The following is a 60948-nucleotide window of genomic DNA, read 5'->3' on the forward strand; positions in this document are numbered from 1 at the left end:
CTTGGCATTGGTCATTCTGGGCTGGATTTCAGGCAACTTTCCTTGAAAAAGTTTCTCAGGATTTGTTCTGCTGTCTTACCTTGGCACCTTCCTCAAAGAGCCTTGTTATTTGGTGTTGGATCTTTTTTGCCAATTTTCACAATTTCAAAGTTTCTTTCAAATCCTTTGAATTTGTTTTCTTTTGAATTTTAAACTGTGTCTCCTTTTCATCTGCTCGTCCCCTGAAAGCATCGCTTCCTTGTGCTGCCTTCACTCTTAGGCTTCTTCTGTTTAGTCTACATTTATGAAATAATCGTTCCTTTATTTTTAATTCTTTGCTCGAGTGTCTCACCTCACTTCTGAGTTTTAAACATTAACTTGTGGTGCTGGCATTTTCTTCCCCCCATGTTTTGTATCATTTTCTCAAACATTTTTAGGTTATTCTGAAACAGCAAGTCACAGTTTTGATATTTCCTTTTTTTGTGTGTTGTTTTGAGCACATCCTTCTGCAGTGCTTTCTTCTAAGGAAGGTCATTCTGCGGCATATTCTCATTTTTCTTGCAGTAACTTTGTATGGGATTTGCCCTTGATGCTTTTCTGTTGCTTGATGTGAATTTAAGGCTCTTGAGCCTCTTGAAGAAGACCTGTTACAGCTTTTCTCATTTTCCAGACAGCCCTCTCCTGTTGCTCTCCCAAGCAAACTGTGACTCCCAAGGCTTTAACAAACGTGATCACTGGCCCTGCTCCCTCCCTGCTGTTGTCCACCGCTCTCCCTCGCTGGTCTCTGTTGTCCCTGTCCTGCTCGGTTCTGATCCAGCAGTTTTCCCTCTGTGTGGGGCTCTGTCCTGAAAGGAGGCCCTGGCCACCAGGGGCTAGACCATCCATCCCCGTGAGACATTTCTTATTTTATTTTTTAAAGATTTTATTTATTTATTTATCTGACAGAAAGAAACAAAGCGAGAGAAGGAACACAAGCAGGGGGAGTGGGAGAGGGAGAAGCAGGCTTCCCGCCGAGCAGGGAGCCCGATGCGGGACTCGATCCCAGGACCCTGGGATCATGACCTGAGCCGAAGGCAGACGCTTAACCATCTGAGCCACCCAGGCGCCCAGACATTTCTTATTTTAAACATTTATTTATTAATTCATTTAAAACAATAATCATCCTATTACACGTTAACATAAACTACCTACTTTTAATGAAAAGCAACTGTATCTCTTTTTAATAAAAAGTGACAACATTTCGTGAAAAGATGAGTGTGATTTGATGTTTCTGCAGATGTCTCAATGTCTGGCTTTACAGACTACTGATGGAATTCTTATATCTGCTTGTGCATTGAATCTGCTGGGCGATAGCATGTCCCCTGGCCTCTGGAAATCTCCACTGGACGCTCATGAGAGTCCCTGGAAATTTTGCTCTTCTTTTTAGTTGTACTACCTGTTTTTACGTGGGGCTTCAGAATATCTAAACACCATGAGGCCACGGCCGTCTCTCCAGAACCCTTCGTGGGCTTTTTGATGGGGGAAGAAGGTAAGAAATTGGTGAATCTACAGCATCCTCTCTTACCACATAGATTTAACATGGCAAAGGCAGGCTAGCCAGGCAAAAATGCAGGAAAAAAAACAAATAAAAGGCATAAGGTTTGAGAAAGGGGACTCTATACACTGTCATCACTCACACAGAACAGAGTGTAAAAAAACCCAAAGGCATCTACCAATAACCTATTCAAATTAAGAGGTAAACTTAGCTAGGCTGCTGGATACAGGATCAACATACAAAAACCGGGGTTTTTTTTTGTTTTGTTTTGTTTTCAATATACCGGCAACAAATAAATAGAAAATAAAAGATCTTTAGAAGTGACCATCAAAGCCGTCAAATACCTAGGAATAGAGTGAGCAGGAGATGGACAAGACCTCTACACTGAGGACTACAGTGCACTGTTGAGGAGAAACCTAAGCAGACCTACCACGTATGGAGAGAGAGGTCTGAGAGAAGAGAGGAGACTCACTACGAGAAAGGTTTCAATCTCCCCAAAATGACCTATAGATTCAACACCACTTCACCAAAATCCCAGGGGGCTCTCTGCGTACCCGTGTGTGTGCGCACACTCACAAACTGACAAGGCGATTCTGAAATTTAGACGGAAATGCCAAGGACTGAGAAAGACAAGGCAAAAATGCAAAGCCGAGTAAGCTCTTGTTTGTCGCTTTCACTTGAAAAAACAAATGACTGATGAATCTTTGGACCACAGAGTGATGTCAGGAGCTGCTGGTGTTCTTTGCTCGGGGGAGGTACTATTGAAAGGGCCCACAAGTCTGCATTTGGGAGGTTCCCTTCTTTCTGAACCAGGACTCATGCACTGCCTGAAATCTTTGGCAAACTATCGAAAAATGACAGGATGAACGAAAGGCCAGGACGAAAGTCAGGTTGGTGGGAAGCAGCTCCCCGGACTTGTTGGATCGTGTTAGGGACGCCATTAATCCGTTGGAGTAAAAGCCAGCAACTCTTGGGTCCCTCCAGCGGCTTCATTCCTTGGGAATTAACTCACAGGATCCTGCAGGTTTCAACAAACAAATCCAGCAAAGGGGAGGTGGGGGCGGGATATGCCCCGAGCATCCGGGGCCGCGGTCCCGGGGATGGGGCAAAGGGAATGCTGCTCTGGACACATGAGGCTCGGGGTGCAGAAATTTGCCGGGCAGAGCGTGACGCGGCATGGCTGCTGTGAAGGGCGTTGTGGGTGGGGAGGCTTCTGAGAACATGCTCGCCACAGCAGCCCCCATCCCATGGATACAGTTGTAGAAGCTCCGTGGGACCCTGTGGACACCTTGCACCCTTTCCCATACAAAGCAGGCTGATGCCCCCTGCTTGGGTGTTTGCTTTTGGCCTCTTTGCTTTGCTCTTTGGGGGTCTCCAGGGTCTTCAGAGGGCTCCTCCCCGGGGGAGCAAATGGAAATAAACTCATGTTAGGCTCGCCATTTGTATTAATCCAGAGAAGACTGTTGCTTCACCGGCCTTCTTTCTACTTGGCTAGTGGACACATCTTTCCAGCCCTGGGCAAAATCATGCAACGCTCTAATTCTCCGGAGATAATTGTAGGTCTCTGTAATTAACAACCACACCGGAATGGAGTGAAGGACCCTGCTGCTCCGGGCAGGGATGTTGAATGTGCTGAGACTCGGCTGCGCTTCTTGCCTCCCAGGCTTGGCTGAGCATCAGCACCTTCCTGGTTCCCCCAGAGCTCTCCTGCCTAGAAGGAACAAGCCATTCCCTGCTGCCAAGATGCAGAGCATCATTTATCTCATGGTCACAAAGCTCAGACAAGCGGAGGCACCCTGCCAATGAATACTCTTCTGCGCTGCCGATAGCCAAGGCCAAACTCGGACTTGGAAGTGGCAGGTTGCAGAAGCAAGATTTCCCAGATCACGCGTGGAGAAGACTCTGCAGAGGAGCATGGCTCCCTGATTCACTGGTCACTTCCTTACAGTTGGAGGGAAGTTCATTTGCTCAAGGAGCACAATGAGGGCCCAGAGCCCGGACACTCGGGCGTCCCCGCCACACACTGTGCCCTCTGTTTCCCCAGCCGAGGCCAAGAGCGCTTTGTGCATCTGAATCATTGGCCGGGAACTGGGTGACGAGCCTGTGCCAAGAAACAGACAACAGGGCTGGCTTTAACTCATTAGCCTCTGCTGGAATGCCTCGTTCATTTGACAAATATTTGTCGAGTGCCTGCCATGTGCTAGGCCTGCTCTGGGCTCCCTGGACCCTCGGCTGGGGAAGTCTGTTTCTGGAGGTGACACAGGTGGGAAACAAGTGAACGGAATCACAGACGGGTTTGGATAATGATCAGTGTGTGAATAAGTGAAACAGGACAGCACCGTATGGAGGAGGGGCTTCCTTCGGGGGAGGGCGGGAAGACTCTTGAAGACAGGCCTGGTGACAGAGTGATGTGAGCGTTGGGGGCTGCTAGGGTGTGGCTGAGGGTGGGTGGAGAGGCAGGGCCCCCTCCTCTGGGGTCGTCAGCATGGGGAGTGGTCTGGATTTTGTTCTAAGCGCCACGGGAGCTGCTGGTGGGTAGTAAGCAGGGCAGTGACAGGAAGGGACCCACCCTTTAGAGAAAGAGCACCGTAGCCCCTGTGTGCTGAGGGGTGGACGGTGAGGGCAGCAGGGTCACCGTGTTCTGATCCCCAGGAGGACCCTGTGGATGTGTGACCTTGTGGGGGGGGGTGCAGAGGGGACTTCGCGGGTGGCAGTCAGCGGGGATCTTGAGTGGGGAGAGCATCCTGGGCTGTCAGACTGGTCCCAGTGTCATCACTGGGGTCCTTACAGTGGGAGGCAGGAGTCCGAGTCGGAGGGAGGTGGGAAGGCCCCCACGGCTGGCTCTGGACATGCAGGGAGGCCACAGCCGAGGGTGTGGGTGGGGAGAACAGAGGAACCACCCTGCGGACACCTTGATTCTTGTTGGCCCCAGAAGACCCCGTTTGCACGTCTGACACCCAGAACGATAAGAGAATAAATGTGTATGTTTTGAGATACGAAATTGGTGGTGATTACAACAAAAGGAAACTAATACAGATGGAGAAAGGTGAGTGCCCAGGTGCCCAGGTGCGCTGACATGTCCACTTCGCAGCACACAAGAGAAGGGAGGCCGCCGATGGCCACCAGGGCAGGTGGGTGATGTGGCCGACTGGGGTGGGAGGGGCTCAGGGTCTCCGCATCAGAGATGTTCTGGGCTGGAGTCCATGACAGGTGGGGGAGGAGGCCGAGCGAGAGGCCCAGGCGGACAGCTAAGGCCCGGGAGGCGTGTGATGCACTCTCCTCCGGATCCTTCCTCTGCCTTCACCCGCTCCACTCTCCACTGGTCCACAGGTGCTTCTGTCCACGTGTGCAAATACTCAGAAAAGGTGATTCTGGCTCTTTTGGTCAAAAAGTCGGATACCTTCCTAGTAGCCTGATTTCGTGGTAAATCAAGACAGAAACCGATAGTAAGGAAAATGTAGAACAAGGTGGGTGCAAAGCTTCAGTGTATTAGAAATAGGAACCAACGGGGTGTACAAGGGTCCTGGGGCCACCATAACAAACTGCCACAAAATGGGAGGGGGTGATGAAACACAGAAATCTATTGTCTCACAATGCTGGAGGCCAAATGTCCAAAATCAGGGTGCTGGTGGGGCTGTGCTCCCTCCGAAGGCTCTGGGAAGGATCTTCTCTCAACCCTGTGGCGGCCAGCGATCCCTGGTGATCCCTGGTGTTCCTAGGCCTGTGGCAGCTTCATGCCAGGCTCTGCTTGTCTTCACATGGGTTTCTCTCTGTGTCTTCACATGTCTTCATACAAAGACACCAGTGGTTGGATTTAGGGCCACCTTCATCCAGGGTGAAGCAGTGAGTCGAAAAGCGTCCCCCCAAGAGATATGTCCGAGTCTTAACCCCTGCGCCCTGTGGGTGTGACCCCATTTGGAAATAGGGCCTTTGCAGACGTGATTCGTTTACAAAATCATTGCTGAATCTCCTTGAAGGAGATAGGAGAGGGAGATCTGGGACATAGGGAGAGGCCATGTGAGAACAGAGGCAGAGAGTGGAGGGGGGTGGCCCACAAGCCCAGGGATCCCCGGAGCCACCAAACCCTAGGAGAGGCAAGAAGTGTGTGATGGATTTTATGTGTCAACCTGACTGGGTCACAGGGTGCCCTGATATTTGGTCAAACATTATTCTGAGTGTTTCTGTGAAGAGAGTTTTGGACGAGATTGATGTTAAAATCGGTAGACTGAGTAAAGCCAATTGTCCCTTGTCATGACGGTGGGTCTCGTCTCATCGGTTGAAGGCCTGAAGAGACCCAAAGGCCGACCCTCCTCTGAGTAAGAGAGAATTCTTCCTGCTTGGAAGCCCTTTGTCCTGCCTTTGAATTCAAAGTGACACGCTGGTTCTTCCCGGATCTTCGATCGCCTGCTCCCCTGCACTCCTGGCTCTTGGCAGCCTCCACAACCACGTCAGCCGGTTCTTTATGATAGATCTCTTCCCATCTATGTACGTGTCCTCCTACTTCTTGCCCGCAGAGAAGCCTGACTAGTCCAGAAGGATCTAGCCCGCGGCGCTGGGAGAGAGCGCGGCCCTGCCCACACCCGACTTCAGCCTTTGGCCTCCACACTCCTGTCACTGGAAGGCCCCAGAACACGTTCAAGACACCCAGCCACATGCAGAGAGGCCACGCCCGGGCACCGGCGGGAGACCTCTTTTCTAGACCTCCACTCTTCCTTCCTCCAAAACGCAGACTTACCCACGGGCACCGGTGACCCTCAGCGTGGAGGCGTCTCACCCCAGGGCCAGCCCTGCCCCTGCAGAAGGCCGGCTTCTGTGGGCTTTGCCTCTCCCTGAGCTGCAGGGGGGATGCTGGGAGGGAGGGAGGGACGCAGTGGGCTCCCCTCCGGGACTCTTGCTTCCATCTCTATACTGTGTGTGTCCAACAGCCTCGAGCACAGCCTCCGGGTGGGTTCTCCCACTCGCAGCTTTTAGGCCCAAAGGGAGGGAAGGCTCTGGGCCTGTCTCTTTGTCTTTCAAATGAGAGCTTTGAGTGAGGCGCTCCCCCAGACTTCTGGCCCTTTCCATAGGTGTGACCCAGGATTTCACGCCTTAACGGAGTGTCCAGAGTGTCCGGGTGTGGATCCCCCTCTCCTGGGGCCTGCATGGCTCCGTGGGCAAGTCCCCAGGCCATCAGGGGACGAGAGCTGCCCCTGGCTAAGGAGCCGGTGCCCCCACCCCCCGGGTGGCCCGGGGTCCCCTCGGGGACACCCGAACATCTAACAGGACGGAAGCCTATATTCTCCTGGCTGTTTCAGTCTGAGAACGTTCCAGCACACAGAGCGCAACTGCCTGTTTGGGGTCACAGGCAGTGACGGGGGACAGTCCCCGGCGATGAATTGCTTGCTCCCTGGACCTTGGGTCTCCCGCCTCCCCTGCTTGGGTCAGCATCGATCCTTCGTTCTCCACTGCATCCGCCACTGTCACATGCTGAGGGGCTCCCCAAGGCTCCGGCCAGGTCTGCTGCAAAGCCTCCACTCCGCCCTGCACACGGGAGGCAGCTACTGAGCCGTGCCCTTGACACGTGGGAAGGTGTGAGGTTCAGTCCCTCCCAGGTGACCACGCAGCCGTGGGAAAAGCCTAGAGACAGGATAGACGCTTCATTTTCCCTGGTTCTTTGGTGGGAATTCTGGGCCTCCATGGGCCTCCAGGCCCTGCCCACGGTGCACCTCAGCTACCCCTCGGGGGTGACCTTGTCACCCCATGAATACTCACCTGCCCAACAAGGCTGGGGGCTCCCAGAAAGCAGGGGTGGGGTTTTACTCATTTTTGGGGTCCCTCCAGCTCTGAGTACGAGGTCCTGCCTTGGGCTGCCCCCTGGTCTATATGGGGAGGTCTTGGACTGAAAATGGCTGGACAGAGGCTTTGCCCTCCTTGCCTCCAGGGGTGGGGTCCACAACCCCAACGCTCCGCCAGTTCTGGGCTGGGCCTTGGGAGCCTGGCAGCTTCCACTTCTGGTCTGTCGGAACAGTTATTCCTGGGGCCCAGAATTCCCACCAAAGAACCGTGGAGAGACTGGCAGGCTGTGGGGCTCCCCGCACCCGTCCCACGGAGAGGCTGCATGGAGAGAGACATGCCTGACCAGCCCTTGCAGGTCCAGCCATCCCAGCCCAGGGACCAGACGTGGGGGCCAGGAGGCCATGACCTGACTAGACGTAGCTGTCCTCTGACCCCGGCTGTATGTCAGACCCTGCAGGAGCAGTCCAGTTGGGCCCAACTGCCCAGAGCCATGAGCCTCATAATGAATGTCTTAAGACACTAAGTTTTGGGCTGATTCGTTACATGGCGATTGCTGGAGCAGGTGGCTTGGCGAGAACGGAAAAAAAGTCTTCCCCTCTGGGGGGACACACTGTTCAAAAGTACTCCCTCTGGGTGGGCACAGTGGATGGCTTGGCTATTGGGTGGAATTCTGTGCAAAGAAGCAGATGCCCTGTGTTCGAGCTGCAGGAGGCCCAGGCGAGGGTGCACAGGGTGCACACGGAGCACTGGCCAGTGCCATGTGCCTTTTGCAGTGTACAGACTGTGCAACGGTACGTGGCAGCCCTGCGTAGAGGCCTCACTACAAACAGAGGGAGGTAGGAAGTGTCTGCTTCAGATGGGTGCTCCATCACTGTTCCTCATCACAGCTCCCGTGCTCTTCATCCCAGTCACAGCAGGCCCCTTCCTTGAGCTATAGCCTCTTTTGGCGGCTGGGGAGCTCAGCCAAGTAGGGACCTGTAGGAATGCTCTGACAGAAGCAGGTCCAGGTGCCAGGAGAGCACAGAGGAGGTGCCGGGGAGGTGCCAGCAAGGCTCTGCAGCTCCAGGATCGGGTCTCGCCCCCGCACCCCAGGGCACGGTCTCTCGTCACTCTGCTTGTCCAGCCCCGTGTAGCCCAACAAAAGCTCTTTTGAAGTCCCTCGCTGGGGATGAACACAGGGGCCCTGATCCGGAACCAAGCACCCACCCCCACCCCTCTAATCCCTGGCTGCCTCTGCTGGAGCGGATGTGCCTCTCCCACCTCTTCCCCTGTGACCCCAGCCTGCCTGGAGCCACCTGGCATCATAATCCCGCCTGCTCTACCCGGGCCTGAAAGCACCTGAGCCACTACTACCCGAGGCTCCTCCAAGTCCTCCCTCTGCCTGCCCTCCCTCTGCCTGCCCTCCCTCTGCCTGCCCTCCCTCTGTGGTGCCCTCCCTCTGCTGTGGCCTCCGTCCTGCACCTCAAGGCTGCTCTGGATGGGCAGCTTCCCGCTCTGTTGCCCACTGGCTCCCAGCAGTATTTGGCCAATGAGGACGCTACCGCAGGAGCCCGGAGGCTGATGTTGGAGAGACAGGGGGGCCAGGGAACGATGCGTTCCAGGCCCTTCTTGCAGGGTGAGGCCGCATGCCCTCGGGGGGGCACCTACCAGGCGGCCCCTCCCGCAGCTGCAAGAATCTCTGGGTGCTCCCGACCTGGGCAGTCCTGACCCCTAGTCTTGCCAGCCCCCTGGCCGTCATCTTAGTGACTAGTTCCTGGGCACCCCCGTTGGGGGGCTGCCTGTCCCACTGGGACCCCGGCGGTGTGGAATTAAAGGGCAAACAAGCTGGCTTGAACAACTCGTGAGAAGGCCTCCATCCTTCCTCTGACTCAGAAAACCCCCGAAAAGAAGGGGCCTCAGGAAGGCACTGCCCCAAAGACAGCTGTCCGCTTTACCCCATGTCTTTGGGGTCCGATGGGGGCAGGGGCAGCATGTGCCACCAAAAGGGGAAGCCTGCCCCTCACCCACCCTCACCAGACTCCCACGTTTTGGGGTCACACATCCTCTCTGCGCCCCTGCTCCTGCTGTGTGATAATAAGAGACTACCAACACAAAGTCCCCGGGCTTCGACAAAAACTCCTTGACCTGTGTCTAGTCAGGCTCCTCTGGGCACTTTTTCAACGAGGCCTCATCCGCGGACACGTCCTCAAGAGCCCCGTGTTTAGCAGGAACACTGCTATGTTGGTTTACCCAGAACCCTCATGTTGAACATCTGGTCGCCTGTTTAGCCAGAGCTTCCCTCACCCCGATGTTCCTCTTCGCGATCCACCGCACCTGACCCCGGGGCCCCTTGGCTGTAAATCCCACTCGCCCACAGCGTGCTGGGGACGTACATCTCTCTCCCCTCCGTCGGTCCCCGCTGCACTGGTCCCTATGCCCAGCACAAAGCCTGCCTCCCCGTCCCCCGCTGACAAGTGTGATGCACGAAAGCTCCAGCATGGCACCTGCCAGACGCTGCCCCTCTCCTCGGTGGATGAACCTCTTGACTTTCGACCTTCGAGAGGGGACCCTGTTCTGGATGCCCGAGCAGGTGCTTCTCCCTTGGTCGTGGGGCCTCTCAGCAGAACTCTGAAGGGACCAAGATGAAACCTGCAGCTTGGAAATTCTGTCTTCACCTCGGACGAGTGGGGGGTGGGGGCTTCCCTGCTCCTGTGGACGTGTTAGTGGGAGTCCTTCCCTGGAGCCCAACCCGGCAGAGGGTAACGGAAGTGGAGGCAGGGGCTGGCCGGCCTCCAAGAGGCCAGGGCCAAGAAGGCCAAGGGACAGGGATATGTGCGTGTGGTGGGCGGGTGTCAGAGCTGTGGCGCCGGAGGGACAGGGTGTTCAGCTGAGCAGAGGAGGGAAGCACAGTTCCGGGGGTTTGCTCAGCTCAGGGCCCTGGGGCTGGCACTCACCCAGGGGACACTTGGGATGTTTGCTGACATCTGCCAATACAGGGAGTGGGGGAGGGTACCGTGCCATGGCACCTGCTGGGTGGGCCTGCCGGGGAAGCCACTCGACATCCTGGGTTGGAAGGGACAGCCCCACCACGGAGGACTTCCAGCCCCAGATGTCGCTTGTGGGGTGGGCGTGAAACCCGCGATGAAGGGCACGGCTGCCTGACTGCAGTCTGTCACCGTCCCCTCCTCCTCCTCCCGGGGGTCATGACAGTGAGGAGACTTCTTGTGCCCCAGGCCCCCAGGCGCCTACTCAACAGAGAGCTAGGAGGCGTGGGTGCTGTGCAAACCCAGCTTCCCGGCCACCGTCCCTGCCACGCTGGCCCCTCTGTCAGCCGCTGGGGTGCAGCCCGCGCCTCCCCGGAGTTCCGGGGCAGGATTCCCGCGGCTGGGTCCCGCTGAAGACTGGCGATGCTGTTTCTGTCGTTCTCGGGGCCACAGGCCCTACTGTCAGCCCCCACCCCGGGCGCGCACAGGCTGTCTGGGGAGAGACGCGTGCGTGGGCGCTCGTTTTCCTTTCTGCCGTCTGCGCCCGCAGCCTCTGTCCCCGTTCCAGTTCCCCCTCCGCAGACCCCCAGCAAGGCCCCTCTGACTCTGACCGCGGGCCACTCGCTTGTGGCTGCCCACGCAGCTGCCTCCCGCCTTCTGAGCGAGCGACGTGCCGTTTGCGTTCACACTTCCCCCCCCCGAACGGCAGTTCCGGGGAGCACAGCAATCCTGGGGCCTCTTGCATCAGCCGTCCTTTTGCATGAGGGGTGGGGTGAGGACAGAGAGGCTGTTGGAGCCGCCACCTGGCTCCTGGGCTCAGTGAGGCGTGGAAACGAGCGTGCCCCGGGGGTTTCTTTCCCAACAGAGCGCGCTCAGCCTTCTCTGTACAGGCTGGTACTTGCGTCACTGGAGGCGACAGTTGTGGTCGGGCCACAGGGTCCTCACCGTTGCTCTGACACACGCCTGCCCTCACCTGGGTCTGTGAGTCACGGACCCCGCGAGGATGCACCGGGGGCAGGGGTGTGGGAGTAAGGGGCGGCGTCTGCGTGTTGACATGAGGCATGAGTTCTGGAAGAGGTCACTGCTAGAGCGAGGATTCACGCACCAGGACACTCTGCACCTGGCGGTGGGGGTGGGGTGGGCAGAGAGGCTCCCCCGGGCCGACCCCGGTTGGCTGGGGCCCTGAGAGGCATGTGGCCTTAGTTCTCAGGCAGGGATGCCTGGTCGGCCGTGTCTGGGGGCAGCTTGGGGAGGGGGGTACCATGGGCCTCAAGTGCGTCCAGGCCAGAGATGCTGCTCAATGTCCTTCAATGCACAGACGGCCCCCCCAACACACACATCCACAAGGGATGATCCGGCCCCAAACGTCCAGAGCCCCCAGGGAGAAACTGGCTCGGAGAGAAAAGGAGCTGTATGGTCTGTTGCTTCTGTCAGCCATTGGCACCGGGGGAGGTGAGCGGTGAGGCTCTGCTGTTCCGTCCTGATCCCAGACCCACCTGGCAAACTGTCTGGAACGAAAGTGGCTAATCCATTTCACCTCCTGCCCACTTCTCTCTGGGCCTTTCGCTCCCACAGCTTCTGTGCGGCTGGTCCCGGGAGGGCCCCGGGGCATGGACAGATGCTCGACCCTGGCCACTTGCGCAACCCAGGGTTTCTGCAACCTGGTGGCCTTGTGTGGATTGCTGTTTTCTCCAGGATGCCTCTGAGACGGGCAGGAGTTGGAATCTCAAAGGCCTCCAGGGCCCAGACCTGGAAGACAATGAGTGGAAGGGGCAGGTGGAGGCCATGGTTCAGTGCCTAGGCCCGCTGAGAAACTGGGCAGCTGCTGGGCCGCTCCAGGGGACCAGGAGCCCGAAACTTCTGGATTACTGAAATTTTTTTATTTATTTTTATTTTTTTAAAGATTTTATTTATTTATTTGAGAGAGAGAATGATCTAGAGAGAGAGAGCATGAGGGGGGGAGGGTCCGAGGGAGAAGCAGACTCCCCGCCGAGCAGGGAGCCAGACGCGGGACTCGATCCCCGGACTCCAGGATCATGACCTGAGCCGAAGGCAGTCGCCCAACCAACTGAGCCACCCCCGGCGCCCTACTGAAATTTTTTTAAAGAGAGAGAAGTTAGAAATTTATTTTTTTTAATGTGAAATGTTCCCATTTTTAAATTTGAACGCACAATGTTTGAAAATACCGTGTGTGGGGGGCAGGGAACAGAGTCGGTGGGTCCGCCTCAGGCCCCCCCCACCTGCCGCCCCGTCCCTTGCGCAGCTTCTGTGGCTCGTCGGGCAAGGTCCAGCTCCCTAAGTCACAGTGACGTGCACCTGCTCAAGTGATAGCACCCCATGAGCTCCGGGCCCACAGACCATGACGTCATATTCCCCACCTGTCCAAGGATACACACTCAAGGGGCTTGGGGCAGGAGACGACGCGGGTGGGAGGGGGGAGGGACCGGACCCAGGAGCGAGTCCCTGCCTGGGCCTTCAGACCCAACCTCAAACCAACACCTTCCAGCTGGCTTCCCCACGGCACCCTTCTGGGAACCCCTTAAACTACGGACCCCAGGCCTCTGCCCAAGCCTTGCCAGACCAGAATCCCGCAGGTTTGACCAGGAATCTGTTCTCCAAAAAAATTTTTTTTTAAAAAGATGTATTTAGGGACACCTGGGTGGCTCAGTTGGTTAAGGGTCTGCCTTCAGCTCAGGCCATGATCCCAGGGTCCTGGGATCGAGTCCTACGCTGGGCTTCCTGCTCAGTGAGGAGCCTGCTTCTTCCTCTGCCTGCTGCTCTGCCTCCTTGTGTGCGCACTCTCTCTCTCAAATAAATAGATAAAAAATCCTAAAAAACAAAATAAAATAAAAAGATGTATTTGTTTATCTGAGAGAGCGCAGCAGGGGGGGAGGAGGGGCAGAGGGAGAAGCAGACTCCCTGCTGAGCACGTCATGGGGCCCAATCCCATGTCCCTGAGATCATGACCTGAGCCGAAATCAAGAGTCAGATGCTCAACCGACTGAGCCACCCAGGTGCCCCCCCAAACAACTTTTTAGTAATGTTTTCTATCTTAATGGGGGTGTTAGGTTCCCAAGTGTGTGTGTTTTGTTGGCCCAGTCTTCAAGCGGTGTGCTTCATTATGCGTAATTTTACAGAAAGAAGGAAATGAAGGAAGACGGAAAGGAAGAGAGATCTAAGGCGGTATCTGGATAGAAGTAGGGCCTACGTCTCCACTTTCTGGGGTCCCGGGGGTGTCTCGAACCTCAGCCAACCCACGGTCTCCCCATCACCGTTCTTTTACTGTTTTTCTTTAAATGGACTCACTTAACGGGAAAACCAGCCATAAATACAAGGTAGGCATAAACAAAGACAAGGAACAAAATGCTACGTTGGGGTCTCGTGGGTTTGACTGTTTGCCAAAGGATGGGAACGCCAGGGGTCTGCGGAAACAGAGAAGGACGATCCCAAGTGTGGAGGGGGCATGGAAGCCGACGGGCGGCGGGGTGGGACTGACGGGGGCACAATGGGGAGTCTGTCTGTGTCTGGAGACACGACTCAGCGCCATTCCACACAGGGTCTTTAGACCCCGAGTCACCTCTGGGGATCACCTCCAAGGCCCCGATCTGTGCTTCGGGGAAGGATGCCCTGCACCCCGCGGCCTGGCTGTGTGTGAGAGACGCCCCCTCCTAAGCAGGCGGCCGGGTGAGTGGGCCCTGAGAGCGGGGCTCAAACCTTCAGTCCCATCAAAGGGAAGACGGGTGACCCAGCAATTCTACTCCCTGGCGTGAACCCCAGAGGGAGGTGTTTGCATCGGCACCGGTCACAGCGGCCAAGAGCGGAAACAGCGTCCACACAGCGCTGAGCGCATGGGCAGCACGTGGTGAATGGGACGGAGCCCCAGGGAGGAGGGGTGGGAGCCCCGCCGCATGGACCCAGATCGATCACGTGACGCTCGGCGGCAGAAGCCAGTCACAAAAGGCCACGCAGGACATGATTCCATGCCTAGGATGTGTCTAGAACCGGTGAATCCACGGAGACAGAAACTCGATTGCTGGGGCGCCCGGGCGGCTCAGTCGTGAGGCGTCTGCCCTCGGCTCAGGTCACGGTCCCGGGGTCCTGGGATCGAGCCCCGCATCGGGCTCCCTGCTCCGCGGAGAGCCTGCTTCTCCCTCTCCCACTCACCCCTGCTTCTCCCTCTCCCACTCCCCCCTGCTTGTGTTCCCTCTCTCGCTGTGTCTCTGTGAAATAAATAAATAAAATCTTAAAAAAAAAAAGAAAAGAAACTCAGTTGCTGAGGCTGGGGGAGGGGAGGGGCGCGGTGGGCCTGCTCGTGGCTCCGGGGCTGGCTGTGCGGGAGCGAAATGCCCTGGAGCCCGGGAGAGGGGCGGGTGTGCACGGTTGGGAGTTTCCTAAATACCACTGAACTGGACCCTTTAAAGTGCTCGACTTTATGGTGTGTGGACTATATTTCAATTAAAAAATAATTAAAAAAAAAAAGCAACTGGGGAAGAAGGGATATGGGGATGTGGCTTAGAGAGTGAAGCCGAGGCTCGGAGCGGCAGGCGCCCCGACCCCTTCCTCGCACAAGCACAGTCCTGGCTGTGGGTGAAGGAGCACATGGGCCGCGCACACCACCAGGAGAGAGGGAGTCCCCGATGCCCAGAGCTCTGCATTCGTGCACAAACCCCTCCTCCTCACACTTGTTCCGCTCCCGGGGACGCGGGGGAGGGCCCGGGGGGGGGCCCGGGACTAGGGGATCTTCGCCACTTCCCACGCTCTCCCGCAAGCAGCAGCTCGCACCGAAGAGCCGCGGGCAGAGGTCAGCAGATCTTCAGCCAAAAGAGAGACGTGTCTGAAATCATCCCCTCTCTACAGACTCACGGACGCCTACCAGTCACTGATATCCATGAAGTGACCAGCCCTCTGCTCTCTCATGCGAATCGCAGGAGCTCGCTTAATCCTCCTGCCGGACAGAAGTATTATCCCCGCTGGAAAAAGTCAGCCACATGGAAATGAGGAGAGGGCCAGGCCCCACGAGGTCAGGGGGCTGCCCCCCGCCAACGCTGCACTCCGGCCGGCTTGGCAGGACTCACGACTGACTTGGCGCTCCCCAGCGAACAGTCGAGACCAACCACACCAGATACGCCAGGAGCCAGCTACAAATGTGACTTGCAGCCCCCCGTTGTGGGTGACAGAGTGACCCCCCCACCTCAAAACGTACGTCCACCAGGAAGCTCCGATGCAACCTCACTTGGAAATAGGGTCTTGGCAGATATAATTAGTTAAGTTTAGATGAGGACATTCTGGATTAAGGCGGCCCTAAGTCCAATGACTGGGTTCATTGCATTTGAGACACAGACGCAGAGCCTGGAGGGATGTGGTCACAGCAGGCGGGATGCCTGGGGCCCCCAGGAGCTGGGAGCAGCAGGAAGGATCCTCCCCTGGAGACTTTAGAGGGAGCGCGGCCCTGTGACTCCTCGATTGTGGACTCTGGCCTCCAGAGCTTGGGACAGGACAGATTTCTGTTGTTCTGCCCCCGCCTGTGGTCATCTTCTGCGGCAGCCCCGGGACACGGATGCCGCTCCCCGCCACCTCTGGCCTCAGGGGCGTGTGGTCTCGGGGAAGGGCGTCCTCCCCAGACCTCTCTGCTGACACGAGGCCAGCTCCAGGCTCACCCACAGCTTCCTCCAGCCCGGCTCTTACGCCCCCGTGGGAGCACCAGGTGCTGCCCCCACCCCACCCACCGCGGCCGCAGCCCTGCACCCACCCCGCTCTGCACTGAGCCGTGACTCGCGGAGCCCAGCAACTACAAGAAATGTGGTCCTCATTCTCTTTCGTCATGGAGGCTGCTGGAGCTTGCCCAAGGCCACCGTGTGGTGACCGGGACTGTGACGGGGACTCTCAGCGTTTGGGAACAGCCAAGACACCTCGCAGGACACGTGTGTGACGCAATTAGATGGGCAGACAGGGCTCCGGGGAGGCACCTCCGATCAGCAGAACTTCCAGGACAAGGGGCAACCAGCTTTCCGGAACCTAGTGGGAACCGTCACAGGAGTGTCCGGGGCCACTGCAGCAAAGGACCATGGAAGGGGCAGCTCAGAGCAACAGAGACTTACTCTCTCCCAGTCTGGAGCCCGGAGTCCGAAATCCACGTGTTGCAAGGAAACATTCACATCCAGCCAGGACCTCAGACTGTGACCTTTATTTGGAAAGAAGGACATTGCAGATGTGATTGAGGTAAGAATCTCAAGAGGAGATCATCCTGGATTCAGATGGACCCTGAATCCAAGGACGGTGTGCTAAGGGAGACAGGAAACACAGAGACACAGAACCATGGGACAGGCCACGTGAGGACGGTGGCCACAGTTGGAGGCATGCTCCACGGGGTGTGGAGCCACTTCAGCTGCCCATGGCAGGAAGGACCGCCCTGGAGCCTCCCGAGGGAGCATGGTGGCCCTGCGGACACCTCGATCTCGGACCTCTCCTCCAGGGCCCAAGCAAGTATGTGTCTGTGGCTGAGCGCTCTGTGTGGTCCTTTGTTACAGCAGGACACGGACACAGAGACCAACAGGGCCTCTACGCTTTCCCCGTGGAGAGCAAACAAAGCATCTCATGAGGTCTTCGTGATGGGCCTGACCACGTAGGACAATCCTGGATGCAGCTCCTCACAGGAACGATCTCTCCTGTGGTCAAGGCTCTATCTGCCCAGAGCCCTTCCCTGGAGGGCCCACGGCGTGCAAGGAAACACGCCACCCCTCTCAGCCTCCCTTTCCAGGCGAAGAGTCTGTTTATAATGAGTTCATTGGCCGGCATTTTCCAGCAGGTCACCTTCACCCATAGCCGTGCTGAGGGAGAGGCTGGACATCCTGGTTCAAGATGAGTCCAAGTCCCTGTTCCGGTAAAGAGAGTTATTTACAAGCCAGAGATACTGAATGTTCTCTCTCCGTCACATCAAACATTGCGTATCTTCACATCTTCTCTGAGGAATTGTTTAAACACTTCGTAGTGGCTTAAATCCAAACTTACCGCACCATCCGTGCCCCATCTCCGGGGGCTAACACTGCCCCTGAGTGTCCCTCTGCCCCATCTGGGGAGCGCCACTGGGCACCCGGCTGAGTGCTGACTCATCCGTCCACGGAAGGTGGTCCACAGAAGGTCACGGGGCAGGCCACTAACGGCTCAGGAGCCACGTTTCACTGGACCCTGCCGAGAAGGAGCGGTGGGGACCCAGCGCCGACCGCCAGGAAAACAAGGGGGAAAGAGCTGAAGAATCCAAGTCAGGACGTTGTTTCCAGTGGGAGAGCTCAGCCCGTGGAGCCCACAGTGCTCACACAAGCGTCTCCCGGCCGAGGATCCCGGTTCTGCTCCCGCTGCGGCCCCCTCCTTCCGTACCTGGGGGCGGCCACCACGCATCCGTCTGGGTGGGAAACGTCAAGGCCCTGATGACGCCCCAGGCTTGAGCCATCTTGCTGTGGAAGGCACTGGGGCCAGAGAGTTTTCTGGAACTTGAGATCTTGAACAGCACCCTACCCAGTTCAGACATCCACCCCAAACTCCCAGCTGTGTCCAACGTCTGAGCCCGTTCTCTAACACACCTCCAATCGCCATCCTGCATCCCTGAGAGCCCCTGGTGGCTCCACCCTTTCCGTCTCCCACGGGGTGACATAGCCTCATCCCCCAGAGACCCACCCAGGGGCGGCTCAGGCGCAGCTCACCTGCCCAGACGGCCCTTCTCTCTCAGAGGCCCCGGGGCAGGTAGGGGTTCAGCAGAATAACAGCCCCCAAGACGCCCGTGTCCTAATATCCTGAACCTGTGGATCAGTTACAGAGCGAAGGGGACATTACGGGTGTGATTAAGTGCAGGGCCCTGAGATGAGGAGACGGTCCTGGGGTATCCGCGTGGGCCCAGGGTCAGCGCAGGTCCTTCTAAGAGACAGGCAGGAAGTCACAGAGGAGCCAAGGGGGACAAACATCAGGTGCTGAAGCCCCCGCCCGTGCTGATGTGTTACAGCAGCCCCAGGACCCTGGCACAAACACCACTACCACCTGCCACGCAGACTCACTGATCCTGCCCAAAGTTTCAGACTTTCCGGGACTAGGATCATGCAGTGGGCGGCTCGCGGTGAAGGCCTCTCTCACCGGGTCTTGGTTTGTGGCACTCCTCCACGTGGCCGCGCTTAGCCACGGCCCACCAGCCCTCACCAATATGCTCGTTGTCCCAACGCGCGACCACAGTGTCTCCTTTCTGGGATTCACGGTCCTGTGGGCCGTTCCCAGTTTGGGTCGCCGGGGCCAGAACGGCCGCAAACAGTCTCGCACACGCCCTGGGGTGCGTGCATACCCAGAAATGGGATTGCTGAGTCACAGGTGCGAACAAACACTGCTTGGAGCTGTCCGGAAGGCCGGCACCCCTTTCACCCCTTCACAAAGCAAAGTATGAAAATGAGGGAGGCTGCTGATCCTGGACACCGCTCGTCCTCTTGCCCGAAAGCAGAGTGGGGGAGGGCAGGGGTCTGGAAACACGGGGACCCAGGGGAGATTTATCTGAACGGGGTTTTTGCCGCCTGCTGGGTTCTGAAAAATATGTACAGAGCTGGGCTACAGCAGTCCAGATCGTCGGGATTGGAGAGTTTAGGTCCGCTTAGAAGAGCTAATGATGCCCGCCGTGCCCTGGCCCGCAAGCCGTGCAGAAGGAATGTCAGACGTCCGCAGAAGCGGGCCCTGTCCTCTGTGAGGTTCCCAGGGATGGTCCTGAGCGCCCCGTGTTTGGTGAGAGATGCAGGTTTTCCTTTGGAGCCAAAGAAAAGAAGCAGGAAGCAGTAGGTGGCAACAAAGCAAGGAAGCGGGACACCAGCTCTGGTGTCCGAGAGGCCAGGACTTCTCGGCACACTTGCTTTGCCCTGGGCTGGCATTGGGCACCCCGTTTCATCAGACCCCCGATTCCCTGACTTTCCTCGGGCTTCTCATGTGCACAGGATACCAGTGTTCCAGCGAAGACGGAGAGCAGAGTGCAAGGTGGATCAGACCAACTTCCCCTTCTCCCGTGGTCGTGGCCGTGGCCTGCGTGGCCCCTCTTGCGTGGGTTCCCAGGAGGCAGGCTCTGACACAGGGATGTGAGGTGAGGGCTTGCTGGGGTGGCCCCGCCGGGCAGAGGGAGATGCTGAGCTCCGGTCATGACAGAGGCTTCAGCCAACCCCACGGGAGCTCGGGGCTGGGAGGGCTGCAGGAATTGTCCCAAATTGGGGCGGAGGGGCCTCGTTGCACGTCCAGCCACCAGTGGAAGCCAGCTGCCTGCAGAGAGGCGAGCGGACCCTCCGGCCAAGGGCGAGTCCGGGAGGGCTCTGCTGAGCACGGCCAGCAGCCGCCCTGGGAAAGGCGAGACCCAGTCCTGACGGGACATCTGGGCCGCGCCAGACGGCGTCCACTCCAGCAGCCCGAACCAAGCTGGGGGGCCAGCGCCGTCATCCCTGGGCAGCTCCTGGAGGTGGTGGGGCTTTCCCAGCCGTGGTGAAGGCTCCTACCTCAGCATCCTGGGCATGGCTCTTGTGCTCGAAGCCACACCAGGAGTCCTGGCTTCAGGACCCCGCAGTTGTCCAGCAGGGAAGCCGCAGGAGCTCAGCTGGTCTCCACGGTAACCTGCGTCCAGAGGGAGGGGTGTCTCTGCTGACCGCACCCCTCCCACCCCCCTCTGCCCCTGTGGGCCCTGCCCTGCGTGCAGGTCAGCCTCCTGCTCGTGCTGTGCTCGCCATGTCCCGAGGAAGGGAGCCTTCCCCAGAGGCCGCTGCACTTCTCCCTCGCACCCTCGGCTCCTGAAGCAGGCCTGGGAAGTGGCCCATCTGTCAGTTGCCTCAGGGTCCTGGAGGGGAAGGGGGAGGAAGGATGAGGCCTCGGCCACTTGTCTTAACCCTTACCACCTAGGAGATCACGGGTGGGGAACCTGAGCCTGGGAAACGGGAGCCACGTGCTCAAAGTTGCATAGCTGGAGAGCAGTGCGCCGGGATCCTCTCAGATCCCGGGAGGACCACCTACTCTCTTCTATAGCTTCCATCTCAGCATCTCAAGGAATCTCCAGTATCCAAAATGTTCTTACACGTGAGCAACACAAGGAAGCCAAAAGGCAACTCACAACATCCCAATAAACCTGGAGGGGTGGAGAGGAGGCTCTGCGTCTAGGGAGCAGCTCGGAGGTGCTCAGGTGGGAGGAGAGCAGCACTTAGTAGGCGAGGCGGTGGGAAGAGCAGCTCAGTGTGGAAACAGCACGTGCAAAGGCCCTGAGGTGTGTTCCAGGCACAGAATGTTCCAGCAATGAAAGAAGGCCATCATGGCCTGGAATGCAGACAGAGGGTCAGGCGGTTCCACGATGTTTAGGAAAGTGGGCAGGTGGCCGATGTGCGAGGCCCTGAGCATTTAAGGAGCCGGATCTTTGTGTCAAAGGCAGTAGGCACCGCATTATGCACCTTACGTGTTTGCTCCTGACACCTTCTGCGTGGTCACTGAGGCAAGGGGAACAAACAGGGCTCAGGACAGAAACTGTGGCCTCCCTGCAGGCATCCCACACCCCAAATGGACTGACAGTAACTCACCAGCTCCTCTGAGGACCGCAGTCCAGCCTGAGAAGTCCAGGCGCTGGTCTTCCTGTCTTTGGGGAACGAGGATCCATGAAACCAGCAGCCTGAATGCCTCCGCCCTACCTCATGGCTCCGGACCTGCCAATCTAGCAAGTCCCACCCCCCAGGCCGCCCTGAAAATCCAGGTCTGGCCCTAGTGGTCAGATCCCCTCCTTCTGTAAGAGCTCACACATTGTCCTCCCATGAATCAGCTCTGGTTGTTTCCCCAGCCTGAAAGACCCTACGGGCTGGTTTGTGAGCCTCCCCCTTCCCTTTGTAAGAACAGCCGTTGGGGGGCGGGGGGGGGGCGCGGCTCTTCTCCTTCCAGCCTTGCACAGGTGAGCACACTTTCTAGTTCTTTCTGTCTGTACCCTAAGATGTACCCGTCTAAGCCCACTGCTTAAGCTCATTGCTATCACTTCATTAGTGGCCCCTGAGTGCTCTGCGTCCTTCTGCATAGGCCGGAAGGACCCTGGAAGCCTGGGAAGAGAACCGAGGGGAGGGGGCCAGAAACCTGCTTTCAATACACACCTGAGGACCGTTGAGTTGTGCGCATTTGCATATATCAGCTGTTCAAAAATACGCAATTAGCGAAAAGCAGTGATCATTGTGTTTGCGGAGAGGCTGAAATTCTAGCAGGGTTCGAGGGCCTCCCACTCTCATGCTCTCTCGCTCGCTGCCTGCCTCAGTTTCTCCATCTGTAAAATGGTCTTGGTGCAGCCCTTTGACTTTCTGAGTTTGTGATTCTAACTCGTGGTAGGCTGGGGATGCGGCCAGTTCCTTGAGCCATCTTTGTCATACCGCCAAGCCTGTCAAGTAGCAATGAGTCAGCCCTACAGAAGCAAAGCCCAGTCAGGGCTAGAGCCGCTCAGGGAGAAGGTGGAGGAGTCCGCCCGGGGTGGCTGCCCGGGACAGCGAGGTGGAGCCTCCTGGTGTGGAGCCCCGAAGGTCATCCCAGCCAGGGCTTCATAACCCTCTCCTGGGGTGCCAGGAAGGTCCCCAAGAGGTCCTGACCCTCCTCGCCAAAGAAGCCTCATCAAGATAGAAGCAGAGGTGTAGAATCAATGAGAGCGGGCTTGCCAATATCTCAGGCATATCTGGTCCCTGATGGGCTCTCAGAGTCTCTACCGGAGGAGCCAAGCCTCAGAAGGCAGGAAAAGGGCTCAAGGTGGCAGGCGACTCCCAGGACCAGGGAAGGCCTGAATGCTGGCCCCGTTTCCCACCAGCCTAGGAATCTGCCAACACAAATGAGTCCCTTGTCCCCATATCACTGCACCCATATCACTGGGGCCCCCGGAGCCTCCTGTCTAGCTCCTGATGAGCAAGGAGTTCATGGCCAGGGCTGGAGAGGAAGGGACGCCAAACGCCCCATCCTCGCATGTGGGAGGATGGATACCGCGGTCTGTGGGGCACATGGAGCACGCACAGCGAGATCAAGGTAGAGGCCAGGCAGCAACATGTCCAAGGCACACTTTACAAACGGTGTGGAAAGGGCACAACCCTTCACAGCACAATTAATTTGCACCACCCAGATCACCACACAGAACAGTGCCAGTGTCCCAGAGAGCCTGCTGATTTGTAAAAGCTCATTTTAAATATTGTTTTTGTGAATGGGTGAATCATCCACGTGATTCCAGACCCACAAGGAGCAAAAGGGCACAAGGCAAAAATCCCTTTTCCTACCACATCCCCAGGACCTCCAGTTCCCTACCTGGAGTTTCCCGAGGTGGCTGATTTCCACAGGCTCTCCTAGAGATCTTCCAACCTCAGAGAAACATATTTGTATATTCTTTCCACCTTTTCTTTTAAGATTTTATTTTATTTATTTGAGAGAGAGCACGAGCAGGGGGTGGAGAGGCAGAGGCAGAGGGAGAAGCAGGCTCCCCGCTGAGCAGGGAGCCCGATGTGGGGCTCGATCCCAGGACCCTGGGATCATGACTTGAGCTGAAGGCAGACGCTTCACCAACTGAGCCACCCAGGTGCCCCTGTTTCCACCTTTTCAATAAAAATGGTGGCACACTGGTCACTGTTCTGCGCCTTGCTGGTTCCACGTGGTGATATGCTCTGTTCACAGGCTGTACCATCCAGCACATGAGGTGCACGATTCAGTGGTTCCTGGCACCTCACCAGCATCGAAGTGAGGACACGCTCGTCCCCACGGTCGGCAGTAGCAGCTGCATCATACTCCGCTATGTGCTTGGACCCGTCCTGCACCAGCTTTTCCTATGGATCCGCTGGCCTCGACACCCATACCTGCTTCCCTGCGGGGTAGGCACCTCTAATTTCAACCCCGATCGCTCATGACGCCGGATGAATGTGTCTCCCCGACACAACGGGAAGCTTGGGGGTGGCGGGCGCCCACTATGTCCACTCACAGAAAAGCGTGCTCTGTGGCCAGCAGGAGCCCCGAGAAGGGAGGAAAACATGGCCGGGATCTGCACGTGTACGGCCCCATGAAAGGGGGGCCCAGTGACAGAGGCGACAGGTGGCCGGGGTGGGGGCAGTGTGTCCAGGTGCAGACCACGACAGCCCCGTCCTCCTTCGCAGGCTGCTGAACCTCAGCGAGGCGTCCCACTCTGGAGGTCAACCGGGGCTCACAAGCCCTCTCCCTTCGTGTTCTGGAAACAGCTCACCGCCAGGGGCCCCCTTCCCCAACCACCAGAGGACACTCACCGGTGACCAGGTCGGACAAAGGTCCTCCAACTCCCTCTGTGCCTCGGCAGTGATGACCCCACCGATCCACCGGAACAAAATGCTCGTTAACCAGCCTGTGCTTTGGCCTCCCTTCCTCCCCAGGCCCCGACCCTGGTCCCCCTCAGGGCGAGCCAGCAGACGGCCTCTGGGTAGGGGGACGCCTGCTCTGCCCCGGTCCCTCCCGGCCGCCCTCCAGAAGAGAAACCCTGGCCTGTCCCCCAGGTGCTGGCAAGCTCACAGGCCCAACCGCAATGGCCCAGCCCTCCCAGATAAAGTCTCTCCTTACTCAGTCCAGACAGTCCAGACGCAGGTTTTATTTGACAAATCCCTCCCTGTGGGAATCGCTGCCATCCGCAAGGGACCGAGCCGAGCCCAGAAATCAAACAGTAGCAGCTTCAGCGGAAGAAGCCTGGACGTAGCCCCAAAGCCCTAACGTGGCTCCTTGAGAGCGAGGCCGAGCCGTCCACGCGGGCACCGTAACCGGAGAAAGGTCGCCAGAGCGAGAGGAACAGCATGGGGCAGCTGTCATGTCCAGGGACACCCTCCCACTGCCTTGGCTGCCCAGGAAGACACAGCTGCGCCCTCCGGGAAAGCTAGGCAAGTGCTCACGGAAGATTGAAGTCAGCCGTACGGTTGCATAACAGTTGGAGTGGCTCATCAAGACGAGGAGCAGCCCGGCTGACCTCGGGGTCAGGGATTGTCCACAGGCTGCTTTGCCCACCTTAAGCCAGGGGCTGTCCAAGGGCTTCGGAGGACGGCCTCCCCCGGGAGGGACGGGCGGGACCACAGATGGGCAGGGATGGACCCACGCCTTGACTCGGGGCCCCAAGCCCTCCTTCGGGGGGAGAAGAGCCTCCCCGGGGCCCACGTGCCGCTCTCCAGACAGCTTGCACTTTGCAGACAGCAGACTTTGCAGACTTTGCACTTTGCAGACAGCAGCCTCAGAGGCTGCTGAGGGAGAGGGAGCTTCTGGAGCCTTCCATGCCCTCTCTGACCCGGACAGGACTTGCTCTCCAGGGGAACTTGTAGAGACTCGTTCTGTGAATGACCCGCTCACCCAGGCGCTGCGGGCGTGTGCGCTGTGAGCCTCTGACTTTAATCACACGGTGGGGCTCCTGTTGGCAGCATGAAGTCACCCTCTGGCTGAAAGAGAAGGATCTGGGTCTTGCCTGAACTGGACCCCAAGAAGTGCAGAGGGCAGCACTCTGTGTTTGGAATGCAGGGATTTAGAACTTTCTGGCTGCAGGGTGAAGGGCACCTGGGCCCCCAAGCGATACCTCTGGTGTGGGTACCCCGTGTGCGTGCAGGGGAGAGGGTCTGCCTGCTTTCGCGGGGGACCGGACCAAAGGATGTGGGCTCAGGGCCCCTCCCAACCTCACCATCTGGGGGGGGCAGGGTAAGGATTTATGGGACTCTGGAGGCCACAGAATGGTTGTGTATTTGGGATGCTCAGAAAGGGTCTTGTCTGGAAGCAGGCACACACTCCCTCCCTTGTGACACCCCAAGGTTCCTGAGCTCTCCCACCTGGCCCAGGGGTCGCCCCACCCCCTCCCACTCAGCTCAGAACCCCCATTCCCCTTGCCGGACCCCTATTCCTACAACCTGCAGAAACCCTACACTTACAGTGGTTCTGGCTAATTCCACGGGCAATGGTCCCTGTCTCGCTGCTGCGGGCCTTACCCCTCTAAACCCCCTCAGCAGCTCTCCATACAGGCACCCGGTTAATTTGGGGAGCCTGGCAGGATTTCCTAGGAAGCGGGGGACCGCGAGAGGTCTCCTGTAGCAGTTAGCCTTGCGCCTCGCCTCCCCACGGCTCCTCCAAACGCGAACACTCCTCCCCTTGCACACGGAGAAGTGGTTGCAGGTTGTGGCGGCGTGGATGTGCCTAGTACCCCTCGCCTCGCGGACCTCTCCCCCCACCCCCTCCCTTCCTCTCTGGTCTCCCTGCCTCCACATCGTCCTTCCCCCCATCCCTCACAGGAACAGCGGGACCTCGGTCCGGTGTGTTGTGGTTGGTCTGAGCACCGTCCTTTGCAGTGTCGAGACCCTATTTCATCGGCAACAGTGAAAGGACAGCTGTCCCTGGGCCGGGGCCAGGGCCACAGGTTTCCCACCTGCTTCCCTGGGAACGGATGTGGGATTTCTGTGCGCTCCTGGACGCAGCACGAGCTGTGAGTTTAGCGGGGCTCCCTGGATCAGACGGGAGCAGCATGGTGCTTGCGCGGGACTGTGGACCATCGTGGGCACCTGGCCCCCAGGGGCAGGGTGGGAGGGCGTCCAGCGGGGGCAGCAGCTCCGGGGATCCCTGCCCATGCAGCCCCCTACCTGCTCGGCTTTGGGGCTCAATGTGCAGGGGTGCACAGGCGGGGTTGGGAGGCCCTGGTGTCCTTGGGTGGCAGCAGGCCGCACTCCCCCACCCAAGCCCGTCTGAGGAATGGGGCGGAAACCCCTTCACTGAGCACCCAGACCTGCAGACCCAAGGTTCAGGCCTTGGCCACCCCACAAAGCCCTTCCCACCCCGGCAGACCCTTGCCTGCCCGTCCTCGAGGCCCCGTGCGAACGCTAACACTCAGAGGGAGTGTGCCAGAGTTCCGTGTCGTCCGTTGGTCCGTGGAAGAGTGGTGTGGCCTGCAGCCCCGCTCCACTCCGGGGCTCGGACGAGATACTCGATGTCGTGGGAATGAGGGAAGGGCTTGGTCCTTCCTCCTGACGCCAAGCTGGTATGTGCCTCCCCTGCCCTCCTGGTGCCGGCCCGGCAGCAGTCCCAGCCACCTGCAGGCCCGAGGCCACACAACGCCCCTCCGAGAGGCAGATCCGAACTCTCGCTCAGCCCCCAGCCTCCTTCCGGGCCTTCACCACCCACCCCGAGATGGGGGCTGCGCCACCGTGGTGGGCTTCCCACGCTGCCGGCCTCGAGGAGGCCACATCGGTGAATGAACGAGGTGGGCCAAGAGGTGCACGACCAACCCCCTCCATGGGGATAACACCCAGGGTCATTCCTACACCCAGAATTTGGCGCTGAACAAAGGACACAGAAGACCACCAGTAGTACTTAAGATTCTGATTGTTTTTCTTCAAAAATCAACGAAAAACCCCACACACAAAAACCCCAGACTCCCCACCCTGAACCAGCCGAGTCAACAGTTTAGCCATTGACGGGAAAAGAGAAAGAGACGTTAGGCCGCACACACACCATTCTGCAGCAGGTGTCCCGGCTGGGCTGCCGTGGCCAGGACCCACGGAGACACCAGGACAGCGGGAATGCCGTGCACCAGCAAGGGTGGCCGTCAACCCCGCAAATAAATACACACGGTGCCAACAGCATCCTTTAAGTTAGTGACACATTAGGCCTGGATAAAACAGGCCCATGAGCAAACATTTGCTGGTTACAACACGGTTTGCTTTAAAAAAATAAATAAATAAATGAAGCCCAACAGATACACATGCGCGGGACACCTGTCAGTAGAGAGTGGTCAGAAAACGCAGAGTCTCTGCCTTGCCCAGAATGCCACCGTGGAAGTGTGCCTGGTGTCTGGGGCGCCGTTGGAGGGGGCCCCTGGGCTGGGTTGGGGGGGTGTGGCTCCAGGAACGGCAGCCTGGGCCGCCAACCTGCCTTCACAGGCCTGTGACCTGCCTGCGTGAGAGGAGACGCCGGCCCCCCAACCATCCCCGCAGGGGTGACCATGCCCCGGTTCCCCACACCCACCTGCAGGCTGCTGGAGCAGGCCGCCACGGGAAGGCTGCCAGGGCCCCTTGGCTCCCTGCATCCCTCCCAGAGCCAGCACTGTGCTCAGGCACAAAGCAGGAAGATGAACCACGGGCCGCCTTCTCAGCCTCCTGAGCTGCTTTCAGGTTGCTCTGGGTCCTGGAGGCTGGTTGGCTCGATGGCGGCAGGCTGGCCACGCCAAGCTCACGTGGCCCTGGGGGGCTGAAGCAGCTCCTCCGGCTGCAGCCCGATGCCCAAGGGCTCAGCTCGACCTCCGCGGCCACCCCTGAGGAAAGCACCACGGGCACCACAAAGACAAAAGCCTGAGGAGTCAGGACAGCCCCGGGGGCAGGTACAGTGAGAGGCCAGCATCCCAGCAGTGGAGTCTGGCCTGGGGGGCAGGGGGGGGCGGGGGCATGGACCGTGCAGGTGGAAGGGGGGCTCCCCCACCAGGAAACGGAGCCAGCTCCAGGCGGCTTGCTGGGGTCAGTTCTTCAGGCCCAGAGAGGGGGGTTATCTTGAGAGACTAGCCAGCTGGAAGTCCTTGAGGACTCCCCATCATGGTGTCTGCCGTTCTTGCCTGGTTTGTTCTAGATTTCGTGTGAGTCTTTGCCAGCAACAACTCTTGGTCAGTCCCAGTACTGGATGTGGAACAGCCCGGAGTCCGTGCGACCCACAGCCCAAACCCGAGTCCTCCTGCCATTGTGCCTCTGCTCACGCGGGTGTCCAGGGTGCGATGTACGAAACCAGAAGCCCAGTGCGTCCCGGGTGACCGGGGTCTAGCCCAGATGCTGACCCTGCTCTGACATCCTGGGTGGTGCACACGGGTGGGAGCTTGGGATGGTCTGGGTGCCTGTGACCTCTGCTTGAGCCCCCCCCCCCAACAGCAGACACCAGGTGCAGGAACCCGCCTTCCACTGAGCCGGGGCCGTTGTCACTCTCTGAAAGCAGCTGTTCTGGTGACCTTCTCTGCTCTCTTCTGGGGGGTCTGGGAGGGATCTACCCTTGGGTCTTTAAGGCAAAGAGACCTAAGTCCCGAGATTAGTTTTTGCTAAAGTCACTACATCTACAACAACAACAAAAGAAAGCCAAGCACGTGGTCTGGGTAGCCGTCTGTCTGTCAGTGCAACTCAGAGGCCACACAGCGAGGCCAGAGTCTTGGTGGCTCTGCTCGTGGGACTGGAGTGTCTGGCGCTCAGAACCCCTCCCTTCCAGGGGGCCTGTGCCGGGCCAGGCCGGGTGCCACGCTCCGCAACACGACCTGGTCCCTCGGAGGCACATCATGCTGCAGGGGGCGGAGGGGAAAACTCTCCCCACTCCCCCTCGTTGCTTTAGAAAATAATCATCTTGGTGGCGTCAACTTGACCCAAAACTTAAGTTAAAAAAATAATACAAATAAACAAAGGCTGAAAAGAGAAGGGCCCAAGGTGGCAAACAGCCTGCGGAGGGTCAGGGACCCGGCCTCTTTTGGTGCTACACTCACGGAGCTTAAGACAGAAGTTTGCTTTCTGGGACTAAAGTCGTACCAGTTTTCACTGGGGCCCCAGCCCCCTGACCCGGTGGAGGGACGGTGCGGGGCGCTCAGCTGAGCTGCCTGGAAGACAGGACTGGAGTCACTTTTCAAGGTGATGAGATGTTTCAACACCATCTTTGTGCGTTTTCTTTCTGGCAGCTTCTTGGTCCTTCTGGCTTACGTCTCCTGGGGCACCACCTGCATGAGCTTCTGGCAGAGGACTGTCGTGGAAACTGGGAGGGGGGGAACAGCTGGGTTAGCTCGGGGGGGACATCACCAGGCAGTATGGGCTGCAGCTCACCCTGTCCCCCGTGGCTGCACCTCCCAAAGCTACAAGAGTGGCTAGAAACCTCCCGATGCGTGTACATCTGCCCAGGCCTGTGGGCCTCCCTGCTGTAGGGCAGCAGCTGCACGTCAGGTTAGAAGCACCAGACGCTGTGCATCTGCCCCCGACTGTGCAAGTCGCCAGCTGGTGTGGCCAAGGAACGTCAGCCCTCGGCCCATGTCAGAGCCCGGGCTTCTCAGCAGCCACAGTGGGACAGAGGGTCCAGGCACGCCCTCCTCAGGATGACCGCCGCTTGCAGGTGGGCGTGTACTGGGGGCCCGACCAACACCTGTCACCCACGGATCTGCAAGCACTCATTCCGGGGGCTGATCTCCGCATGGAGGGCTCCTGCTTCAGGCCCTCGGGTGGCGTGTTCTGAAAGAGGACTGACAGGGAGCCTCTGGGCTGGGCTGGAAGCAAAGCTTTACCGAAATGACCGAAAGGCGAGCACCAGTGAGAATGCAGACAGCCACCTGGCACGTGGTGGCTGGGGCGCAGGCCTGTGGACACCCTGACTCTCCCAGAAGCCCGCCACATTCGACGTGATTTCAGTCACGGGTCCTAAGCTTGGCTTGTGAATGGAGCCCAGGACGGCGGTCCCAGATCCCGCATTGTCCTTTCTGCCTTTCTAGGTCAGCTAGCTGTGTTTAAGCCGGCGACAGACGGTGGGATTTCATTACTTGGCAAAAGCAGCCTAGTTCTCTGGAATCCCTTGTTCTGAGATTAGCTGGTGCCAAGCTGAGCGTCTTATCCCTGAAATACGTGGGCCGGACGTCACTGCCAAACACGCCACAGTGCCCCAAACCTCAGTTGGCATCGTAAACGCCTCACTGCTGGCCCCTCAGCCAGGGCCTCGCACACCTGTCGTCACCCCTGGCTGATCCTGGAACCTGGGACAGTGGGCGCTCTGCTGCTCCCAGATGGGGGGGTTAGGCCAGCGCTGCAGACGGTCCTGCTCTGGGGTCTGGGGGAGGTCCGAGGGGCTGGGGGGTTAGACCAGAGCTGCAGACGGCCCTGCTCTGGGTGGGGGTGGCCCGAGGGGCTGGGGGGTTAGGCCAGAGCTGCAGACGGCCCTGCTCTGGGGTCTGGGGGAGGCCCGAGGGGCTGGGGGTTAGGCCAGAGCTGCAGACGGCCCTGCTCTGAGGCGGGGGGGCGCCCACACTGCGGATAAAGTACTCACAGATGCCCTGGAGGAGCCACTTGGGCTTGTTTTTCCACCAGATCCCAAAGAAGTAGACGGGCAGGCCGCTGAGGATGATGGTGAAGCCAATGCCACACTCCACAGGGGTCTTCCAGAAGGAGACGGCGATCAGGAAGAGGCAGGCCAAGATGAAGAACACTGGGAGGGCCAAGTTCACCTGGGGACGGGGACAGCGACGGGGCTGATGCCCGGCAGCCTGTCGTCCGTCAGTCCCACACGCCTCCCGGGGCCTGCTGTCCGGAGTCCCGTCTGCCCTGCTGCACGCAGTGCGTCCCCTGTGCCCTCGGCACACCCTGTGCCCCCTGCGTCCCGGCCAAGCTCAGAACGGCTCTGAGCTCCAGGGCCTGTTCTAGCCTCTACCGGCTCTGGCCCGTGTGCTTTTCTGAGTCGGCCTCGGCGAGGTGGCGGGGCTCTGCCAACGGAGACCTCTACCGCCCTCAGCGCGCGGGGCCGCGCGGCAGCTAAGCACAGACGGTGCTGACAGGCAAACGGAAAGAACCAGGTTGGGCCCTTGAGGAGTCCCCGGGGTCAGGGAAGGTCAGCCTCCGGGTTCCCTCACAGGGTGGCGACCTTGGCCCATCACCTGATCCACGGCCACCCAAAGGAGAGGCCCGGCACTTCTGGGAAGTCCGTGGCCACCCACTCATCACGAATCGCACAGCGGCCCCTGCCTCCTCAGAGAGCCCTTTGTGCACAGGCAGGGCCGCGGGCTGCGCCCCACGGGCGCACAGCCCACGCACAGCGTTCAAAGTGGAAGAGCCGCGGACACGCCCACAGCCAGCGCACGGCTCCCCGCACACCCGCCCCGCCTCATCTACACACAGAATTAGCCGTCTGTCTACACACTGGCAGAAACCCCGGGGGGGGGGGTGAAGGACGAGCGAGGGTCCCACTAGGTCAGCCCACACGGCATGCCCCCGCCAAGCAAGGGCCGAGATGACCCCAGGCACTGAGGTTCCCTTGGTCCCCCCACAAGAACCCGTCCCAGACCCCACTGGTCTCTGCAAAGGTGCTGGGTGGGGGAGCCAGGGAGGAGGCCCGCGGACAGGTGCCCACTGTGAGGACCATATGCCAGCAGAGGGGCTGCACGAGGGACAGGAGCTGCTGGCCAGCGACTCCCTGCTGGCCACGACGTGAGGGTTGGGGCCATGGCTGATGTGGCCTTCACTGCACCCCTTCCTGGACAGGGTCACCCCTGGGAAGCTGGACCCCAGTCCCAAGCTGACAAGGGCCAGCACCCTGCTTTCTCCTGGGCAGGCTGAGGCCAGGGCGGGCGCCGCGGGCACCTCCACCTGCAGCCCAGCTGGTCTCCCCTCCTGCCCTGGCACCTGCCCCTCCCCGGCCATCTGGTTCAATGCTGCCGCGGGCCAGTCAGGGCCTCACCTGCCCTCCTGCCCTGCAGCGCTCATCACCCCCCACCTGGCACCCGGGTTTCTCGCTTACTTCTGCCCCCCTAAAAGAGAAGCTCTAGGGGACTTGGGATCTAATTTGTTCTTTGATGGACCCCAGCACCTGGATTCACGTTGTCAAGAGGTTCCCAACAACGGTCATCACGTGAACTAGTTAACTCTGTCTAGTTCGGAACCACGTTCACACAGGTCTGGCTCGAGCCTTACCAGAAGGTTCCAGACAGAGTACCCTGACCCCTCGTCGGCAGAAGGAAGATGGAGGAACAGTGGCTTGCCCGGCCACATGCCTGAAGGCACAGAGCCAAGTGGCAGACACTCAGACCGTTTCTGAGGCACGTGGCTCTGCAGAGCCCCCACCGAGCGCCGGGCGCATCGCCCCCCGTTGGTGGGCCGCTCACCTTGATGGGCCGCTCCAGCTCGGGCTTCCTGTAGCGAAGCCACAGCATCCCGGCGATGGCCAGGGCCACGCAGAGCCAGTTGAAGAAGCTAAAGAAGTTGATGACGGAGAAGATGTCTCTGGAGAAGGCGTACAGCAGGGTCATGATGCACTGCAAGCAGACACAGCACCTCGTGACAAAAGCGCACTCTGCGCACATGCCCGCAAGGCTCCTGGGCGCGGCCCGCACACAGCCGTCTCCCAACAGCTCCCCTTCCCGCGCTTCCACACCGTTTCCAGATCTTCTGTTTTACAACCCCTACATGTAATTTTTGGAATTAACAACTTAAAACAAAAAAATCTATGAAGCACGAGGTGAGGAAATTGTTTTGTGTCTCAGTGTCGGCCTCGAGCAGCCAGCGGACAGCGGGTGAGGCCGCGACAGGCTTCGTGCGGAGAACGCGCAGCCTCCCTCCCGCCAGCCTCCGCGGGGAAGCCGCCCAGATGGGTCCCGAGCGACACGCCAGTCTCCCACTTTGGCCCGCCAGCCATCGTCCCAGGGATAGAGAACAGCATGCTGATGGCATTGCCCGCTTACCGTAAAGATGAGGGACGGCATGGGTGTCAGGAGCTGGGGGTGGATCATGGACAGGATGGAGGGCAGGTGGCCCTCCCTGGCCCCCACGAAGAACAGCCTGTGGACAGAGGAGTGGGCATTCGGCCTCCTCCCCGCGCGCCCCCAGGCAGGGCAGGGAGCGGAGCGGGCCCATCCCCAAGGGCTGGGCTCCCTGTGTGGGCTTCCGGCGTCCCTGAGGGGCTCAGCTGGCAAGGGGAAGACTCAGCCTTCTTCATCTCCAGTCCCCCTGGGCAGGGTTTCAAAATGAACCCGTGAAAGAGTCCAGAAGAACACAGCTGTGTCACCTCTGGGCAGGGGGCCGTGGGGCAGAGTTCATGGTTCCCTCATTTCTGTATTCCTCCAACATGACAAGACAAAACTTAGAGCACACGTCGGAAGGTGGTGTGCAGTGGCCTCCCCCGCACCGGCTGAGCCTCCTGCCTCCCCCCCAGAGCCCGGGTGGTGCGCGGGTATGCGGGTGGGGCCTCACCGAGAGGACGTGAAGAGGGACCCATTGACGGAGCCGAAGCAGGACAGGCCCACGAAGACAGGGATGATCCACGACATAACGCCCAGGTGATAGGTCCCGAAGTCCTAGGCAGACAGTGAGCATGAGCCCCTCGGCCCTGGGGCACCCCAGCACGGGGCTCCAGCCTCTCAGGCTGGACGACAGGCCGTCCTCACAGCCTGGCCCTGGCACGCTGCTGCCTACACGACTCCCCACATGCTCGGGAGTCTATACTGGGAGTGACCCGCCCCCGGGGTCTGGACTCTGGGGGGCAGCCCCAGGGACAGGACCTAGTTCAGCACGGGGCCCTGTGCCTCAGTCCCCGCCACAGTCTCGGGCACTAGTCACCCCACAGGATGCCAGGGGGGCCCCGTGCACAGTGTCCCCCCATCGGCACAGCACATCCGCTCAAGGGAAGGGGAGCGCAGCTGTCTCTGGCTGGGCCCCCAGTGTCCCCCCGCACCCCCTCTCCCCGAGCAGGACTTGGTGTTTGTTCAGAAGGTAGAGTGGGTGGGTGTTGCAAGAGCGAAGTCCCCTGGCTCTGGGGCCACGCTGCTTGGTTTGGGGGTTGACAAGGCACTCAGCCAGCCACCTCCGCGCAGCCCGGACATGCCGTGCCCCTCCGCTGAACCCAGGGTCCACGGTGCCCAGTACAGGAGACTCAGGAGGCATCCGGGCTGCCTGTGGGGGAAGGCCACCCGGCTGCACCAGCCCGCGCTCAGGGCTGGAAGCCCCGCTTGCCTGGGACTCACCCTTCCCCCAAACCCATACTCGGCTCGACAAATCGCTCACATGTGCTGGCCTACAGCTGGCCTGGGGCAGCCTGGGCACCGGTGCCTGAAAGCCCCGAGTCTCCCGTGAGCCTGGCTGAAGACCCGGCGCCCTGCTCTGTCTGGAGGGTGGCAGAGCACAGCCCGACCCCCCCGAGAAGGGTGAGGCTCATGGCTGAGGGGCCTGCTCTGCTCGGCGTCAGGGGCTCAGAGGTGGCGTCTTACCACGGCCACAGCCTCCGACGTCAGCATCTGCTCCGTGGACAGTGTGGTGAAGTAGGCCAGGTTCGTCAGCACGTACACCAGGGTGACGATGGGGAGGGAGATGATGATGGCCAGGGGCAGGTTTCTGGAAGGAGGGGCAGGGGGGGACATCATCCAAGGGCAGCCGAGCACGGGGCCAGGCTGCATGGGGGGGAGCGGGTGCCCCTTCTGACACACAGGCGCAGGGCCCGGAGCCTCGCTGCGCAGGGAAGGCGGTGAGGGGCGAGGCGGCCAGCAGCACCCGTAAGGGGCCGGAAGCTGGCAGGTGGACGGCCGTGTGAACCTGGTCCAGTGACTCAACTCCTCCAGCCCCGGGCCCCGGTCCCGCGGGGCAGCCTTGTTCCAGGTCACACGGCCACCGTGCGGACAGCGTGGGGACAGAAGCCAGCACCCCGCCCCGGCGCCCCTCCCGCTCTCGCCTGAGACAGAACCAGGCTTCCTCCTTCTCTCACTTTAAAGTAACACAAGTTCGTGCGTACGCATACCTGTAGGGATTGATCATCTCCTCTGTGACAAAATTCAAGTAGTTCCTAGAAACGAGAGAGCAGACCTTAACTACACGTCTCTCCCACAACACAGATGCCCCCGGGAGCCCCCATCCACCTGCGGGTCCCCCTTGGTGAGCAGCTGTCCTGAGGGAAGTCCGCGCTGCCACCCCCACGTGGCTTGTGCTCTGATGCACTCTGTCCCCCCGGGCACAGGCACAGCCCGGCCCGCAGCGGGGGCACCCTGGGCACCTCCCCCCTTGCAGACCCGCTCCGTGTGCAGCTCTTCACGTCCACACCGAGCACTCAAGGGCAGGCTCAGAGGCCACGTGGGGAAAGAGACCCGAAGGGCAGCCCTCACGGCTCCCGTGCCCCCGTGGAAGGTCTACTGCACTAAGCACGAGGCATCCCTGTCTGCTGCCTGACCCTTTCCGGCATCTTCCGTGCCGCCGGCCTGCCCACCCACCGCAGCCACTCTTGTGGCTCGAGAGCAGGGGCCACGGCTGGGGACCCAGGGGACAGAGGACAACGGCCAGGGCCATAGGCAGGCACCTTGCTCCTGGCCGGGGGAGGTCAAGAACCACCAAGCCCAGCACTTTCCGCCTAAAGGCTTTGAGGCCGTCAGCAAAGGTCTGTATACAGGAAGCAGGCTTGCTGCGAGCAGCACCCAGGTCTGCGCTGGGGCCCGTCTGCGCCACGGCACGTCTGTGCTGGGGCACGGCTGCACTTTTCTGGGACGCGTGGGGCGAGCCGCAGCTCTAGAGCCCTGCCTGCATTCCCCAGAACAGCCCGCGGCCGGCCAAGAGGCCCGGAGTTCTGGACCCTCGACGGTCCACCCAAGGCCCAGAGACCCCAACATTCTAGAACCTACCATCCCCCATAGGCAAAGAGGCCGCTGTACAATGCCAGCACAATGTTCCCCACGTCCAGCTTGGTGCCCTCGAACGAGACCGTAGGATCCAGATTGGACACGTCACCTGGCAAAGGCCAAACACACAGAAAGGAATGCCAGGTTAGAGATCACTGCAAAGAGGTCTCACCACAACTTCTGGAATGTTCCTGGAGCAAAATACAGTCACAAACAGAAATGGTGGGGTGAAGGCTTTCCGCTGCAACAAATTAAATGCACCTGCTGAGCCACCTGGCCAGCATTCCCACACTTACCCTGGGGCCAGGAGCGAGCAGGCACAGGTGACCCAGGGGACCTGGCCCCCAAGATGCCCCTAGCCCACCCGTGAGGGGGAGGCAGCTCTGCAGACTCTTGGTCACTCTAAGTACCAGTGGACTATGTGCGCGCTGAAGGATGGGATGCCCACATAGGTGGGGGCAGGGGCGTGTGTGTGTCTACCTGTGATTCATTCGGGTCAGGAGGAAGGGCTAGTCGCCCCGGTCACCTCAGGGGACACTCCCTGCAGAACCCGTGCCGTGAGCCCCAGGTCAGGGGCACCTAGGCTTGAGTCTCGGCTCCCCCTTAGTGCTGGGAGAATCTCGGGCTGCTAACCCTAAACCCAGGTTCCTTGCTTGGGGGACAGAGCTCAGAGCATGACCTGTCAGTAAGGGTCAGCAGGAAATTTCTCAAAAACAACTCAGATCTGTGCCCGAGAGACTGCAGGGGCATGAGGTGATGGGGCCATGCAGTTCGAGCACCTCCCAGACAGCTGTCCCTGGGGGCATCTCGGCCTCGGTCCTCCACACGGACAGACGACAGCAGGGCCCGGCAGAGCTGCGTCCACCTCTCTGCTGACCGTTTCCACTGGGAGCGGCCCAGGGGGCCCCGGTGTGCAGTCACACCACCCCGGTGTCTGCCCCCGTCCTCCCGTGGCTTCTCTGCTGCGTCTCCCCTGTCTTAGCGGGACACGTATGCCTGGGTTTAGGGCCCACCCGTGGTGGCTGCCTGCCAGGCACACACAGCTGAAGCAGGGGCTGTACTCTTGGTCAGATGTGGACTGCTCCTTAGTTTGGGGACATTTCTAATGGAGTCCTTGTGGCTCTGCATGTGAAGGCCTGTGTCGCATCCAGCTGAGAAGCCACTGGCCCAGGCACTGCGGGGCGAGGCAGGGGTGTGGCCCCGACCCAGAGCCGGTGGGTCTTCAGGCCTCTGGGGAGCCCAAGGTTCCCCACACCCTCCCACAAGGGTGATGGCCTCAGTCACCCCAGGAACAGGGCACAATGACAGCAGCGGAGGGGAGATCCCGTCGCGCCTTATCTCCCCCAGTAGAAGCCTGCACTTCAAAAGCAGCTCTGGACCTCCTACATGTTCTGGACTCCGCCCTTGAGCTTGTTTGTCCTGACCCCGCAGGTGTGCTGAGGCCTTTGATCTCAAACCTGAGCTGGAGGTGGATGTGGCCACGGTCTCGTGATAGACTGTTTGGCCCCGGGGTGGCCGGAACCTCACCTACTGCCCGCATGTGACCTGTCTTGGAGGCCCAGGTCCCGGGACTGCCTGGTCACAGGGTGGTCAGCAGGCTGGGTGGACAGGGGCCGTGCAGAGAGTGGGCTTAGGACAGCGTGCCGTTCATTCAACAGCACCCAGGAGAGCTCCCAGAGGCCCCCTGGGCTCCCTCCTGGTGGCTCCCCCATGGAAATGGTCTGCAATGTGCACTCCACGTCTGCAGAGCTCCACCACATCCCACGGCCCTGTCCACGTGTTTCTGCTCTCCAGCAGCTGGGGACATGGAGGCTTGGGCCACCTGCCCTGGGGGTGGGGAACCACCAACACGCAGTGGGATCTAGGACCAGGACTGGGGACCCACCTCTGGGGACCGTGTGTGCAAGTCCACACCACCTACACCTCCCAGAGGGCCCCAGCTGCTCCTAAGAGTCTGGGGGGACCCCGCTGAGACCGCCCTCACTCCCCCAGACCTCCCGAGGACTCAGGTCCCACAGCCGCTTCTGGAGCACGGAAGGCTTTCCACAAGAACGGCCCCTCACACGTAGTGCATGCGTGTCTGGAACCTACGATTTTCTCACGAACCTACCCCATCTTCCTACTAGAACACACATCTATGTATCTTGTTTACTCTTCAAATTTAACAATTTTCCCATCTGCTGTGATATACATTTGGGTGTTGTTAAAACTGGTCCCCCCTGATTTAGTGACAGTGTGTGTGCACGTGTGGGTTGGAGACATTCCATGCAGAGGTCACTTTTGGGGGCCACCACCCAGCCTGGTACAGGAAAGGTGAAGTGTGGGTGCTCAGAAGGATCCTGGCTACTGCAGATAAAGGGCTGGGACAGGGATAAGATTCGAGGTGGGACCTGCAGCCTGCAGTTTTCAGCCAAGAACCAGATGCTTTCAGCCCTGCGAAGGCCCACGCAAGCCTCGATGTCCTCCTGAGGCACCACCCTCGCTGTGGCCACCAGCTCCAAGCCCGGATACGTACACACAGTCGTCTGAGATGGTCACACGGGGGGTGGTACTCCCAATGTACAACAGTATTTTCTGGGACTTACAGCCTGATTTCCTCCAAGGAAATGCTTGCTTCTCTGACCAAACACAGAGAAAAGAATCTCACTGGGGGCCTCGGCCAGGCCCCTCCCAAACAGCCTACAAAGATTTCTATTCCTAGGACAAGTGTGGTTGGGCCATCTGCTGGGACCTCCCTTGGCCGTCTGCGACCTCACTCCCTGGCTGCAAAGTGTCCAGTCCCTTGGAGGAAAGCAGACATCCAGGCGCACAGAGAGACCGCGCCCCCAGACCCCACAGCGGCCCCCAGACGCCGCAGCACCACGTGTGCCTGGCAGCCCTCCTGCTTCTCTAGTGGTGTGTGTGTTGGGGGGTGGTGGGGAGCAGAAAAAGCTCCGCCTAGGATCTGGCTGTTGCGTCTGGCTGCCAATCAACCCTCTGCCCAGTTCCTCTGGGCCATTGCCCACTCTATCACCTCCCGTAGAAGGAGCGTGCCTCACCGCACACCAGGGACAGAAGGAGGGGTGTGACAGTGACCCGTCCTGAGTGGGCAGCGTGTATGCACCCCCGGCAGGGCTCCCGGCTTTGTTCAGGCGCAGACTGTGCTGGATGCTGGCCCAGAAGGGAAACCCGCAGCTTCTCCAGGCTCCTGACCAAATGCCGGCCAAGCACGCTGCCCCTCCTTCTCGATGGGCACCAAGGAGCAGGCACTGGGTCTGCTGGCTCTGTGGGGCACTTAGCCTGTGCCTGCCCTCGCTGTCCTGGGGTCCTGCTGGGGCCGGAGCCCTAACAGCAGGTGGTCTTCAGGGAGGTGTGGAGAGCTGGGGGGGAGGCGGCCGAACCTGGGCATCATGATGTGCATTAGCAGCTGTGCTGTGTGGTGGCCAAGGCGGTGGTGAGCAGGGGCAGGGCGCAGAAGAGACATGGAGCCCTCCTGGGAGGAGGGCAGATCCTAGAAGACTCCGCATGCAGTCTCAACCACCCACCTGCCCTCTGCAGCCGGGGGACATGTGGCGATATCTGGAAACACGCAGACTTGACAGGGCGGGGGTGGGGGCCGTCCGGTGGGTGGAGGCAGGCGGTGCCGCTGAACATGCTGGGATGCAGAGGGCGGCTCCCCCAGACGGCAACAACACAGGGCAGGAGTAGTGACCGATGCTGGGCCTGCGTGCACTGCTCCCATGGCTAGGGCAGACACGCTGACATGGGGTATTGACCCCAACACGGGGTACCTCAGACACGGATGAATGACAACAGCCCCCAGACGGCCACCCTGCTCGAAGCTACCCAGTCGGGCTCTATCCCCACGGGGGCCCCAGCCCTCCCCCGCACAAGAGCAGGCCAGAGTGATTGTGATGGGTCCTCCCGCGGGCTCCAAGAGTGGGGGCGTGGGCACCCTGGGACCCCACAGTTAAACAGGGTCCCCTGTGCCACCACCCCTTCTCTGGGGCTTTTCTGCACACTGCACTGCTGCCCAGAGAGAAGGCAGCATGCTCGCTGAGGCTGGGTCCAGGCCGTCGGCTCACCTGCAGTGCACGCGAGCCCCCAGAGCCCCCAGACCTTCACGTCTGCCTCTCCTAGCCCGAACACGCAGCCCTCCCAGAAGGGCTGCTGGGAATGTGAATGCCAGCACACAGCCAGAAGCTGGGCCTGCCTCCCGCCCACGGGGACCCCTCGGGGACCGGGGTAATTGGGGTGGAAAGCTCCAACGCCCAGGGAGCGCTGTCAGGGAAAGCCAGCCCGAATCCCCGCGTCACAAAGACACAGCCACGGGAAGCAGCAGCTCTGTGCACACGGGGACAGGCGTGGTCTTTCCTCCCACCGGGGGAATGTGCCAGCCCTCTGGCTTCTGACCTGGGAGGACCAGGGCTCCCCCCACACCTGCATCCCCTGAGACCCGGCCTCCGCGTTGTGGGGGGAAGGCTGGGCAGATGCTTCTCCAGGGTCCCGGGAGCCTGTCAACGCCGCATCTGGGGCGGGGCCGCAGAGAATCCCAGAACCTCAGGGCTGGCGGGGCCCCACCCCCACCCGATGCTTTCCTACAGGCAGAGCAGCCCTGGGGCACCCCTCCTGGGATGGGGACACTGTGAGAAAGTCAGCCCCAAACTGGGGAACATCCACCATGCTGGAAGCTTCTGCTTCTCATCCCACTTTATCCCTCTGGGGTTCCATGGGATGGTCATTTACGTCAAGAGATGGGAAGGGGGTCGCCCCCAGGAACTCCTGTTAACCTGGAACCTCTGAATGTGACCTGGTTTGACGACGGAATGGAGGTGAGGATCTCAAGATGAGATCACGGATTAGGGTAGGCCCTGCAGCCCACGAGGGTCCTTGGAAGACACAGAGACACAGGAAGGGGCCACTCGGCCAACAGGGCCGAGTGCCACAGCTACAAGCCCAGGGACCACCGGAAGCTGGAACAGACAAGGAGGGACGCCCCACGAATTTCAGAGGGACTACAGCCCTACGTTTGGACTTTTGTTCCCCAGAATCACTGGGGACGATGGGACACCGTCTGCAGACAGACCTACGGGACTCACTCCGTCTGCATCAGACGCCCTGGTCTCCGCTCTGTGCCTCGGACGTGGCTGGGACAAGCTGTGGCCTTGGATCCTGCTTTGCAATCACTGGCCAAGGGAACGGTGTTTGGCCTCAGGCTCCTGCTCTGTAAGATGGGCTGTCACGTGTGGGGCCACCGGGCCTCGGCACTCTGCGTCCCACCTGGCGAGGGAGCGCTGCGTGACCGGTGCCCTTAACGGGCTTGGGCAGAAAGGACCGTGATGGGTCTCCGGCTTCACCCAGAGACCAGCATCCTGGAAGGGGATGCATCCTGCAGCCGGCTCATCGGGCTCCTCTTCCGCATTTCCCCACCCCGGAGGGACGTGCCCGGCGCGCGGTGCCCGTCCTGTCTCTGCCTGATGTCTGGGAACGGCGATGGGGCGAGAATCTGGGTTTGGGGAGGCTGACAGGAGGTCAGGGCTTGTTCACCTGGCCAGTGTCTGTCCCCGGGACCCTCTGTCTTTTAGACCCCTGGAGGAGCGGGCCCCTTGGCCTCAGGATCTGCTTTTAACCTCAAATCCCAGTTGCAAAGGGCCCTCTCCCCACTGAGCAGGCTGGGAGAGACCCCTGAGAACCAACTGTGCTCAGCACAGGGCTCTGTGGCTGCCACGGCCCAGGGCACAGGCGAGCTGAGGGCCTCAGTGGGAGACAGTCCGACTTCCCTGACTTTGATTTCATGCCAGAGGGCGGCACGAGCAAAGCATGTGATTTCAAAGCTGTTATGATTCTGGATGCTGAGTTAGTGCAGAGGCGTGCAGGCCCAAGAAAAAGGCCTCAATTAAAAATTATCAAAGAATAGGAGCGCCTGGGTGGCTCAGCCGGTTGAGTAACTGACTCGTGATTTTGGCTCAGGTCATGATCTCAGGGTTAGGGGATGGAGCCCCATGTCAGGCCCTTGGCTCAATGGGGAGTCTGCTGGGAATTTTCCCTCTGCCCCTCCCCCGCTCACATTTCCTCTTTCTCTCAAATAAATCTTCAAAAAAAAAAATTATCAAAGAACATCCACAGGAAAAACAACCAAGCTTGCCTCGATGGCACCTTCAGGACAAGTCTTCCCACAGGGCACGCCCTGCCCTGCCCCCCCGGTCCCTTCCCTGCTCCTGGGACCCAGGTGACCAGAGTGGAGAACCAAACCCCAGCCCTGCACGGCCCCCCGCTGCAGTGCCCTGCGGTCCCAGCAGGACCCCGAGCCCCTCTGAAATGGGCCCTGAAGTCCTCTGTCAGGGGAGGCCTGCAAGGGCTCGCCCCTTCCTGCCCGGGCTGTCTCCCATGTGTCCCCCGTTCCGAGATACCCCTGTCATGTTGGGACAGCGCCCAGACGTATGAGATAAACAACGCCGGGTTCAGGAGCCTCTGCTTGCCATGCAGACCACACCCATGTCTCCCAGCATTTTGGGGCCAACGTCTCGGCAGCGGGGTGAGTTTGTGTGAGCTGCTGCAAGCCTGGGGCATAGGGGCAAGGGCTAGGGGGCAGGACTGTTTGCCCGGCCGCCACGACCTCCCTCGGCAGAGGGTATCCTGCTCAGACTCGGCGTGGGAGGGAGGAGGCGCTCCGTGGGCCCTTTACAGCCGTACACCCGGGCAGTCCACGCCGTAACCGCTCGCCCACTGGCGCTGCAGCCCGAGCAAAGCCACACGGGTCCACATGGGTCCCACCGTGCGTCCCCTCCGGGACTGACCCGGGCAGAGGGGCGCGCCTTCTGCACCCCACTCCCATCTCTGGTCTGAGGAACGCCTGCTTGGCTTGGGAACGGCCTGGCCTTAGGGCCGTGGCCCCTGTGGGGCGTCACACATAAGGGGCCCACAGACCAAAAGGGCAAAAGCAGGTGGCAGAAGGCGGCAGGCATGAGCCCCCACGTGCCCTCCACCCACCCCGTCTGCCTGCTTCTCTGCGGCCTCCCCTGCTTTGTGCCACAGCCACTGGATCCGAAATGCTGACCTGAGCTCTGTCTCCCCTTCTAAAAATGCTGAGAGCAAATCCAGACACCTCGCATGGCGCCAGGCCTGCGCGCCCGACACCGCGGGGGCCCTCCCACCCACAGCCACAGGGCAGCTGAGCGGCTCCCACACCGAGATCCCGGCCTGGGGCTGTGCAGAGCCATCCCTTTGTCCCTCTAACTTTGTGCCTTCATCCAGCTGCCCCCGCCGCCGCCCTCAGTCCTGGTCTCGGCTGGCGCCCCGTCTGCCCATCTACAGTTCTCCTGTTCATGCGCTGTCTGGTGTCCCCACAGCCGAGCCCCGGCCGGCAGGGCCAAGTCCTTGTCGGGGCTCAGCAGCCAGTCACACTCAGGGCCTCAGAAGGTTCCAGGGAAGGATGGGGGGAAGAACAAGGGTGGACTGCTCACGGGTCTCGAGGGCACGAGCCCAGCAGAGGCCCGGTGGCCAACCAATGGCCAGCTGAACTCAAACCCCCTCTGCAGCCCTCGGGCCCCCCTGGGTGCTTGGTGGGCTGGGGAGGAAGACCGACCACTCAGAGCCCAGGGGAGTAGGGCACCCGGGGTCTGCGCCATAATGCAGCCTGGCTGGGGGACAGTCTGAGCACATCTGAGCCGAGCCCCGGCCCCCAGGATCCGGGCCCTCCCGCCTGCCATCAGCATGGGGACCCAGGGTGACGGGCAGGCTGCCCGAGGGAAGAAGAGTCAGACCACGGACTCCGTGGGAGGAGAAGGGCGTCAATTTTGCAACCATATGTCCCCCAGAAGGGAAGGCATTCGTGTGGGAACAACACAACTGTCTTGAGGAAAACCAGGAGGCAGAATTCTGCAGATGCCACACGGTATCCCGAGTTCAGAAAGGAACTGCTTCGGGGCAAGGGGGGCGCGGGGTGTGTGTGGGGGGGGGGGGATGTTTCCTACGGCAACAGCATCACAAACACATTAGGTATTTGAGCTGAACAAAAGTTCTTTGCTATCCGACTGAATTTGTTTCTACACAAGTCACGTCACCCCCTCCACATTCCTCATCTGTCTGTAGCTAATCAGACCGGCCCAGCAAATACCTTCACGAGCAGATCTTCTAACAAATGACATGCTTCCTGGCTGCACAAAGTCTGGTCCGCCGGGTCCCGCCCAGCTGACTGCTCCACGAGGCTGCACAGGGAAGCCCCGACCAGAGTCCTCAAGACTCGAGGACTAAGGCAGACAATAAAGTCCTGTCTTCAAGGAGGTGCTAGACCCTGGAGCCCTAGGAAGGCTCTGAGTACGGTGGGAGCCCCCGGAGCAGCAGCCCCGCACACACTCAGGGCCGACCGTCCCGTCCCAGCCCTGCCTGGTCGGCACACCCGAGGCTGGGCCGGGGGTTAAGGATTTCCTGGCTGATCTGACACATGCTCCCAGGATGACGTCCGGCTCCCTTTCTTGCCCCAGAAAGCGGTCTGGAAATCAGGTGGGATATGCCCCTTGATGCTGCTGATGATCGTAGCTCGTGGGTGCTGGGGTCTCATTAGGTCCCAGAGCCACGCTACAAACCTTCACACATGTGAATGTATTCAATAAAGATGGTCTGCCCAAATTACCTGGGTTCTCGCTTCCATGTCACTAGGCCGGTGTAGACCAGCATGTGGGCTTCTCTCTAGCCCCATAGAGGGTCCATGTGCACCCAATTCTCCCAAATCATGAACGCCCCCCTGCATGGGCCCACGGCCTGCGGATGCTGAGTTCCTATGAAGCGTGGTGCCCTGTGTGGCCCTTAGGGGAAGGGAGTATGAGAGCCCAGGAACTGAAGGAACGGATTTCTGGGTATCGCGGGCAGAAGCCCAGAGGACACGGCAGATATGGGCCCATTACGGGCTTTCCACCCACTCGATTCATAGCTAGGCAGCACCTGAAGAGGGTGGGCTATAGGATGAGACGCCCACAGAGGCCCACGGCGTGACCTGCTGGAGAAGCCTGCACGCGACCTTGGATGACGCAGATCCAGCCCCAATCCTGGCTCTCCTGCTGCTAAGCCGGGGGCACAGGTGCTGCCTTCCCGCACCCCAGGGCTCTAAGAGCACTCGGTCATGGACAGAGGCCAACACAAGGGCTATGGGGCACCACCTGCCTCTGCGTGTCCCCCGCACATACGTGGCTGTGCGCCCTCTTGGTGACCCTCTCTGAAGGGGCCCTCAGAAGCTGCCTTGCGCCAGCCCCTGGGGGATCGCTGGTCTGTGAGAGCCAAGCAGATGCCCACCCCACCGGGAGAAACGTGTACGTCCCTTCCCAGCATTGAGAGGACGCGCTGCCACCAAGTGCCACGCCGTGGGTGACCCACATGGATAAGACAAAGTGGCAGACCACAGTGGGAGGGGTTGGCATGGCAAGATGCTGGGGCTGGCGGGGCTCCTACATCCTCCCCGGGGGCGGCCACCCTCCATCGAACAGGCACTTGAGATGTGGGCCCCCATGTGCGAGATCTGCCTTGGTAACGGTTCCATCCCACCTCGAGTTCCGTGTGCCGGGCGCAGCCCTGAGGTCCCTCTGCGAACTGCCATGTCCCCACCCCACCCCTGCCCTCACGTGTGGGTAGGAGAGTGGGGTTTGAGGGGACAGGGTTGGTCCATTTCTCCCCATCACTCGGGATTTAACTTTGCTGTTCAGTCTCTGTAACAATGTCAGTACCTCTTGCCGGACAGTGTGACCGGCTCAAATGAAACCGTGCGTGCTGGCGCGGCAGACCTTCGGGCCAGGGGCATTCAGGGACAGGGACCGCTCCCACCACAGGCACAGCAGGCCCTCGAAGGACACCTGGCAGGGGCGCCCAGAGCTTACACTCACCCTTCCCAATCTGGATGAAGCCAAGCAGAATGATCAAGGCCAACGCCAGGAGCTTGGCGGCGGCGAAGGCGTCCTGGACCCGGGTGGCGGCCTTCACGCTGTAACAGTTCACGGCCGTGAGCAGGACTGTGGAGAGAGGGCAGGAGTGAGTCGCGCGGGACAGGCGGCCACAGCGGACGGGGCAGCCCCAGAGAGGGGAGCCCAGCCCCTCTGGCGGCTCACACCTTCTGGGCCTTGTTCTCACTGACGGCTCTCCAGGCTCAAGGTCAGAGGCTAAGAAACACACTTCTTTGACTCTCAAAACAGCTACATTCCCACACACCCCTGGGCTACCATAAAGATTTTTTTAAAAGACTTTATTCATTTATTTGAGAGAGAGCACGAGAGGGAACACGAGCAGGGGGAGTGGCAGCAGAGGCAGAGGGAGAAGCAGGCTTCCTGCCGAGCAGGGAGCCGGACATGGGACTTGATCCCAGGACCCTGGGACCATGACCTGAGCCGAAGGCTGAGCCACCCAGGTGCCCTGTCATAAAGAACTTTTAATGAATGAATTGCCACAGCCCTGCCCCGCCCCGCCCACGCCCCCACCTGCTGCACACCTGTGGCCTATCTTCAGCACCCAGGTTATAAATACAAATGCACCTTAGCTGCAGGAAGGAGTCTGTGCTCACCTGTGTGCATCCCTCCCCATTTCAGCCTAACTTAGGTGCCCACACAGCCCACCTAACTTCCTGAAGGTGGGAAACTCTTTTTGCAGAGAGAACCTTCTGGAATCCCACAGAGGAAACAGGTAAGTGAGATAGTGTTAGCATGAATCCATATGACAAGCCAACTGGTGGGACCACGGGGGGCAATTCTGACACATGACACGGGGACTGAAGGCGAGGCCAAGCCCAAGAAGTAGGGGTCAGCAAGAGGCAACACTGAGGTGGGCCCAGCTGGGGACTTGAATGGGATATGTTGAAAACTAGAAATCACAGCAATCATAGCTGGTCCCGACCTGGAAGGCAGGGGACGTGGGGCTGGGGGGCAGGGGGCACAGGTGGGCCCCTAAGCCAGGCTCCACAAACGCGCCCGGACGCTCACAAGCAGGCCCTGCCTGGCTTCCCGGGAGACCCCTGGCCCTGACCCAAGGTGGAGGCATCCGTATGGTGACACATCGGCTGTGCAGGAGACACGGTCAAGTGTGTAGGGACCCCGGGAGCTGGCTGTCATCGCAGCCACTTACAAAGAAGCAAAACTACATTAAAACAAAGGCAACAAATCCTCAGCGCTCAGACCTTCCAATCCACCATTCCTAAGTCGTGTGTGCTCTCAGCTGCTCCAAGGGTGAGCTGGACAGGCTGCGGCTCAGCTCTGCGCATGGCGCCCTCCCGAAGGCTACCGCGACCAGCTGCCTGGCAGCATCCACACCAGGGAATCTGCAAGGGCACAGAGCGGGACCTTTCTTTCTCGGGGGCTGGTCCTCCGACTTTAACCTGCAGGGCCTGGACCTGGGAAGGGCCTCTCCACGAGCCCTCCACACCCACTGCTTCTCCATGAGCTGCAGTTAAGGTAAGAAATGCTGGAAAGGTCTGCACATCTTTTCTCTTTTCGACACAGAACTAACCCAGGACTGGCAGACCCCAAGAGGGGCTTCTTCCCCAGCTAAAGCCAATCAGTGAAATTTTACAATTTGAGCAGTAAGGCCTCAAAAAATAAATCTGCACTAATGAACTGGATAAGACCTGGCAGTTCAGGTAGAAGAAAAACATGAACTCTTCCAGCCCGCTGCACCCTGCCACCTGCTTATTGCTCCAGGAAATTAACTGACACCTTAGTAGCGCCCCTCCCCCACTGCCATGTTCCCCGATGCTCTGAGCCCTGGCTGATGCAACGGCAGACCAAGATTGTGCTCTGCCCTGAGAGTTCAGATTGAAAGCCGTTCTCAAAGTCGTGACTCGTAGCTGCCACTCCGCAGTTGAAATACTCAGGAGTTCCCTGCACTGGGTGGGGCAGCAAAGAGCAGTGGCCTTTGGGCCTGGCACGGACCCCAGCCTAATCCCTTGGGGCTCCTAGGCTGTGGTCTGCGCCTGCACCTGCCAGGCCATATAGTAAAATGAGCTGCCGAGGGGAAGTGGGGCTCTAGACACAGTGTCCACACCACAGGGATGAAGGAGGAGCTGAGCCTGGCCGGGAAAGGCTCAAATGTGCATGGGGCAGACAGCCCCGGGGACCTTCACTGCGGCCCCGGGAAGTGGGCACATGCTCAGTCCAGGCCCTCAGAGTCAACGGGGAGATGGCTGTCCTGTATCAGCCACGTCAGTACTGCCATTCCCCGCACAGAAGAGAAAACAGAGGCTCAGGGTGGCCCCCTGCCCCAAGATGGTAGGGACAGAGCCCAGACTGAGACACAGGTCTCTGGGGTCTATCTGGCAGCCCCACGGTAATCACAGTGGAGGGAAGGGAGGGAAGAAGTAGCGGGATTCCCTTGTCTTAGCTTCCACGGAATGCTTTCAGTCCGGTGCTCATTGATGCCACCAGCCGCATGGCTGGGATCCGGGATGGAAGGGCCTTGGAGGGCAAGCCCACGCTCAGCGCCTGTTCCTTCCTGCCACCGGATCCCAGGGAGCCTGTGCACAGCAAGGGGGCGGGGCCGAGGTTTTCTGGGACAGCCTCACATTTCCTTATGGGGTGAGTGTGACAGTCGTGGGGGCACAAATGCCTCTGGCCCCCCTCACCAGGCACAAGTGGCTAGCATTCTGTAGGCAGATGCACTTTCCGCAGGAGGCCGGCCCACTGCATCACTCCCCCCATTCACGCCCCAGGGAGGCCGGGCGGGCGGGGGAGCTGTGGCCCAGCCGCACTGGGAGGCCGCGCTTCCCCGCCCGCCGGACACCCTGCCCAACGTGGCTTCTGGCAGGCTGGTCTCCTGGCAGAGGTGTGTGGGCACGGCGCCAGACACCGGAACAGCCGAACCACCGCCTCTGCTCCACCTGCTCCTCTGGGGTCTTCCTACCCCTCTCCCCATCTCGCAGAGGACAATTCAGGCTCCAGGATGGGAAGCAGGCTCGCCCGGAGCTCCCAGCTCATGGTCGGCCCTGCTGCGGTGCCCCACTAATGCTGGTCTTAGTGGTTCCTGGGGCAGGACGGGGCCCAGAGCCCCTGCGGAGGAGGCTGCCCCTCTGTCGGGAACGTGCGGCGCGCAGCCTGCCCAGCCCAGGCCTGACCCGCAGCTCCCACTAGCGCATCCCGAGCCCTGCCCGGCAGGTGCAGGGGGCCTCTCTTCACACCGACGCGGCTCTAGGTCACATCCACAGTAACCAGGTCATGGTCAGGCAAGGCGGGCTGCAGGTGGGAGAGGAAGGGACCTGCTCACAGAACAAAGGAGACCTTGTAACATCCACTTCTTTTATAAAAACAACTGAAATACTTGATGACACTTTAATGTTCACTGACTGGCTGGCGAGTAAACAAATGCTTTAGTATTCTCCATTGGGTTTTTTAAAAAAGTTTCAAAATGAAATATAATCTTAAGTAAGCAAATGCGTTCCTCAGGGACCCACTGGCTTCTGACCTTCACGAAAGCAGCTGGTTGTGCATCTCAGGGCCTTGCCTGTAGCTCCGGCACCTTGACCGGACGCCTTCAGAAGGGGGGCTGCTGCCGCGGGTCTTGATGGGGACAGTGGGGTCCGGGGTGTCAGGAGAGGAGGTGCTGAGGGTTATGGCGTGGTCCCTATGGACTCGCAGCCCTCCAGGGCCTGTGTCACACGAGTGGGCGGCCGACAGGAGCAGAGGTGCCGTCGGGAAGGCTCCCCACACTGGCACCCGCCCGCCCAGATAAGCAGGGCTGTGCTTGCACATGCTGACAGCTGGGGCCAGGAAGATAAGCCAGCTCTGGGCTGCCCGAGCACTGCCAGGAGCAGGCTGGGACTGGAGGCTGGTCCCGCACACTGGGAGCTTGTCCTTCGCGCCTGTGTCTGTCCCATCCTCGTCCGACTACGACATGGGCCACATCGCTGGCCAGCAGGAGCACCCAGCTCAACCTCAGCAAAGGAGCCAGACTCTCAGGGCCTCCCCCTGCACCTCGATGGTGGGTAGTGCTGCCCAGGGAGGAAAGGACGACCCCACAGCCGCAGGGGACACCTGGTCACAGGGAGAGCCTGGCTGCGAGCTCCAGCCCCAGCCCCAGGCTGACTGAGTAGGGGGCTTTACTGAGATTCCTGCCTACGGACCCAGGCTGCACATCCCCAGAGGGCCACTTGGCCCTGGGCGCCGGCCCCGCCCAACTTGGTACTCTCGGCCTCCCCTCAGGGAGCACTCTGGGATGCTCCCCGACCCTGAGTGTGGGGTACCCTTGGGGTGTTGCCATCGGTGGTGCTTGATGTGACCTGGGACACCCCACATGCTCTCTGCTTCCCCATCCCAGGTGGGGCCCCCATGCTGCTGACGTCACAGAGGGATGTACTCCCCACCAGCACACAGGTCACCAGCCTCCTCCTGGTAGCGGCCTCTGTCTCTGGGAAGGTGGTTATCTGAGGACTCCAATGCTCCCTTCCCAGCCTGGCCCCCCCTGACCTCTCATCCCTCAATGCCGCCAGGGACCCCAATCGCCCACCACAGCCCCGACTTCTCCTAGACAGCAGCCTCGTGTTAAATGTACTCATTTGGCTGTTTCACCCACAGGAGGGGGGTTGAAACTCAAGGGCAGCCTGTTTTCATTTAAAAACACCAAAACGAAAAAAAAATTTAAAGATAAAAGTAAAAAAATAAACAAACACACCCAAACAAAACACAAAAAACACACCACCGGAGGGTAAAATGCTGACGGGTGTAGCCGAGGCAGTAACCCAGGCTGTGCTCCCTCACAACTCTGTGGACAGGGGTACCAAGGTCAGCAAGGATCTGGTGACAGCGTGTGAGCACTTGATGCATGCTCAGACTCACTCTGGCGTTCGGTGCCCTCAGCACAGGTGCCTTCGGCGCACCCTGGTGGCAGGCCGACCCCACTCCCTCTGCTGACTTGAGGTCAAACAAACCAGGGGAAGGTCACGAGTAAGCCCAAGAGAACCACCCGAAACCACAGCATCTGGGTCCCAGCTGGCACCTACTGATGAGGAAATCAGTCCGATGCCCCCCATCCAGGGGGCTGCAATGACAGAGCCCACCTCGTCCCTAGCCCAAGGCTCTGCAGGGACTGTCCACCCCCAGAGATGGAAGAGCCCCAGGGTCAGAGCCCCCTCGAACCTCACTGCCTGAGTCCCACCTAGGAGCCACAGGCAGGGTCCTCAAATGGGTCTCTCTAAAGAAGGTGCTTTCTGCATATGGTTTTCAGGGCCTGGACGCCAAGGGCCAACACCTGGGCAAAGTCGGTCTGTGGCCAGTGAGCAACGCTGCCTGACACCGTGGGGTCCAGCCGACACGTGAGGGCCAGATGGGGCTGAGACAGCAACGCCATGCAAATGTGCACTGTCTGACCTAGAGCTTTGCGGGCAGGGACAGGAAGTGGCCGGCCAGCCTGGCCCCCCGCATGCCCCTGGGCAGCGCCAGGCCAGAGAGCCGTGGCAGCTGCTGACCTGGAGCCTGGCCCCCCACGGTGCTCGTTCGACGTCTGGACCCTGGGGCTCGGCTGCAGGTGGGCAGGCTCCTCCAGCAGCGGCCAGTGACTGTGGGCTTGCTCAGGCTGACAGACATCTGCCCACGGGCCTGACTTCCGACGGGGCGCCAGGCTGCTCCGCAGGCTCCTGTTCTGCCTTCGCCTTACTTATCCCAACCCACCCAGCACACGCAGGGGCCTAGAGCTTCGTGGGGGCTCATTTATCAGCACCTGCCCCCTGGCCCCCGGAGGTGCACATGTCCTCTGGGCTCACTGCGAGCCCCTCTCCCAATAGGCAGCCTGGCGGCCCTGACCAGCTGGGCCTCCCCCACTGAGCACTTCTTCATGTCCTGCCTTAACTTTGTCGGCTTCTCCCAGAGACAGATAGGATCTCACACTCCCGGACGCCAGAGGCCCCTGAGGGCCTCGTGGGACAGTTGGTGGGGCCCCACCCCAGAGCTTCTGATTGGCAGGCCTGGGTGGGGCCGAGAGTCTGCATTCCTAACTCTCCCCAGGGACGCCAGGGCTGAGGGCCCAGAGATGCCACTTGGAGAACCGGAGGGCGATTTCACCCTTGCTGGGCTCAAAGAAAAGGAGTGCGCATGACCCCAAACCACGTGACAAGGCTGACTCCCCTCCGGAACGTGCTAGAACACAGAGCCAGTTCAGGTCAAGAGCTCTGCTCTAGACCCACCCAGGGCAGGGAGCTGTTCCGACAGGGCCCAAGGCTCCCTCAGCCAAGGGGCCGCCGTGACCTCCCCAGCGAGTGGGACACCGGCTCCAAGCGGTAGCCCCCGCCCCCCGCCTGCCCCCATCTTGTCCATTCACTGCTTCTCTGTATAAAGAAATCACCGACAGGCCAGTGTCCCATTTCCAATCCCCACGACCAGCCCTGGAACATGCGTCTCCACATCTCTTCCCATTTGTAACCTGACCCTGGGGGCGCGCCAGCTGTCAGGAATGGGGCGGCACGTTCATGTCGGAACACACCGGCAAGGGGTAGATTTAGTCAGCTCAGAGAGAGCTGCCAGCCCCCCGCCCCGGGGCCTGGGGCGAGCAGGAGACCCCCCAGACAGCGGCGTCTCACTTTACTGGGCTTTCCTGAGGCACAAGTCCTGGAGAACAGGGAGGTCCCCAGAAGCCACCTGCCCCAAGAACAGCCAGGACAACCAGGAGGGAAGCCCTCCCTCGGCTCTGAAGCGACCCCTGAGTGCCGACATGCTGTGTGACGCCAGGCAGGTTGCTCAGTGTGTCTGGTCTCCGCACAGCTGCTGGGGCGGGGGTGAGGGAACATGTGAACTCGATGCCCAGCACCCCACCAGTCGGTCACTGCCAACTGTGAAGATCTGCTCAGGACAGACCAGGTTGTTGCTCAGGAGGCTCGGTGCCCCGGGGTCTCCCTTGTGGCCTGGAAACCCCCAGTCCATCCCCCCTGCTCCTCCAGTCGTTTTACTGAAGAAGAAAACGGGGGGAAACCTGCTGTGGTCCCAGCCCGAGAGGACAGGGGGCATCTAGCCTCATCTGATGGCTGGGTAAATGGAGCTCACAGAGGTTGTCCGGCTGCTGAAAGTCACACAGCCCAGGGAGCGGGGAGAGGACGCTCAGGTCTCCCAAGTCCCACTGCTGTGCTCTGGAGCTTTGACTGGGGCTTCGACCCTGGCTCCCCCACCCCACACTGTGCTCCCACCTTGCTCGTTCTGGGGAGCCTGGGCATCAATCCTCCCAACCAGGTGATTCTAAAGCCTACCAATGGGGCAAATCCCCCAGGGACCCACCCCCCACGTGCCCACGTGTGACGCCCATGTACTGAGCACCCTCCAAAGGGAGGGGCTGGGTGGGTGGGGGGATGCTGGCCTGTGTGGGTTTACGCCTGAGTCTGAAGCAGGCGGTCCCTCTGGCGCCTGCCGCTCTCGGGACAGAGGGTTTCTCGTGCAGGCCATGCAGGGACTGTGCCCAGGACAGGGCCAGCCAAGGGCATCCTGGGAGGGTGCCCCCACGGTGTGCCCCCCACTAGGCAACAGGGCCTGACTGGAGCTAGAGAAGGTGCTGTCCACACACATCTCCCTCCTCCCAGGTAAGGCTGCCCCAGGACAGGGCCCAGTCTGTGCCCCAGCCCTGACACGCCAGCACGGGGTCTTCACATGGCCGCAGGCTGCTGAACCTCAGCGAGGCGTCCCACTCTGGAGGTCAACCGGGGCTCACAAGCCCTCTCCCTTCGTGTTCTGGAAACAGCTCACCTCCAGGGGCCCCCATCCCCAACGACCAGAGGACACTCACCAGTGACCAGGTCGGACAAAGGTCCTCAAACTCCCTCTGTGCCTCAGCAGTGATGACCCCACCGATCCACCGGAACAAAATGCTTGTTAACCAGACTGTGCTTTGGCCTCCCTTCCTCCCCAGACCCCGACCCTGGTCCCGCTCAGGGCGAGCCAGCAGACGGCCTCCACGTGGGGGGAGACCTGTTCTGCCTGGGACCCACCCGGCCACCGTCCCCCCATAACCATCCCAGGTCCTTGGGTCCTCTCCCTTAGCTCTGGGGGGTCTACAATGATTGCAAGAGACACCCCCTACCCTAGGCCTGTGACACGAGAGTGCCCAGATTAGATGCGGCTCCAGCCAGGCCCCGTCTCCATGCACTGCTGCACCTGGGAGGGCCACAGCTCCTGGTCCCCAGCTCATCCACTGTTCCCCCAACCGGACACAAGTGCTCTGTCGTGTTCGATTTCCACAGTCCCTCCTGTCTTCTGTCCCTGTGGTGAGGAGACGACTGACTCATATACCCTCTGCAGGCATGACCTACACACGCCTGCCCTGCTCTGAGACACAGACCCAGAGAAGCTAAGCACCCAGCCCCAGGAACTCACAGAAATTGGGGGACAGGGACAGGGCCTGGGCCAGTGCCCCCAGAGGCCTTCTGCAGCGGCCCTAGATACCTCAGGCAGAATATGAATGTGTCTGTGCTGAGTGCTGAATCCCATGACAGCCCTAGGCAGCTCACACGGACACGGGCAAAGCATAAGGCTGGCCACAAGGTCACGGTGGGCTTCAGGCCCACGTTTCCCTGCAGTGGCCTCAGTTCTATACTGGCCACATTGAGTAACTCACAGACAAGCGCAGACAATCAGTTGGGTCTCAGCAGCGACAGATGTCAGCCAGCAACCAAGGTCAGGGCAACTGATAGCAGGATCAGGTTGCGGGTACCGTGCTCCAAGGGCCTGGATGGGAAGGTGGTGCCAATTCCCCACATAGCGGAAGGGGTGCGTGTGGCCCCGCAAAATGCCCCTGCAGGGAGACAGGTCTGCCTGGACAGGCATGCGGGGGGGAAGATGCCTCCCAAGCTCCGAGCCTTCCTATGGCGCATGGGTCCTGGAGGGCCTGCTGGGATGGCGCAGGGTAGTCTTGTCAGCGGGATAAAGCCCAGCGGTGGGGACAAGTGCGCTCTGGGCAGCGCCCCAGGCCAGCGATCCAGAAAGGGCCCAGGAAGGTCACGCCCACTGGGGGCTGCAGAATCAGGCAACCCCTGGTTCCCCACAGGCTGTGGGTCACAGAAGGCGGACGGGGACTGGAGACGCATGTGGGCACAGGAAGGGGGCATGTGCTGGGGGGCAGCTGGGGGCCTACCCCACCCCAGAAGCTCCTCTGCAAGGTAAAGATCTGGATGGGAAGACGAAGGAAAGATGAAAGGTTCCCTAGCCAGCTGTGCATGTGGGGGGGGTCAGGGACCCCAGTCAGGGGGACAAGCACTCCCCAGAGAGTCCGGGACGGGACAAACCTCAGATCCCCACGTCTCCTTACCCTGGCTGATCAGATGCCTGGACCTGGTGACCGACATCACCCCAGGACCCTGCCACCTGCCATTCCCTCCCAAGATGCGGCCATGTGTACCCACACACGTGAGGACAAAAGGTGGTTCAGCACGGGCAGTGGGCTTTCAGCCCACCACTGCCTCAGTTTCCCTGGCCAAACAAGAGGGATGACAACACTGGTTTCAAAGGCTGGGGCAGGAGCATGTGAGGAGAGGCTGAGTCCGAGCGCACGGCAGCCAGGAGACGCCAGATCCATTTCTGCCCCCCTTGGGGGGCAGGGGTGTGAGAACCCCATGACTATGCACACTTTGGAGTTAATACGCCTGGAACACATTTCTGGGCAGAGTCTGCACATTCCACTGGATTATCAAAGGGGTCCGTGACCCAGGGAGAAAAGGGTTAGAAATGCCCACCCAGCATCTCTTGCTTCCTTGAGGTCATGCGCTGCTGTGAAGGACCCCACAGAGCTGAGCTCCAGTCCCGTGACTCAGCGTGACTTGCCCCGGTGGCCGGAGCACGCCCGTGTCTGGGCTGTCGTCGGCACTGAGCTCACAGCTTGTGACTCTGGGGTCGCCAGCAACTTGGAAACACCCTGAACCAGGCGATACTGTGCTGGACACATCGTGTAGGCAGCCCACACGCCCAGGAGGGGTCACCGCCTGTGGCTGATGGAGAAGAGCTGGCCAACTAGAAAACTGGGGGGTACAGCCATGGCCTCCTCTCCCCCTCTGGTCATTACCTCAACTGACTTAGCCTCACATCAGCCAGCCCCGACCCACAGCCAGCCAAAACCGTTCCTGATCTGTGCCCCTCACCTACGGGACAGCCAATCTGCCCCTGGGGTGGGAAGGGGCTACTTCCTGTGGGACAGGCATGTCTCGGCTCAGACCCCAGCCCGAGAGGGAGACAGCCGCATTCACCTCTGGCTCTTCCTGCAATTCTCTTGCCATTCTCTCTCTCCCTCCTGCTCTTTGCTAAACTGGAAAAGAACAAGTTCTCGGGCAGCTCAAGATGCGAACGGTAACAGCAGACAGGGTGGTGTTGAGAATAAATGCCAGCCACCACGTGGCCGGGACCCCGTGCGCCGTGCTCGATGAACACGCCGTGGCCGAGAGTCCTCGCGTTTACCCGGGCAGAGCCGTGACCAGCTCCCACTCCACGGATGTGGAAACTGTGCTGAGAGCCCCAAGCGAATTTCTTGAAGCAGGACCCTGGTCTGTTCCCACGCAGAGCGCATGCGCTACCTGACACCAGGTGGAAAACATCTCAGGTCACAGGACCGCGGAGGCACACTGACCCTCACCTCACACAGATTTGCCCGAGCCAGGGGCATGGTGCGGGACTAACCCACCTGAGGGGAGTCTTGGCCAACCCCGTGTGTCTCCCACGAGAAGGCAGAAGGAAGTGCCCTCCAGACCCCACAAAGGGCCACCACCCTGAAGGGGGCCCCGAGTTCTGTAAGCACCTGGCGAGTCCAAGCTGTCCCAGTGGGCCAGTCTCACCCACTCCAACAGGGAGGGGGGAGAGGAGGGTAGGCCCCCAGCAGTCTGCAGCCCCTGGCCCGACACCTGTGTCTGGGGTAGGAGTGACCACATTGCAGCAGAGGGAGAAGTGGCCCTTTCAGACCCTTCTAAGAGCCCCTCTCTTGACACAAAGGACCCAGGCAGGTTTCTGGACTTGGGCCAACTCGTACTTTGTGTTCCTAGCGCGGGCCTCTCCAGAGGCCGATGGACCCATTTTACAGAGAAAGCTGGCCCAGGAAGGCTGGGTACGCTGCCCGAGGCAAACTGAGGCTGGTGAGAATCTCAACTCCAGTCCGAGTGACTTCTGCCCAGAAGTAAAAGCCAGTGTCATTGTACTTTCAAGCAAACGCTACCAAGTTTTGGCTTAGCGGAACGTAAGGCTGGTCTCACGCCAGATCCCACACGGCCATCAGGACTTACAGAGCGAGTTTCTCTCACCTTTACGTGCACGGAGAAACCCCAGAGCCACACTAGACAAGGGCCCCATAGTGATCATTTCGGTCAGACCAATAAGAAAAGGGCTTTGTTCCCATAGATATCACCGGCAGGACCATACCAAGCACCAAAGGCGACCTGTTTCAGAACAGCCTTTTTTAGGAAGCAGAAACTGTGGTGGATTATGTCCAGGGCACTGAAAAGACCAACCAGCAAAACTGAGAACTTTGCTCAAGCACCCACGACACACCGCTGGAAGGGGTGGACCACTGGGCCCTCCCAAGGGGCGCTGTGGAGCCGGGGGCTGCACCACTGTGGGGATGGGCTCGAGTCGGAGTGCAAAACAGAACACCTTTCCCTTTCTTGGGGAGAAATTCTAGAACCCAGCCATTGTGGGATACCTGGATGGCACTCAAACTGTCTGTGACTCTTCACGGCCTTCTCGGATGCCCCTGCAAGGGCGGGCCTGCCTCCCTTGAAACCCAGAGCTTTTCTCCACGCTCAGTTCAGAGCAGCCTGCGCTGGGCAGCTCTGACTTCTGGGAGCCTGGGACCAGCCCTTGTCCCTTTCCAGAGAGTGAGGCTCTAGACTAGTGCTCCTCCTGGGAGGGACAGAGTCCCTTTCTGTAACTGGAAATCCTCTTCCTATCAGAGAAAGCCACCCACACCTAGGCACACGTAACACACTCCCAGGGAGGTTCAGGGAAGAAGAGCCACAAAGGCTGATCGGCCCACGGAAAACATCACCCCCACTCACAACTCACACTGGCAGGGGTGCCTTCAACAGCACTCCTGGCCAGGCCCAGCAGTGCCACAGTGCCGTGGGGCGGGAGGGGGGAGGGGGAGAGGTGTGTGTGGGGGGGACCCACCGCAGTCCCTTTGCAATCTATCTACTTGAACCTGAAAGTTTAAAAAGGGACTTATTTCTAAAGACTAGAGAGAAAACAGGCCTTTAAAGACATTATCTGGGCGCCTGGGTGGCTCAGTTGGTTGAGCACCTGCCTTCGGCTTGGGTTATGGTCTCAGAGTCCTGGGATAGAGCCCCACATGGACTCTCTGCTCAGCGGGAAGCCTGCTTCTCCCTCTCCCTCTGCCCCTACCCCTGCTTGTGCACGTGCTCTCTCTCACAAATAAATAAATAAAATCTTTAAAAAAAGATAGACATTACCTGTTTCACTACATAGTGGGCCCAAACATTAAATCATATTGTAATACGATTATTATATCTTAAGAAGTCCTTTTGCCTTTAGAGGGGCTTTTCCTTTCTCAGACCTATGTGTCGTCCCATAAAACCCTCATCTCAAAGCCCCACCAGAAACCACAGGTCTTCCTGTCCTCAAGCAGACTGACCTCCTACATTTAGACAAAAAAAATTTTTTTTTTTTTTAAGCTGAGATCCACCTCGTGAGACCGCCCCAAAAAAGGCGAATAACGCTCCTTCACCCGGCGTGGCTGCTCTGTTCAGGGTCTTGGGAAAGCGTGTGATGTCAGGAGGCCAAGCAGAGCTGCCCTGGGTTTTGCCTTCTGGACTCACCACTTTGTGAAATGTGCCTGTCCCCTCACTACAGTGTGGCTCGTGCAGGAACCTTGGTCCACACACACCATAATCCCCACAGCACCAGCAAGGCACTGCCAATCAGAAGCCACTCCTAGTAACTGCACAGTCCCCGAGTTTCGAGGCCAGGACCCCCACCCTGAACGTAGCCCTGCTGGCTCTGGACCTATATGCACTATTAACATCCAGGCAAATCCTCACATCAGGTGGCAGCTCTGAAAACAGGACGCTTCCACCCTGCAAGGCTCCTTAGAAGTTGGCCAAGGGGTAGGTGTAAAAAGTGCCAACGGCCAAAAAAAGAGAAGAAAATCACATGACGTTTGGTACAAACGATTTTTTTCTGAAATCCCACCAGAAAACTGTTTTGGCAAAGCACTCATAGTTCACCAGGACCGTATCCACCAGAATAACGCAGACCATGCCCATCATCGGGAAGATGACCAGGGGCTGTTTTCCAGCACAACTGGGGGCCCCCGAAACCCACCCTCCACCCCCAACACACACACATTCAATTTGCAGCCAACCACCCCTCTGTAACCACTCTTGACACTGCTGCCCAAATGAGCACCACAGGATTCTGTTAGTACTGGTTTTGTGTGAGCTAGCCTCTGCTGATTCCTGATAAGCCGGTTTCGAGCGCAGAAACGAATGATTTTTTTTTTTCCCTTTAACTACAATTTCTGTCTGAGCAGTCAGCCCTGGGAACCTCAAACAGGAAATGCGCTTTTTGGACACCGTGCGGACGCTCAGATTATGAATGGATGAGGTGAGGAAGTGGGACACGCACACCCCGCCCTCCGCCCTCCCCGAGACCTAGGGCAGGGGCCCCCTGCTGACGCACCGCCGAATTCCCAAGATGAGGTGGCCACGAATGAATGAGACCCACGTGCGTTCCGCGGGGACCGGCCCGCCCGCGGCTCGGGGCCCACCCCCCGCAAGCCCGGGTCGGTACTCACGCACGCAGAGGCAGGCCACGAGCTTGGCGGCCTCCTCGGGCACCGGGCAGCTGGGGAAGAGCGGCTTGAGCAGGTAGGTGGCGAAGACCAGCGCCACGATGTACTGCGAAGACGGCCGGATGATGAGCAGCTCGATCCAGAGCTTGAGGAAGGCGGGCAGCGAGCCGTACACCTCGAGCATGTAGGCGTAGTCGCCCCCCGACTTGGTGATGGTGGTCCCCAGCTCCGCGTAGCAGAGCGCGCCCACGATGGAGAAGACCCCGCACACGGCCCACACCACCAGCGCCAGTCCGGGCGAGCCCGCCTCCTTGAGCACGCCGGTGGGCGTCACGAAGATGCCCGAACCAATGATCGTGCCCACGATTATGGCCACGCCGTTGAAGAGCGTGATGCTCCGCTGCAGGGTCACGCCCTCGGCGCCCTCGGCGCCCTCCCCGCCGTCCGCGCGCCGCGTCGCCAGCATCTGCTCCCGCGCCTGCCGCTCCTCCTCCTCGGCCGCCGCGGGGGCCGCGGACACGCGCCGCTTCGGGCCGGTGCCTGCCATGCCGCCGCCGCCGCCGCCGCCGCCGGACCACACCACGAGGCGCGCGGCCGCCACGGAGCGACTCCCGCCCGGCACGCCCCGGCTCCCAGCGCGGCTGCCGGCCGCTGCGTCAGGCCGCACCGCGCGCGCCGGCTTTATAGGCCGCCGCAGGCCCCGCCCCGCGACGCCGTGTCCCCTCCTTTTGGCGGCGCCGGCTGCGCCCCGCCCCGTCCGGGGCCCGTGCGGGGCCCGCAAGCACCTGCTATATATAGGGCCGCCCCCCGACCCCGCGGCCCGGCGCCCCGGACCCAGGCTGGGAGCTGGGGTGCCTGCCTGCCTGGCCCGTGCCAGGGCGCTCAGGCCCGGCGGGGGCGCTGGGCCGGGGTGATCACCCCACCCCTCGACCTGGTCGGCTCCTCCTGCCGACCTGGGAGGTCTCCAGCTTGGGCCTGGGGTGTACTAAGTCACAGTCTGAGGCCCCGTCCTGAGTCCCTTTCTGGGCCGATTACCATTTTATCCTGCGGGGACTCTCCATGCCAAAGAGCAGACTTCAGGGGCAGAGCTCTAGAAGCAGCGACCTAGACTTGGGGAAACCAGAAATCTGCATAAGCTCACTTGTATTGACTTCATGGGGGATGCCTGGAAGGAGCCCCCGGAGGACCCTGCCCCCAAATCCGGCAGGAGTTGAAAAGAAGGCCCTCTCAGGATGGATACGGTGTGTCTCAAGGAAGGCGATCAGGTGGCAGTGTTCTAAGGCAAGGTCCCAAGCACCTCACCTGCTCTCACACAGCAGACATCTGCAAGGGTGTGTCCCCCAGGGCTGGGCACTGCCCTGGACTCCAGGCACCTGACCGGGAGGGCGTCCTCCAACAACAAAAGAGAGCTGGCCAATAATCACACATGGACCTGTAATGAGCCAACTGCCAAGACCTGGAATGCCGGGTGGAGGAGACAGACCCATCTAGTTTAGCTGTCCCGGGGCGGGAATTCATGAGGGAGGCAGAGGGCCCCACACGTGCACGGGGCCGCGCACAGGTGACGGGAGTGCAGGGCTCCTGAGAAGATGCAGGAGACCCTCCTGAGCTGGGTTCTGACACCAAGGTGCCCCAGGATCCCAGGGTCCCACTGTTACGCAACATTGTCGATTGGT

General features: G+C 60.0%; 1 protein-coding gene across 2 annotated transcripts; it reads right to left on the reverse strand.

Annotated features, from left to right (window-relative positions):
• Window positions 1-26586: 26586 nt before the first annotated feature.
• Window positions 26587-59921, reverse strand: SLC7A5 (solute carrier family 7 member 5). 2 transcript variants are annotated; one of them, XM_025860534.2, is made up of 10 exons: window positions 59276-59921; window positions 45427-45552; window positions 35579-35684; window positions 34708-34752; window positions 34184-34307; window positions 33171-33274; window positions 32663-32759; window positions 32087-32236; window positions 30259-30436; window positions 26587-28986 (listed from the first exon to the last, which is right to left on the reverse strand). In XM_025860534.2, exons 1-10 carry the CDS (start codon window positions 59817-59819, stop codon window positions 28931-28933), a joined length of 1530 nt encoding a protein of 509 aa, XP_025716319.1. In that variant the 5' UTR covers window positions 59820-59921; the 3' UTR covers window positions 26587-28930. The 2 variants fall into 2 exon arrangements, with proteins under 2 accessions (XP_025716319.1, XP_073738480.1); XM_073882379.1 differs by lacking the exon at window positions 45427-45552.
• Window positions 59922-60948: the final 1027 nt, after the last annotated feature.

The sequence above is a fragment of the Callorhinus ursinus genome, unplaced genomic scaffold, assembly GCF_003265705.2.
Source record: "Callorhinus ursinus isolate GAN/ISIS: 27379988/994484 unplaced genomic scaffold, GSC_fseal_2.0 scaffold46, whole genome shotgun sequence".
NCBI lineage: Eukaryota > Metazoa > Chordata > Mammalia > Carnivora > Otariidae > Callorhinus > Callorhinus ursinus.

Excerpts from the sequence above, each read along its gene's own strand:
- SLC7A5 (XM_025860534.2), bottom strand. The coding sequence starts at position 59,819 with ATGGCAGGCACCGGCCCGAAGCGGCGCGTGTCCGCGGCCCCCGCGGCG. Across the intron at positions 45,553-59,275 it reads CGTGGCCTGCCTCTGCGTGC|TCCTGCTCACGGCCGTGAAC; the intron begins GTGAGTACCGAC and ends CTCTCTCCACAG. Across the intron at positions 34,308-34,707 it reads GAGATGATCAATCCCTACAG|AAACCTGCCCCTGGCCATCA; the intron begins GTATGCGTACGC and ends CCCTCCTTCCAG.